The following is a 72,089-nucleotide window of genomic DNA, read 5'->3' as shown; positions in this document are numbered from 1 at the left end:
GAGGCCTATGAAAGGGCAAGCCTCATTAGGCAAGCACTCTTCAAGCCCCTGTTTGCAATACAATGAAAGTCACATGGCCAAGCCCGATTTCAAGGGATGAGCGATAAAGTCCACCTCTTGGTGGGAGGAGCTACAGTCCCATTGCCAAGGCTGGTATGCACAAGGAAGTACTGGAGCTATTTTTGCAGTCAGTCCAGAAGACAACTTGTAAGTCTTTCTTTCTGGTTTCTTTCCAAAACCAAACACTGGGTTCTTCCTCTCGGTCTCGGATCGTGAACATTTCTTTCACCTTACTAGAGCCTCACCCGATCCCCTGGGGGGTGGCTAGACAAACCTGGGATTTTGTTGTTTTTTTTTTTTTAGTTTTTTTTTTTTAATAGAGGTATGCTTTATTTATTTGTTTGCTGGTTTGTTTGTTTTGTTTTTGTTTATACATGCACTGGGTACAGTCAGAAGCGCGGGAGGGTGAGAGAATTCACCAGAGCCAGAGCAGGGAGCAGAGCAGGCAGAAGGACTGAAGTACACTGCTGAGGGGAGCAGCGGGCGGCAGGAGAGGTCTGCGTGCCTTGTGGGACCCTCCTCCGGTGGCCGGGGAGCAGCCGGGGATCGAACCGGCGCCGCAGAGGCCGCGGGCAGCTTCGCAACCCAGAGCTCAACCGCTGCGCCACCAGGGAGGCCCCAAACCTGGGGTTTTGTTTGCTTGGTTTTTTGTTCTTTTACTTTATAAATGCAAAACCTGGGGCTCAGAAAGATAGAGTTCTAGCCCAAGGTCAAAAACTAGTGACAGAAGAAGAACACAGTCATAACCATCATGTGCTGAGTAACCACCTAATGTCAGGCATAAGGTTATGGGCTTTCTTAACCCTCACAACCACCCACTCATGGATCCTCAGGGTGAAGTGAAGCCCAGAGAGGTTAACTAACTCACTCAAATTCACACAGCACATAGGGCTTAGGGTTTGACCTAGATTTAATTCCAATTATTTCTACTGTCAAGACAAGTGATCTGGGTCCTCCCCCGTGGTGCAGCGGTGGAGCGCTGGGTTGCAAAGCTGCCCGCAGCCTCTGCAGTGCCGGTTCAATCCCCGGCCACTGGGCGAGGGTCGCACATGGCGCGCAGACCTCTCCTCTGCCCACTGCTCCCCTCAGCAGTGTACTTCATCAATCTGCCTGTTCTGCTCTCCACTCTAGCTCTGGTGAATTCTCTCACCCTCCCGTGCTTCTGACTGTACCCAGTGCTTGTATAAATAAATAAATAAATCTAAAAAAAAAAAAAAAAAGACAAGTGATCTGTCAATGTACCAGGTTGTTGTAAAAACTTCTGAGCCCTTATTGGGCCATTAGGTGGCCCCATCTCTGTGGCAATGGGGACAATGCTGTAGTTAGCTAGAGCCATCTCTGCCCTGAAAGTCCCCTGAAGGTCATTTACTCCCTAGTACCTAACAAATCTGGTTAATATTGTGGATTTTCTGAAGCCAAAACCCAGCCAGTGTTTCCTTCTGCCCTAATTTGTAGGGGTAAGTGATTATCTGGTACTATTACCATTACTTTGAAATAGATGTTCTTAAAACAACTGATGTGATTTTGCACTTAGTCCTTCTTAGCTTAACAGTTAAATGTCCTCAAAAGGGCCATTTGGATGGTGTGGGAAGAAATATAGCAGTCCCCAGAGCTAATTACAGCTCATCTTCACACACATTGAACGCAAATGCAGTGCTTTTATTTTGCCTATACTTACCTTATGACATACTGCAGATAAAAGGCATTCTTTCCCAAACTCACTTTTCCTATTTAGCACTTAATTCAGATGGCAACTTTGTGCAAATTAGAAAAATCCTTTAGAAGGAACTCTTTTCAGGACACAGGGCTTGGTGAGTGGAGCTGGTCTGCATTTTGGACCCCAACACGCGGCACCCTGAGTAGACAACTATCCAGATACCTTCTGCATGAATTCTTGGAAAATATCTGCCATCCCCAGGCTACACCTTCTGCAGGATTGGGGTGGGCTAGGTACAAGCTATTTTTTTTTATTAAATAATAAATTTTATTTTTATATTCCCCATACAATTGCAACCCCCCCCATTTTGACCCCAATCCCTCCCCTCCCACCCCCCACCCCCCAAAAAGTGTCTCTGGTTCATAGTTTTGTTTTTTTTTTTAATTTCGATTTTCACTTTCTTATAGTTATTCATTTTCCTGGTCCCTTATTTAAGTTTTCTAGATTCCTGCTATGAGTGAGACCATCCAGTATTTTTCTTTTTCTTTCTGGCTTGTTTCGCTGAGCATGATCCCTTCCAGCACCATCCATGTTGCTGCAAACTGCATGTGTTTATCTTTTTTCAATGCTGAGTAATATTCCATGGTGTATATGTTGGATAGAACAATTGAATGGAACATTAGGGATTAGTGGACTATTTTAGAGATAGATCTTTCACAAAAATTCTTTCGCTCTTGTTTATAAGTTGTTGTGAGCATTTCAGACCAGGAAGCTGCCACAGACAACAGTGGCATCTTTACACCATGCTTGGAAAGACCATCTGCAGACCCTACAGTCATTGCCTTGGACCCAGCAGCCCAGAGCTTCCCACAGCTGCTGTAGTCAGTGCCCCACCCATGTTCCCTTGGCTCTCACTATCCCCAAGCACCGACTTCTCATAGCGAGGAAGGACCCATTGCCTGACAGCTGCCTCTGGCTGCAGAAGTGTTTTCAGCCCTCTGGCACAGTGGGCAAGATGTGCTGGGTAATTTGATGCCCCCTGAGGTTCTCCTGAACTAGTGAGAGAAGCAGGCTGGAGGAGTTCCCTCACCCCTATTTGGTGACAGCTCTGAGGGATGTGTTGTCTGTAGTTCCAAGTCCAGCACCCACGTGTTCCATACCACACCCTTCTCTGTCTGCTGCTGCAGGTTCATCCTAAACTCACTTCCAAATAAATAACCTGTCTGGGGTCTGCTTCTGGAGAAGCCCAAATTAAAGCAGCCCCTTAAGGAACTAGTTAAGTTGATTCTTCCTTTAAGTTATCAGGTCTCTTCAGACTCAGGGTAGACAGGAAGTAATTTTCTCAGAATTTAACATATGCAAATGACATTCAAATCAATCCCACTTAGTGGGCAGAGTAAGACTGTTAATTCTGCAAATCCAATTATGCTGACGCCCACCTAATGCTAGGAAAAGAGACACTGTCAAAACAAAGATAACAAACAAAACACACAGCAGCGCAGCAGTCAGCCCTGGCCGGCCTTATCATCTCCCAGATGAACAAGAATTTACTACGGAAGAGTTTTGATTTCCAACGTGGGGTGAGGGGAAGGGAGAGATATTTTGGATATTTCCCTTCAGAAGCATTTTCCACAACCTTCCTCCAGTTATGTTCCACTCCCTCCTGTCCCTCCATAACCACCTTTGGGTTTACTAAGTAGTGAGATTCTCACAAAGAAACAGTGGCACCCCCTTTACCTATGGAGCCCCTTTCACATCTAAGAATCATTCTTGGTTCCTCTTTCACCGCCCTATATCCAAGTCATCAGCAAACTCCACTGGTTCTACCTCTAAAACATATCCCAAGTTGTACACACACACACACACACACACACACACACACACACACACACACACACCCCTCCTCTGCCTCAATTTCCAGTCCAAACACTCTGGTCCAAGCAGCCATCAAAACCCTACCTGGATTACTGTGGTAGCCTCTTACCTGGCCATATCTGCTTCTGGAGTCAGTTTTAGTAGTTTGTATCTTTCTAGAATTTGTCCATTTCACTCATTCATTTTACTAGCATATAGTTTTACTCATATTTTTCTCATATACTCTTTTGTGTTTTTTTTTTTTAATAGAGGCATGTTTTTTATTTATTTACTTGTTTGTTTGTTTATACATGCACTGGGTACAGTCAGAAGCCGGGAGGGTGAGAGAATTCACCAGAGCCAGAGCGGGGAGCAGAGCAGGCAGAAGGACTGAAGTACACTGCTGAGGGGAGCAGCGGGCGGCAGGAGAGGTCTGCGCGCCATGTGGGACCCTCCTCCGGTGGCCGGGGAGCAGCCGGGGATCGAACCGGCGCCGCAGAGGCCGCGGGCAGCTTCGCAACCCAGTGCTCAACTGCTGCGCCACCGGGGAGGCCCTACTCTTTCGTTTTTTAAAGATTTATTTATGCATACAAGAGCTGGGGTACAGGCCAGAGGTGTGGGGTGGGCGAGAGGATTCACCAGAGACAGTGGGGAGCAGAACAGGCAGATTGACTGAAATACACTGCTAAGGGGAGCAGCGGGCGAGACAGGAGAGGTCTGCTGCGCCATGTGTGTATCTCCCTGACAGGATATCTTCCTAGTGCTGAGACTTAACTCCTTACACCACCAGGGAGGGGCCCTCTTACTCTTTTATTTCTGTAAGGTTAGCAGTGATGTCCCCTCGTTCACTCCTGATTTTAGCATTGTGAGCCTTTTCTTTTTCTTGGTCAGTCTTGCTGCCGGTTTTTTCATTTCATAGATGTTTTCAGTGAAAAAAACTTCTGGGCTTGTTAATTTTCTCCTTTGTTTTTCTATTCTCTATTTCATTAATTCCCTTACTAATCTTTATTATTTACTTCCTTCTACTTGTTTTAGTTTTAGTTTGGGCTTCTTTTTCTGGTATCTTAAGATGGATTTTTTTTTTTTGATATATTTACTACCAATGGGAGAGTTTATTCAAAAAAGGCAGGACAAATTGATTTTTTTTTCTTAATTCATATTCACTCTTTATTGGTTTTAGGAGTAGATTTGATTTACTAGCATCCTTCAATGATGATCAATTGAACTTTTTAAATTATCATAAAAAAGTATCATGAATTAATGTATTTAAATATAATTGATTTTTAATCAATTAAAGTTATTATCCTTATTGATGTTTGAAATGTCCCATCTTTGGGAGTCTCTTCTTGTTGGCTCTAAGTCATCTTTATATGACCCTATTATTTTTTATAGCTCCTTTTCTCTCTAGCATGTTTGTAGCAATAAATGACAGAAAGCCCTTTTCAGATGAAAATTGCACAAGGTTGACTTGTGACTCTGGAAAGTTCAGTGCAAATAGCCACTTACGTAAAACAAAGAAGTTCAGGGCAGGGAGGTCCATACCTTAAAGTAATTCCTCCTTCCTTATTGGGGCCATTGCAGGGAGCGATATGAAAAGGCCAGAGACAACGAATATGAATAAGGGGGGGGCAGGCAGGGAGTGGTAGGACACTGAAATAATAATTGCTAATATTTATTAAAATTTAGGGCTTCCCAGTGGCGCAGCGAGTTGAGCGCCACACTGTGAAGCTGTCCACAGCCTCTGCAGTGCCGGTTCAATTCCTGACCAGCCAGGGAGATTCCCACATGGTGTGCCAGGCCTCTCCTGTCATGCCTGCTGCTCTCCTCAGCAGTATATTTCATCAATCAGCCTGTTCTGTTCCCCACTCTGCCTCTGGTGAACCCTCTCACCCTCCCCTGCCTCCAGCTTCTACCCCAGCTCTTGTATAAAAATAAATAAATCTTAAAAAAAAAAATTTAGTGTGTGTCAGAGGCCAATCTAAGCTCTTTCCAAGTACTAACTAACTCATTTGATCCTCCCAGCAAGGCCAGGGGCTAGGTGTTATTATACCCCCTCTTCACAAATGAGGAAACTGAGGCACAGAATAGTAAATAACTTGTCCAAAGCCACAAAGTGACACAGTCAGTAAACAACAGATCAGGAGTCAAGCCTCTATGCTCTCCCATTCAAAATGAGAAAGACGGGCCTCCCTGGTGGCGCAGCGGTTGAGCGCTGGGTTGCGAAGCTGCCCGCGGCCTCTGCGGTGCCGGTTCGATCCCCGGCTACTCCCCGGCCACCGGAGGAGGGTCCTGCATGGTGCGCAGACCTCTCCTGCCGCCCGCTGCTCCCCTCAGCAGTGTACTTCGTCTGTCTGCCTGCTCTGCTCCCCGCTCTGGCTCTGGTGAATTCTCTCACCCTCCCGCGCTTCTGACTGTACCCAGTGCATGTATAAACAAACAAACAAATAAATAAATAAATAAAACATGCCTCTATTAAAAAAAAAAAAAAAAAAACTGAGAAAGACGACCAACCCCAATCCTTGTCCTTTGTGGGTGTGTTAAGGCTAGCCAGGGAGGGGCAGCACCTGGTGGGGATCTAGACAATGCTGTGAAATATTTTCATATGTCAACTTTATTTCCAACTGGCCCTGGGTGCCCAAGGTAAATCTCGCCTGCCTTCAGTCCCCCCCACCCCTGCTTCAATGCCAAGAGCCCTTCCTTCTCTGTGCCCCAGTCTCAATGCCTAGCCCTGCCCCTGCCTCTGCTGTCACTGGAATATTGCTGCTTGTTCCTTCTCATACATTGCCCAGAAATTCACTGCGCACATCAAGGTGACAGCATTACAAATATTAAATCATTTCTGATGGGGATGACTAGGTGCTGGGTAAGCACTTTGCCTATTTTCTCAATTATGTCTACATTTTGTTCAGTCACAAATCTAGCGAGTGCTGCACAGGAATTCCATTGCCTGCGCTTCACTCTTGACACACTGCTGCCCTCTGCTGGGTGTGTGATAGCACTGCCCACTGTGCTGGGCACCAGGTTTTATATGTGGTTCTGCTGCGCTTTCCCTGAATACAGGATGGATGGGGGAGTAGAATGGGGGCAAAGGGATGGAAGCAAGACAACATGAGCACTGGGCAGAGGCGCTGATTGGCACAGGCCGTTCTACTCCACCGCTCCTGGTATGAAAGGTCATTCTGATGAGGGACACCAGTCTCCCCTAAGGACAGGGCACCAACCACTTGCAGGGGGTGTTGAGATGGGATGGACCTGGGGGATCTTTTCAAAACACCAATGACTAAGTCTCTCCCCCAGGGAGCTGGAGGTCTTTGATCTTGGGTGCTGCCTGTGCAGTGTATGGTCTTTTTTGTGTGTGTCAGGTAATTGTAATGGGCAGTCGTTTGAAAATCACTGGCCTGGAATGCGCTACCTTCAAGGTCCTTTGGGTCTTCCCATGCCCATCTTCAGCCCAGAAGAATGGCAGTACCAGTCTTCTAATTGACCAGGCCCCCAATGTAATATCCATGCTGTCCTTTCTTTTCCATGCCATATAGAATCCTTCAGCAAATCTTGATGATCTGCTCATTTCTCACCATACCACCCAAATGGAGCCATCACCCTCTCTTGCCCGGGTGGTTGCTGTTCCCCCCTCTCTGGTCTCCTGGCTTCTGCCTTGCCCCCCTATACCGAGAGTTCCATGCAGAGGAAGTTCATCCCAGCTCCAGTGTAAGGTGTAGACTAACAGAAGTGGCCAAGCCATGGGGCACCTGCCCGGAGGTAGACCAAGCAGGCTCTCATGACCAGCTCATATCACCAAACAGAGGAGTGTTACAGGGGGGTAAAAACACTGGCTGGATTGGGGCAAGTATAGACAAAGGGCCAGGGTTTGACCATGCCAAGTCCACATGAAGAAGCATCACCAGCCCCTGTGAGTTAGGGGCATGGACATGAGAAGGTGGAAGTGGGCAAGGTGAGCAGAGCCCAGAGAGTTGGTAAGAGCATCCTGGAGACTGATCCAGCAGTGGGAGGGACCCTCAGCCAGGCCACCACTCGCTAAGGGGTGGGGGGAAAAGAGACACCCAGAAAAGTGGCTGAGAAGGCACAGTCAAGGAAGCAGGAGGAATGCCAGGGCAGTTTGCCAAGGCCACGGGCAGAAGTATCTTTAGAAGCAGGAGTGGCCAGCAGCATCCTGCAAAGTGTCCCTGGTTCCACACAACCAACACCCCATGTCTCAGGTCAAGTCAGCGTGCCCTCTGCATCCATCAGAAACCACACAGAGGGCCTCCCGGGTGGCACAGGTTTGATTCCCGGCCATCCAGGGAGATACCCACATGGCGTGGCAGCCCTCTCCTGTCTCACCCGCTGCTCCCATCAGCAGTGCTTTCGGTCCGTCTGCTGTTTTTCTCCCCGCTCTGTCTTTGGTGAATCCTCTCACCCTCCCACACCTCTGGCCTGTACCCCAGCTCTTGTATAAATAAAATAAATCTTTAAAAAAAAAAAAAGAAACCGGGCCTCCCCGGTGGCGCAGCGGTTGAGCGCTGGGTTGCGAAGCTGCCCGCAGCCTCTGCAGTGCCGGTTCCATCCCCGGCTGCTCCCCGGCCACGGGAGGAGGGTCCCACATGGGGCGCAGACCTCTCCTGCCGCCCGCTGCTCCCCTCAGCAGTGTACTTCGGTCCTTCTGCCTGCTCTGCTCCCCGCTCTGGCTCTGGTGAATTCTCTCACCCTCCCGCTTCTGACTGTACCCAGTGCTTGTATAAATAAATAAATAAAATTAAAAAAAAAAGAAAGAAACCACACAGTGCCGAGAATTTAATAGATGTTTATTTGTGTAAGAGGAACATTCAGGTATATAAATAAGGTAAATACTTTGCAATGTACAGTAGGTCAAGTTGTGACATTGGGCTGAAAATGAATCTACATGTATTGTCAACACTGATCAGACATGGAAAGGTCGGCTATGGCAAAAGCACGTGGATTTAGTGAAACGCCAAGTCAGCCAGAAGGCAGAGAAGCAGTACACAGGCACACACCTATTGGGGGAGGTTGTAGGGACTGTCACGTGGGCTCCACACACCGAAAAGCTATTCTACGGTGTCTGAGGGCAGGGAACTGAATACACCAGCCTGTCAGGGCCGGGTAGCCAAGTCCCACGGTGTCCGTCCACATACACGGTGGGGCGAGAAACTAACTTGGGTTGGGGGAGCACAGGCCGGGGAAACAGGGCCGATCCCTGCGTGGCACAGATGTTGGCAGTGATGGGCTATGTGACTACCTGACACCCCAAAGTGGGTGGGGAGGCCATTTCTACGTTTGGGAAACTTTCTCATTGAATAGACCCTCCAAATGAACAGACTTGAGGATGCCCACAGCGATGACAACACAGACCACTGGGGTCCCCAACTCTTCAACAGAGGGGCTTCCTGTCTCTGCACTTTAGTCTTCCCCTACTGTTTTGGAAAGTATAATACATTAATAAAAAGTCAAACTTGCTATCAGCATCAGAAGATACTCCACATCCAGGGGCTCTGAATCTCCCTGGAAGATTTCTGGGCCTACTTGCTGGCGCTCAGCCACATGGGACGTGGGGCTGGCCTCCTTAGTATGCCCTCAGCTGCAGGACTTCAGACCCCCAGTCCTCCTGCTGCTGCCCCCAGGCTTCTGGACAATCCTCTAGATGGACAGCCAACTGCTGCATCCTGTCCCTGCCTTGTTCTCTTGGTTCCAAGTCCTTTGGTCTAACAGGCCCTGATGTCTGCTCAGCTCTTTCTTCTGTAACCAGCCCCCACACACGCCAGCCCGTGGGACCCCAGGCAGTCACATGATGCTCTATATGGAGTTAAATGAAACAGTACACAGAGGACACCCTTAAAAAAACACATGCACACACTGTGCCTGCTGGAAGATATTCTTAACTTTCTCTTTATTCTACATGTATTGCACGAAGTCAGCACAAGTAGCGCATGAACCCAATGAGGAACAGAGACAGAGACAATGTGGATGGTATCAACAAACATGATTCACTTCGGCCAGAATCACCAGGCGGCTAAACCCAACTAAGGCCTCTTAGTAGACATAGAGGGAGAACCCTCTGGAGGCTGCGAAATCTAGGCCCCTCTTCCCCCAATGCCTGGGAGACTACTGCAGGGACATTTCAGCATGATGCCCAGAGAGAGCCTGTTCTCTGTACATCAAAAGCAGCCTGGGCCCATCAGATGCAACGAGAAGGGAGAAAATTCCGAGCCTGCCAAACACGAGACCAGAAAGGCAAGAGGACTTTAAGGGACAGCCAGAGTGAGCCCGTCCCAGCTGCTCTTACTGAACCCTCCACAACCATGTTCTCCTGCTTCCTGTCAGCCCTTAGGTCACTTATTAATTGGAGAGATCATTTAAATACTAGCCATAGGTCTTTGCGTCTGGTCTTCATTCCCCACTAAGACCAGGGAAATAACCCCCAGCCCAGCCAGTAGTTCTACATCATTATCCCACTCACAGGTCCTCTGTGTCAACATCACCCCTTCACAGGAAGACCCCTCCACCTCACACGCACCTCCTTCCCTGCCCTGCCGCTTCCATTTGAAAAAACCAAGTTATAGAAATACTTTCCACTGGATCCAGTGCCTGTTCTCCATGAATGGTCCATTTGATCCTTTGCTGACCTAGAACCCAGCAGAACACTCCACAATCAACCCCCAAGTGACCCCTGCTTCTTACCCAATGTACTTCTAGGAACACAAGAAATCCAAGATGCCCGACTTACTGCGCTGTGAGGGTGAGGGCAGAGCCTGTGGGCTTTCCGGGCTGCATTAGAATCTGCTACAGAGCTTCATCCTCCCCACTCCTCCTGGGCCCTGAGATGTCCACCTGTGCAGGGGACTGCTATCCTTGACCAGAGGTGGAAGTGGGGTCCAGGGGGTCATGGACAGACCCTCACTGCCCGGAGTGGAGCACCACCAGGCAAGAGGAAAGGGTGCCTCCACTCGGGCAGTGCAGCCCCGGGGAAGTGGGCCTCGGCAAACCATTCCATTTCCACTGCAAATGGGGAGTTTCTGAACACCCCATGTCCTCTCTCCCTTTGTCAAGCTGTCTTTCCGGTGCGAAGCACTCAGGCGCTGTGGGGGTGTTATGGTTGGATTGCTTCTCCTAGAAGGACGGTGTGCCGCTTTCTGGACTGTAAAGCAGGGCGGGTGGCAGTGTAGTGGCTGAACTGGGCCACCAATATGGGTTCAATGACCAGCTAAGTTCAATAAAAAGTATCATTTATTGAGCGCCTACTATGGGCCAGGCCCTGTGCTAAATGCTGATGTGCATTATTTCATAAAAACCTCCCAACAATCTGCCACGGAGGTGCTAGCATCAGCCCTAACTGGGTAGGAGTTGCACCTAGTGACCTTGACCGATGGCTATTTGAGCCAGAAGTTTCAACCCCGTGCCAGCCTGCTCAATGCCCGTTTCCTCATCTCCATGGAGTATTACCTCATCAAAGGTTGCTTTCTGCATTCAAGAGGATAATGCACGTACACTCAGCACTGTGCCTGGCACATATTAAGCACATTTCTATTACTGCAATTATTGTTAATAAACATTGCTGGTATCTTATTGGCTCGAGAATAAAAAGGAGCCTCAGCAGATAGGCATCTGGTAGAGAAGTAGAAGAGGGGACAGGGTTTTCCAACAGCCAATGGATTCGAAATTCACTGGCCACAAAATCCCAGACATCACATATCTTGCCTCTCTGGATTCATAAATCATCCACATGCTCTAGGAACCCCATTTCGGCATCCAAAGTATACCCCTCAATGGTCCTACAGCTGTTATCTTTGTCCAAGTACAAACAGACAAAAGCCTGCTGCAAGAGGCAGCCACAGGTGAGAACAGCCAGAACCCAGGCCCACCCAAAGCCCAGGTGGATATGGTCCTGCAAGTCAGCCTGGGGAGGGAGCCCAGGGAGCTGGGAGGAAGCTTCACATGGAAGGAAGCAGCAGTCAGCAGCCAGGGCTCTGTTTCTCACTGGAAATGGGTCTATCTATTCTAGGGTGGGGGGAAGGAGCCCTTCATTTAAGCTCCTTCATCACCATTTGGCCCAAACCCGTCATGCCACAAGGCCCCTACTCAACAAGGGAGACCAAGTCAGAAAGCAGGAGCTGTTATCTAAAAATCGGAAGCTGGGCAACTAGGAGGAGACGTGAGGAAAAGGAAGTCTGTTTTGACCAAGACAAGGACAACCTAATAAGCATCTACTCAAGGACGAGACCCTCTTCAGGGAGCTGCTGGTTGGGCCCAGCTGCTCTCCTGGAGCCCGCTGCAGACAAGCACAGAGGCCTGCTCAGCTGAGCCCTGCGGTGTGTGCACGATGGTCACCTGCATACCTTCTCTGTGCCAGTCCCCATCCTGACGCTGGAAGAACCCTGGGCCTAAGGGCAGTGGCACCTTCCACGCCACCCTTTTCTCAGTACATAATCACAACACACGAGAAAGGTGGCCACGGTGGCTGCATGTCATTCCCAAAGACGAAAGGCAAGGATGGTGCCTAAGACAGTAGAACAGGAAGAGACTTCGGCAGTGACATGTGATAGAACAATGAAAATCTACCCCCTTAGGAACGACCTTGGGCTGGCTTCCTAAGGAGCAAGGCCACTGCTGTGGTTTTTCAACAGTGATGCTCTTTGTCCTAAGTCATTCACAGCCCCCCCATTTGCCCCTGGCAACACCTGGGACACTCTTCAACCTGCCGGGTGCCAACAGCTTAAACATCTGAATCCGAGGATCTACTCGAACCAGGCTCTAGCCAACTCAGCAACTAGCTGAGACGCCAATCATTATTTAGTCTCCCTTAAATTACACTTTTGGAATCTTCTTGCATAATATATAAGTTACGGTAGAAAAAGTCCAGTGGGGGAAAAATACCATAAAGATGGTTTCAAAGTCCACCTGTGTAAGGTTAAAAGTTACACTTCACCCCTACAAAGGGACACTAGCTTCAAACACACATTACAGAATTGTACAACACTCAGAGTAAATACATTTTAAATATCATGATAGTATAGCTACAAAAATGCTGAGGATATCAAACAGGCAAAAAATAACAAACATAAGTAAGGTCCAGGCTGCCTTAGAGGGTTTCACTTTCAGGAGTAAACTTCAGTGTGCTGTTCCAGTGCTGAGAGCAGTTGAGGGCCCTATGGCAACTGCGAGGCGGGGGGGGGGGGGGGGGGGGGGGGGGGCGGCGGGGTACTCCCCAGGCAGGGAGGACAGCCAGGTGTGCGTGCTGATGGCCCACCCTCTGCTAATGCTCCCTAGCTTCTGCAACACCTCTGTTCATTAGCTCCTTATGTCACTAGCTCTGAGCTCACAACAATTTAAGCTCCAACCTGGTGCACAGGCCAGGCACCTAAGCTTGAGGGAAATAATGTTGCAAAATTTTCAGGGCCCTATGCCACATTTGCCAAAGAAAGTCAGGCCGGGGACAACCTAATCCTTGTACTGCCAGGCAGAGCACAAGAGAAGTAAATCTCAACTCAACAGGACCCTAGGGAAACTCCACAGTTTCCACTGTTTCCACAGTTCTCCACAGTCCCGGGCTCAGGATCCACAAAACAAATAAAAATCATTAAATCAGGACAGCATAGTATTTACAAATACAAAAACAAATGGGGAACATAAAACCATGCATGGAAATGAGAAAATGAATGGCACACAGTTTCCATCACATTTTATTTCTCACCAAAAAAAAAAAAAAAAAAGGATCCAAAGCAAATTATATCATCCATTAAGATATGCACAAGTGTATGATACTTAATAGTCTCCTGAATCTTGTCTGTATGGCAAAATATTTTCAGCAAATGGGAGAAAGAAAAATGCAAGGTGGTGTTGGTCTCCTAGTTACTTAACTAGAAAATTCCTATTTCACCAGAAAGCTTGTGGGGAAATCCCCAAGACAGCCTCTGGCCTTGCCGGCTGCTCTGAAGAGCATCCATTTTCAGTTTATAGGATCTCAGGCCCCCTTAAAAGAGGAATGTGCCAGGCACCAGATTAAACACTGCCAGATTAAACAGTGGCAGAGCCCTGATCCCCAAGGCAGCACTCTTAGGAGGGCTCTGGACTGCAGGGCCCTCGTTGAGACTCCCAACTCCCAAGGACCCACCACATACCCCCAGTGAGGCCACACGAGACAAATGAGGTGTCCTTCTGTCTCTGGTTTGGGAGCAACTTCCTCCTTCAATAAGGAAACTAAATTCATTACCCATCACCTCCACTGTTTAATCCATTGTTGAGATACTGGGTTATTTCAAGGACGAGCATTTAGAAAAGGCCTAAAAGCCTGTACTTTCTGGGTGCCCAGGTCATGACTTAATGCCCACAGCAACCTCTGGTGACAAGAGCCTGCTCAGCTGGGATCACAAAATACTGGAATTAGACGGCTGCTCTGATATCAGGAGCCCAGAGAGGGATGTCTGCTCAGGGCGGTCACATGACTAGGGCTGAAACCCTGTGCAAAAAAATTTTGCTTTTCAGGGGACCTTGGACTTGAAAGAGAAATGCCATATGCTACAACGGAAGTAAAAGTTCTTAAGAAAGAAGCTGCTTCGATGCTGCCTGTGCGCAGAGGTCGTCACCCAATGACTGAGCTGAAGCATCCAGGGGGTCTGCCCCGTGCTGGACACAGCAGTGATCTGGGCTGGCTGTGAGCCTTCAGGGACGCGGAGGGCTGGCTGAGAACTAAGCAAAACAAAGCAGCACCAGACCGAGGTACTGAAGCAAGCCACGACACCCTCATTTGGCAACAGGAACAACCCTAGCATGGAATAATTTAAAACGTCTGGGCACCAAGTTCTCTCCCGTCCTCCCTGGCTTAAAGTCTGACAAAAAAAACTTGTCTTCCCCAAATCAACATCACTCCTGAAATTAGGAAGGGGGAAAAAAAAAAGAAAAAAAAATCACAGTTTAAAAACAAAGCAAAGGTCCCCCAGTAAAATGCAAACTATATTTAAACTGGTCACATTGTTTAAAAAATGTGCATTTAACTTTCCCAGTCTTCAAACCTCTAACGGGATTAGGGTTTCCAGAGTTTTAGGCGGAACTTCATGGTTTCAGTGAAGAAGTCATGGTACAATGGAAATCACTCTAAGAAGTGATTTTTCACACACACACACACACACACACACACACACACACACACACACTTGCCTTAAGTCAGATATACACAACACAGCAGCTACACGGGTGGTCGGTCAGGCAAAGGGTGCGTGAAGAAGCCCCCAGCTCCCTGCCCAACAGGAAGCTCCGGAGAGGATCAGCAGCAACACGTCTACAATACACACATGAACGGCGTTGTCCCTGAAAAGACAGTTAGCTGGACTGCCCCGCGGGAGCCTACAACCTGCAGGAAAGGGCTCAGTTACAGTACGTTCCGCTGTGCACACTTGAAAAATTGCAGTGCTTCCCCCCACCCACCGACTACTATAATTATTCATGCTTTCTGAAGAAAATGAAAAAGCCTTTCAGTCTGTGATGAAATAAGGTGACCACACATCATAAAGCAGAACTCACACTCCACAGGACTTCATGTAATGAAGAAGCCTCTGTCCCTCTGGCCTACAGAAGGCCTCCCGTAGCCAGGTGCAAGCTCTCCAGAAGCAAAGGCATGGCATCCAAGCCTTGTACTTCTTCCCTGCTGGGGGCAGCTACACTACAAAGACAGGCAGGGGGCCCCTGAACTGGTCAGACACAGAGGAGCACTCTCTGATGGAGCCCAGAAACAGTTCACTCGACCGGAGCCAGAAGCCCCGGGCAGGTGCACCCAAGCTGGGTAACACTGTTCTCCAGGTTGTTAAAACTGGTGTTTCATTTAAAAACCCAAATGGTTTTACCCCGTGACTTCTTTCCAACTCAAAGCTGTAGTTTACTCACAACCCAAATTATAAGCACATAGAGTATATATATACAATTTTTTTAACTCACAAATAAAAATACTCTACCAAAAAAAAAAAAAAAAAAAAAAAGAGTGAGTTGAAAGCCTTGTCATTGTCTAAGTCACACAGCTGGGCTTCTCTTGGAGCCCCGCCCCTTGCTCAGTCCTACTGCTGCTCTCCCGGCCCTGCTGGCCCTACTCATCCTCCGTGACAGCTGTCAGCATCCCCTTGTCGGCCAGGTGAGACTTGAGCGTGTTGAAGATGTGCAGCTGCTGATCTGGCCGCAAGGTCAGAAACTGCTGAATCAGTTTGCTTGGGTTGGGGCCCCTAGAAGAGAAGAAAAAGAAACAGCACTGAGCCAGGGCACAGGCAACTTCTAAGACCTAACTATCTCAATGTCTATAGGATCCCACCTCTGGATTCTCTACTAACAGAAGTAGCAAGGAGGTGGAGGGTGAGGGTTTTCAAGTAATCTAAAAATAGCAACTGGAAACCATGTTCAGATTCTGGATGCTTTTCACTAGAACTGAGATATAGTTAAAATTCTAGAATTTCACTTTAAAAATCCACAATTTGGCTCAGACAGACAGGAACTATACCTGATAAAACTGGCAATGTAGACATTGACAAAGGTGGCCATCAGATATTGGCAGTCAAATCGATCCATGATGCCTCCATGGCCAGGAATGGTATTGGCAAAGTCCTGCGAGGGAAGGTGAAGGCAGGGGAGGGACTGGTGAGCCTGGGCTCGGCGAGTGAGCCAGCCCTACCCAAGGGGCCCCCTCGATGTCCAGCCACTCACGAGTAGCCGAGAGCCAGAGAAAGTGAAAAGTAAGCACTGATTCAAATGCTGGGGTTATTTATAACAGGGTAACTCTTATTAAATTATACATTTCTTTTGAAAACGTAAGATACACTTAAACTCAAAATCCAACTACTGAATTTTCTTGTGGACAATGACTCCTTGCTAAAGCTCCACGCAAGGTGAAGAGTGCACATCAACAGCCGGGTTATTTGTCACCCTGGTGTTTTGAAGGGAGTGGTGGTTAATGGACTGAGCAGGAAGAGGAAGGCAGGAGACGGGTGAAGAGGGGCCTGACAGGGAGACAAGGAGAGGAACAGGGACAAGTGTTTTCCTACTTTGATTTTAAAGGCTCGTTTGAATCCGCTTGCAAAGAACCCGCCAAAGGGGCCGATGAGCGAGGCAAAGGTGGAGAGGGCGATGCTGTGAATCTGGAAGGGGTACATCCGGACAGTGTTCTGAGAAGAATAAACAAAGGAAAAGTCCAGTGAAGATGCCTACAAGTCAAGCATTGTACTTGTTAACAGACCACCCACCATCACCACCACCAAAAAAAAAAAAGAAAAAATTTCAGTACAAGAACTGAATTTGTTTTTTTAATCTCTGAAGTCTGGTTTAAGACAGTCTATAATCAATCTATTGTGATATGTTGTTTTGATTGAAGTATATAAAGAAAATCCAGCCTTACACAGGTATGTCGTTGAAGGAGAATATGTTAGTTCCAGTCCTTTCAGAGAGCTCTGGATTTGTTTTTTTGACACTAGACCAGAACTTTATAAAGAGCAGTTTCTTTATAACTTGGTACAGCAATTTTCACTTGAAAGCTCAAGTTCATCATTGGAAAACAATTATCATCAGCTATTTTCCTTGAAATGACAGGCTTACTTAGTTCATTTTTAAGAAAAATGTCTGCAAAACATCCAAGTCTGAAGAACTATAGTTTGTCAGTCCTTTTTGGGTAAGAATTAAATTCCCATGAACAGGCTTGTTGTCCCCTAAGTGAAGACCTGCACGCACACTGTCTTTCCCCACCAGGCAAGCACTGTGCAACCCTACAAACAGAAGTGCTTCTGCAGACATTCACTTTGGCACAAAGTATGAGAAATAGGCGTTCATAGGTAAGTTTTAATAAAATAACCATGAAAGACACTTGCAGAAGAAACTGGCTCATTTGCGCTGCAAATGCATGGCATGAAGAACCCAGGACTCAGTGCTCTGGGGCCACTGCCTTCGCTCATACTGAGGCACCAGCAGGTCTGCCCACTGCTTGGCACCTTCATGACAAATGTCAACAAAGTAAAAAAGGCAAAGAACGTCACTATATTGTTGTGGAACTAGTTGTGACCTCATAGACCCCCTGCAAGACTCAGGGTTCCCCAGAGATCCACAAGACACACTGTGACTAAAAGTGTGTCAGGAGTGAGGAAAGTTTCCTTCTGCCCTCACCCTGAACTGGCTTGAACAATTCTTCTTCATCCCGGGACTCAGAGCTTTGGGGAGAGAAGAAGCTAGGTTTTTGGTTATTTTGTTTGTTTGTTTGAGGGAAGGCAGAGGCAGAGAGGGGGGTCAGTTCACTCAGTGTCAGGGGCACGTACCCAGCCGATGGCCGACTGGATCACCTCAGGGATGTTGTACTCCTGCAGGCGAAACAGGTCCGAGGGCTCGCAGTCCACAGTGAAGCTGTTGGTGTCGTTGTTGTACTCCACGGGGCAGACAAAGCATCTGTACCCCGACATCACATAGGACAGCTGAGGATGAACGACAGAGACGACAGGCAAAGGAGATGAGCTCCAGTGACCCAGCGCAGGTAACAGAAACCTGGGCTGGTCACATCCTTCACAGTGCTTGGCACCCAGCAAAATTCCAGTACATAAATTTATGCCAGGCGTAAATTCCAGTACAAAAGGGCTATACTGCAAGCTGTGCACTAAGTCAGATTTGTTTCACCAAAAAATTTTGTATTTTACCTGTACTGGGGGGTCAGGGGGAGGGAGGGAGAGGTTTACGGCCCACAGAGCTTCATACATTCTTGCCCAGAAACCCAGATCCTGAATTAATCCAGTAAAGGCCTGATGGAATTTGGGCGAAAAACTACAAGAAATTTCTCTCCATTTAGGGGAGCTCTGATCCATTTTTCTTGGGCTCTCTTAACTTAGTGCTAACTAGAGGCAGGTCATGGGGAAGTGGTACAGTGAGAGGCAGACAGCCAGAAGGAAGAACACTGAAGAGCAATAAAGCAGGGAAGTCCGCATTAGATAGTCAGGCAATACTGAACAGGGGAGAGACTGTCTGGGGTCAGAAGCAGGAAATAATGCTTTAGAAAAAGCTGGAAGATTATCCACTTCCAGGCAGAGCACATGTATCAGAAAACCTGGGTCGGAGCAGCATATCTCACCTGACCCCTTCCTCCCACATAATACCAAATGCTGGACAAGGCCACCTACTGAGTCGCATGCCTTGGCAGGGAAGGAACACACAGTACACGTGGGCCTGCTCCCTGACTGCCAGGACTCTGTCTCACGATAGGCAGATGAAAGACAGCCGGTGCCTGCTTGTGCCCCTCTTCAGGGTAAGGTCATCAGGACAGAGTCCTGGAACTCAGAGAAGTGGTCTCTAGCCCTGGACTTCAAAGGTGGGTATGACGCCTCTGTCCACTCCCCCCTGCCGGGAGCCACCACCTACCAGAAGGCCGAAGACCACAGTAGCAAAGAAGCCCCCGATGAAGCCCTCCCAGGTCTTCTTGGGGGACAGCTGTGGACAGAGAACAAGTTCTTAGTAAAGGGCATCCTGATAACTCTGGCTTTGAGAACAATGGCTACTAGTTAAAAACCTTTCTATTATTAAAAAGAAACTTTATTTTGTTAACTACCTCACCTTCTAAAATTCCCCCATACTTAATTTCCTTCCTTATATCCCTCAAATTCCTTTCTTTTTCTATTACTCAAATAATTTAAATGTATAAAACAATATACAAAATAAATGACAACACTCAAATTGAGATTAAAGTCCCAAAAGGGCTATACAGGCTATGACAAAAGTTTTATTAGCTCCTTTTCTCCTATAAGGAGTTGCCAATATTTCACGTCGGCTTTGCTCTGAAAACTATTACCAGCCTTTCTCCAGGATGACAGATCCACAGATTCACAGATCTCCAGGATGTTAGATCCACACCACCCTCCCCTCAGTGGTATCCCATGTCAGGATCCATTTATCCCATCAATCCATTTACCTTGATGAGCGGAGTCCGACCAAAAAAGAACCCAAACATATAGGCCATGATGTCATTACAGATCACACAAGAAATGGGGACAATGAACCTAGGACATAAACAGAACTAAGCATCAACTCACCACAAGAATACCTCCAAGTTACAAAACAAAGCCAGGCATAAATTCCAGTACCAAAGCACCCATAAAATACTCGCTACCCTTTAAAGGATAAGAAGAAATAAAATACCAGGTAAGTCACATCGAGTAGCTGGCACACAGTAAGCATTCAAATGTTTACTAGACAACTCCTGAATAAACCAAGGTGGCAGTCTATAAAATTCCACTGGTTCTTTTCTCATTATAAAGTAATACATGCACACAATAATATACATATAAACAGTAAAGAAAAAAATTAGTTTTCCTTTTTTCCTCTATATCTTCATTCCTCCAAACAGCCACTTCTAATTTTTCTTCCATTACCTCCACAATTCTAAATAATATATAATATGTCTATTTCATAATTTACCTGCTTGTTTTCTTAACTTCTTATGTCAACTACTAGCTCTAGTGAGCCTACCTTTGGCCAAACCACCACAGAGGACTCCTCGCGTCCCCATGCTGGTCTGTTCATCCCCACCAAGGAAAAGTGGGCACTTCCCATACCTGTACCATCTTCCTCTCACTCCTCCCCCACGCTCCGTTCTCTGACAGTCACTTTTTAAAATGTCCTCTGTTACATTTAACACACTATAAAAAATCTCAATTTTTGGGCCTCCCCGGTGGCGCAGCGGTTGAGCGCTGGGTTGCGAAGCTGCCCGCGGCCTCTGCGGTGCCGGTTCGATCCCCGGCTGCTCCCAGGCCACTGGAGGAGGGTCCCACATGGCGCGCAGACCTCTCCTGCCGCCCGCTGCTCCCCTCAGCAGTGTACTTCGGTCCTTCTGTCTGCTCTGCTCCCCGCTCTGGCTCTGGTGAATTCTCTCACCCTCCCGCGCTTCTGACTGTACCCAGTGCATGTATAAACAAAACAAACAAACAAACCAGCAAACAAATAAAGCATGCCTCTATAAAAAAAAAAAAAAAAAAAAAGAGTGAAAAAAAAAAAAAATCTCAATTTTTCTGGCCCACCAACTCTGGAACTGTTATGGGAAGGACGTACAGCGTCTGTACCTCCCATCCTCACACAACCTCTGCAACCTCTGCAAACCAGCCTCTAGTTAGTTGTAGTTTGAATGTGAGAACCGTAAGCAGAAATGTTACTATGATTTACTATAAAGCCAAGTGGTATGTCTGGCCCTAAAGGTGAGGACTCAGCATGTGCAACTCTTAATACCTAAAAAAATTCCCAGCCCACCTGAACATGAAAAACACCCACAAAAAAGAAAGGGAAAATCCCCCTGACTGACACATCAACTCACCAGATCATTCCTTCAAACAGGTTGTGGATCACAAGATGTGACTGGGTTACAACAATCAGTAATGTCACATGGGTCCAGCCAAACTACAAGAGAAGAAAAAGAACCTTTACTGGCATACCTTAAATGAACCTGAAATAAGAGTCAGTACCAAAGAGAAAATTGCTAGGACTCAGATAGGAAAGTGCAGCAGTCATTAGGATGACCAAAGTGTATTTCTCATCCATTCTGTCTTTATCCACAGCTCCAGACTAACAAGCTCCTAAAATTTCCCGCGTCATTAGAGCAATGGGAGCTGATTTTGTTATAACATTTGGTCTTCTGCTTCAGTTCGTGAGTAAGCTAAAGAGTCATAAAACTAAATGGGTGGGGCCTCCCCGGTGGCACAGCGGCTGAGAGCTGGGTCGTCGCGAAGCTGCCCGCAGCCTCTGCAGTGCCAGTTCGATCCCCAGCTGCTCCCCGGCTCCCGGAGGAGGGTCCCACATGGTGCGCAGACCTCTGCTGCCGCCCGCTGCTCCCCTCAGCAGTGTACTTCGGTCCTTCTGCCTGCTCTGCTCCCAGCTCTGGCTCTGGTGAATTCTTTCACCCTCCCGCGCTTCTGACTGTACCCAGTGCTTGTATAAATAAATAAAAAATAAATCTTTAAAAAAAAAGAAAAAAAACTAAATGGGTGTCTTGCTATTCTTAAAGTCTATGTCAATGCAGGTAACCTGTGGAAAATACCTCAGAAAGAGGGCTGGTTGCCAGGGAAACCAATATGCATAGAGCAGGACTTTTAGTCCTACCCTGATTTCCAGAGAGGAGAGAGGGGCTAGAAGTGAAGTTCAATTGTCAATGGCCAATGAGCTGATCAATGATGCCTGAGTAATGAAGCCCCTAAAAGGCCCAAAAAGGATGTGGGGGGAGTGCTTCAGAGAGCTTCCAGATTGAGGAACCAGTGCCCTTTCAAGTGCTTCCTTGCAGGTCCACAATGTTAGAAGTTCCTTTGTTCAGGAGCTTGTCTGTTTCTGAGACTTGATTTATATCCTTTAATTTCCTTTATAATAAGTAAGTAAGCAGGTTTTCTGAGCTGTGTGCCATTCCAGCAGATTAATAGAATTTGAGGAGGGGCTGTAGGAACCTCTAGTTGCCACTCAGTCAGAAGCACAAATTATCTGGACTTGTAAAGGGCCCCTGAAGTCTGAAGAAGGGGTCATGGGAACCTCCAGTCTGTAATCAGCTGTTCAGAAGCACAGAGGCTTGTGACCAGCACCTGAAGAGGAGGGAGGTCTTGGAGCTGAGCCCTTAACCTGTGGACCTAACACAAACTCCAATAGATCGTGTCAGAATTGAGATCCCAGACACTGCTGGGTGTCCAAGAATGTTGGAGGGAAACCCCCACAAACCCCTGGAATTGGATCCAGGAACCAATCAATGCAGAGAGATGCCAGTTTCTGCACCTGTCTTACCAGAAGTGAAAAGGTGCCAGCCTCTAGGAGTAACTTTATCACTCAGCTTCAATTTCCATCAGAAGCCGGGGCCACACGACCTACTTAGTGTGTAAGTTCTGTGATCCAGAAGCCTATGATCATTTATTACTTATTATTTGAGTGCTTAGGGCACTCACAGAGGGGATGTTTTCAAGCCGAGGGTGATATCTCTGTGGGCAATCCTGAAGCGTCACCTGGAGTTCATTCTTTAGATCCAAGTGGAGAAATTGCCTATTAGGGTGGAAATTAAGTAACAAATTGGATCTAGATGGATGTACAACCACGGAACTTAAATGGGCCCTCCTCTTTCATGTTGTAGATTCCAGATGCATACAGAACAAACTAAATTCCAGAAAGGATAAGAGGCCCGTGAGTTTGGGCAGAACTTCACTGAGGTCAAGAATTCTAACAGGCGTGCATCTCCCTTACCATGTAGAACTGCAGACGGTAATGCTTCTTAACCAGACTCAGGACAAACATGCAGAATCCTAGTTGGAGGAGAGAAGAGGAGAAAGGGCAAACTGAATCACACTCTGCATTTACCCCCATGCTAGTCACTTCCTCAGGCGTGTTACGTGCTCATCTGGCAGATTTCCTGGCAGCAGTTAGCCAGTGTAAGGCTCCAAAGCCCACAGGAGAAAACCCAGTGACTCAGAAAGCAGTCAGAGGGGAAATGACTGTGTCGAGACAATCAGAGGAAGGCAATACTTTAAAATCTTGCAGACAAAAAAAAAATCAATAAAATAAAATCTTGCAGACTACACTCAGTTTAGGACACTGATTATCAAACAGAAATGTTTTGAGGCTAGAGCATGGGGCAACAACCAGATCAGCTGCCTGTTCTTATAAGGAAATGTTACTGGAACAGTCACACCCATTTGTTTACAGATTGCCTATGGCTGGTGACATGCTAGAGTGGCAGAACCGAGGAGACCCCAAGGCAAACTGAATTCGGATCTTTTAGAAGAAGTTTGCCAACCCTGTGCTGGAGAACGGGTCTGGTGGAGGGGGAATCCACCAGGCACGGGGTCAAGGCCACCTTTGCAGCTCTCTCAAATTGAATCACATGGTAACAAGAAAAATCTGCCAGTTCCCCACCTTCTCAAGGAAGGTAAGGGACTTTTACCATATAGATATGGGGTCCCCTCAAAGAGAGCACATCGCTGACCTCCTTCTCCAGGGCTGCTTCAGGGGCACACTCTCGGACGCCCCTCAATGGCAACAGACCCCTTGGCAGTGGAATTTATATTTTAATAGCAGGTGACATTCACAAAGCCAAGTATTGTTATCAAGCTGATCAAATACAGGGCAGACTAGAATTTCGATCAGAACAAATTTCTCATGTGTCTCAAACCATCTTTGACAGCAACTCTGAAAAACACTAGCATTCTTAGGACTAATGCACAATCTTAATGAGTTTAAATAAACATAACTGTACTGTTGGTCAGGTTTTAATGTATCTGATTTAATCCTCAAATCCTCAGTTTCAGCTCTAGATTACAACAGAGCTGAGACTCAGAAAGACTAGGTTCCCAGCCATTCTGAGATCACAGAAACTCCAATCGGTCAGATTTCCAGCACACTGCATCGTCTCTGCAGGCGGTCTCCTAATACAGATGGCCACTTGTATTTACACATAAGTTCCTGGGAGGTTTCTGTGTTGGTCACACAGGAGAACCTCTACCAACAGGACAGTCATGACAAAGCCAGGGGACACTGTCCTCCAACAGAGGCTGGGACAAGAGGACAAGCACACAGACTGCAGGCCCCATGCCAACCAGTCCCTCAGTCTTATCTCTTAGTAAAGCATGGCTATAGCTCTTCATCAGCCTTGCTCCCTGAATGGACAGTTATGTCATCAAAACTTTAACCAAGACATTTCTTAACTCAGCAGAAATGCAAAAACAAGACAAGAACTGGTGAGCCACATACCTGTTAGATAGAGAGTAAAGGAAATGAACCGGTGGTATTTACTGAGAATTCGCAAAGGCTCCTCTCTCTGGACCAGAGTGAAGAAGTAATCCGTCACTGTTTCACCATAGAAGAAATAATTTACACACAGTAGGAAGTACCTGTAAGTGAAGACCAATCACTGCTGCGGGAAGCACACATGGCCTCTCCTTTAAAGTGGGGCTATCGGGCCTCCCTGGTGGTGCAATGGGTTAAGACAAAACCTATGAAGCTCACTGCAGCTACTGTAGCACGAGTTCGATCCCCAGCCACGGAGCACCCACATGGCGCAGCAGACCTCTCCTGACTCGCTCACTGCTCCCCTCGGCAGTGTATTTAAGTCAATTTGTCTGTTCTGTTCCCCACTCTGTCTCTGGTGAATCCTCTCACCCCCTGGCTTGTACCCCAATTCTTGTATGCATAAATAAATAAATCTTTTTTAAAAAAAGTAAAGTAGGGCAATCAGGGTCTCCCTGGTGGCACAGTACCATCAAACCAGCCACTGTAGCACAAGTTCTCCAGGGAGCAATCCACACAGTGCAGCAGACCTCTACTGCATCACCTGCTGCTCCCCTCAGAGGTGTATTTCAGTACATCTGCCTGTTCTCCCCATTCTGTCTCTGGTGAATCCTCTCACCCCCTGCACCTCTGGCCTACAACCCAGTTGTTCCATGCAAAAAAAAAAAAACAACAACAACAACACACAAAACAAAATTTCCTTAGTATAGTGATGACAGACAGGTCAGAGTTCCCGAGTATGTTAACAAAATTCAAAACACTGCTCTCCAGGTATAGAACAAAAGAGACTCCTTTCATCCAGGAAGCAAGCGTAGACTGCAGAGCCCATGAGGAGCCCAGGTCTACACACATCGCCTCCCTCAGCCATGACCAAGTCGCTGGAACCCAAAATACTACCCCCCAGTCTGCTCAGTCAGAAGTCTATTTCTGAGTCTGAGCACAGTGGAGTGAGACGAACCCTCGTCCACCTAGTCTGCTCCACACTGGATAGAGCTCTGCTCGCCCTCACCTGAGGACAGTGTGTTCAATAAAGCAGAATCACAGATCGGGAAGGAATCTCACTCATCACCTACACTACAGGTTTTGATTTTGGTTTTGCTTTAAGATGGCAAAGTCCTTTCCTGGGAGAAGGAGAATGCAGAGTTTCTCCAAGGAGCCCAGATCTCATTCCCGCCCAAACTGGCACCCAAGGCACCTCCAAGGAACTGTGGCTCCAAAACCAGTTTAAAAGCCATTAAATCTAGACCATCTGCTTTAAGGATGAGGAAACCAAGTTTCAGATACAGCAGCACCAGCACTGACAACTCCCAGATGTAGTGGGATGTGGAGTACTAGAGTCTGAAAAATATGCCAGTCTTCAAAAAGGGAGCTGGGAGCCATCAAGCAGAGTCTAAGATATCCAAATACCAAGGTAAATATGGTCACAGAGGCAGCCAAGCTGGTTTCTTCTGAAGAAGATTCTAGTACTTACTGAAGACTCTTCAAAGGCCAGCCATTGTATTTCAAAGGCACTGCACAAGTCTGAGGTCATCACTCCCCTCCCAGCCACCACCAAGATGAACACCTACCACAAAACACTATCCCAACCTGTTAAGGATACCCATGGGGCTAGAGAACTTACCAGCTGAGGGTCCTGAACCAGGGTAGGTCATAGGAGTGGTAGACATTGTAGCCAATAGTGATGATCTCATGGAAACACTTAATCTGAACACACATTACCTGTGGGACACAAAAAAATCAGAACACTTACTAACTCCCCAATTCTTATGATCTTGAGAAACAGAAATCAACAGGTCATGGGCCTTCAGGAAAAAACATTGCATTTAAGAAAAATATCACTCCTGGGCCTGGTGGCACAGGGGTTAAAGTCAGTGCTATCAAGCTATCGCCAGCCACTACAGCACGAGTTCAATCCCCGGCCAGGGAGCTAACCCACATGGTACAGCAGACCTCTCCTATCTCGCCCACTCTCCCCTCAGCAGTGTATTTCAGCAGATCCTCCTGTTCTGCTCCCCACTATCTCTGGGAAATCCTCTAACCCCCTGCAGCTCTGGCCTACACCCCAGTTCTTGTATGCATAAATAAAAATAAATATTTAAAAAAAATATCACTCCCACAGTGGTTCTTCTCTCCTCCTTTCTCACACCATCCTACATGGCCATGTTGCCCTTCTAGTCACAAAGAGCAGATCCAGCTTTCCACAGTACATACATGTTCCTGAAGTTTCAATTAAATTTTTATTCTACAACCTCTCAGTATTCTATCAGTTCCTTCCCCTTTTGACTTTGAATAGAAAAAAATGCTTGTGCTCAGCAATCATATGTTAGTCATTCCCTACTGTATGGACAGGGTGAGGACTGAGAGAAGCACTACAGACCCAGAAAAACAGGCAAAAACAAGACTCATAGTTGGTAGACACTGTATTAATCAAACAGCTGAAGTAATAAAATCAAATTTTAAAGTCTGGAGATATCTTCAACAGCACACAACTGACCTATGCCAACATCCCTCTAGTTGACTGCTGAGAGGTAAGAAGCCACAGACACGCTAAGGCAGAAGTGTTCTCAGGAGCTGAGAACCCAGCCCAACACCTGATACTTTAGATGACCAGTCCTGCAAGGAAAACTGAAGGCAAAATTAAAACAGCATTAAAAACGGTACTTACAATAATCATTAAAACCATTGGTCCCAGGTAAATGATGATGAAGAAAAATGCAATCATGGCTAACGTCAAGATGCCTCTCACCCACCAGTTCTTCCATCTGAGAAGAGGAGGAGACATATCAGGAGCCCAGAAGTAATCAAGGCACGAACCCAATGGGCACTGGCTTCTCTGGGATGAGGAGGCCCTGGGATCACTGCTTTCCACAAGCAGCTCCTTTATCTTGACAGAGGCACTGGCCCTCCCTACAACCAAACTCAGCAAGTGCTCCAAGGCCTATGGACAAATACACCCAGCTTATATCATAATGAAGGAATAAGGCAAAAAAAAAAAGGGGGGGAGAGGGGAAACAGTGCCCCCCTACATTTCTGTATCTACTTGGATGGCTTCTCTGGCTATTTCTGCAGAAAAAATTAGGAATATTTTTCCTCCATCAGAATCCTATGCTGCTCTGCCCCTGAATCATTAGATGATTAAGTATGAAACAGAGATAATGATCACAAATACAGGTACTGTTATAAAGATTTTACATATATTAATTCACTAAATCCTACACACTACTGCTTTTATAGAGGAGGAAGTGGATGTACAGGTCATACTGAGTGGTGGCTAGGACTTGAATCCTGGGAGTCTGCCTCCAGAGCCCATGCCTGTGACTGGCTCACAAAAGGAACACTCGTGGAGGAGGCACAATAGGAATACTTCTACATAATGTTTTGGGGTCGCATAATTTGTGTTTTTAATCTAAACCACATAGTTGATATTGGAAGGGCCAGAGTGTTGAGGCACCAAAATTTTAACCCACGGTGAGATGTTTCTCAATTCTTCAGGAGAATTTAAGGAATGATCACAGTGGATGTGTGTGGGAGAGGGAAAAATGAACTCCAAACTGGAAACATGGGCCCCTCAATGAAAAGCAGCCTGCCCCATGAGTCACAAACCCAAGGACCATGTCTCTTCGCCTGCTGGGTCAGCAGCCTTGCCCACTCCCATGACCCCCTGAACAGGCCTTCCTTCTCCTCCGCCCTCCTCCTCGGGCTGCACCTCCCAGCCCAGCCCAGAGCTCGCTCCAAGGGCTAGAGCCTTCCAGGCCACGCCTGCATTTGCTGCGAAGCACTTGAGACATCAACGGGGCACTGGGCAGAGGTAGGGGAGACTGTGGTTGGTGAAGTGAACCCACCTATCCCACATATTCTTCTTTGCTTGGTTTGGTTTTGGTCTTGGGGGGGCGCAGGAGGTGCCAAATTACTTGAAGAAATTGTACAGAGTATGCAAGTAGACATGTTGGTATATCTGCCCCAGACACTTTACCAGAAGTGGGCCCCACCACAAGACTGGGCTTCCTGGGGGCTCTGGGTCTTCATGGCACTAGGACAGAGAGCAGGGCTCCAACGACCATCCGCACCACTAAGCCGCTTACCTCGAGGACAAGTTGGACAGGGCCCTGTTGAGGACCTCTGGGGTATCGTCTACAGAGGCGGGTAGGGTAGCAGCTTCCCCTCGGCCCTCACTGTCTGACGCAGTCTCTCCATCTAGCTTCACTCCCGACTCCTGTATAGCAGAAAAACAGAAAAGGAAAAGGTCAAAAATGCCAAGTAGGATACTGAGAAACACTTGTCTGTTATAGGAGATACGTGGGAAGAGAACCAAGATGGCCTGAGGACCTGGCACGGTGAGGTGGCACAACAGATGGACTCCGCGATCCCAGCACTGCTCCGATATGCCAGGGTGGCCAGCTTTCTGCTGGAGAGAGGCGTTCACCTGCCCCTGGGGGGATGAGTAATGGCCACAATCTGCTCCACCCCCCTTGCCATGCAGGGACTGAGGGAGAGAACATTCCACAAGACAGAAAAAGAGCTGCTCCATATCCGAGGAACACAACGGGGGATTTCATTAGGACCTGCTTCCGACCCTGCCCTGCTGCAAGTATCCCAGGTTTATTGGGCAGAAGGGTTCAGCTGCAGCCACCCAGGAAGACCCGTCCACCACTGAAAAACCTCTTCACCGACACCTAAGCTGCACAGGAGTAGCCCACAACAGGCTGTGAACTCTTGGAGCCACCACGGCAGTCAGCGGTTCTGGCCAGGCTGGTTAGGGAGCTAAGGGTCAGGCTGTGGCCCCCACGCACTCCCCCCAAAGTCCGCAGTGTTACTTGCAGACTTCACGAAAGCACCCCTGAAGAGGCCAGCTCCAGTTGGTGCAGAAGCCATGCAGTGCCGCACACCACGCCTGTGCTCCTCTGTCCTGTCCCCGCCACCAGCCCGGGGAGCAGCAACGCTGTGCTGTCACTCACAGAGCTGCTGTCCAGGCCCCATAAGGAAATGCCTGCAGGAACTCACCCTGCTTCCAGCCTGCGTTGGCGGGGGACAAGAGCCATGCCAGCAACAGGTTCTCTGCCCAAAGTACCAAGAAGCAGGCAGCTCTGAGCCCTCAGGACCATCCCAGCACTCAGGTCTACGTCTTAGGTCAATTTAGAATAGCTGCTATGAGACGAGGCAGAAGAAAACCTAATCACTTAGAATCAGAGCAACACTACTACTGAGTGTCGGTTCAGCCCTTCGCACAGTTAAGAGCATTCCACATACCCGTGATGCTCACTGTCCTATGAGGCAGGGAAGGAAAACAGGGAGATATTGACAAATGGAGAGGCAGGGGCACTGAGCAGTTCAGTGGCCCTAGATCTCCCAGTGAACCAAGTCTTCTGACCTCAGTGTAGCCGTCCCACTAGGTTTCCTTTTATTCAAGTACCTTGGAATCCAATTTATCCTTCAGTAAGAAATTCAGAACAAGGTAAACAAGAAATGGCAAAAGGATGTTTCACCATATCGTCAAAGATTTCATTCTATATGTGAGCAAACACAGAAAGTTACATATTTTAAATGGAACCATTTGAATTTCCCTGATGACTAAAAAATATATGAAACTAAGCACCATTCATGTTTATTGCCATGCCAATTGGGTATCTTCTTTTGTGAAATGTCTATCAAGTCATTGTACTGTTTTCCACTGAATTTTCTGTCTTTCTTTTTATTGATTTGTAGGAGCTTTTTAAAAAAATTCTAGAATTAAGTTCTTTGCGTGACTAATATGCTCTCCCTGCCTACTCTCACCCCGCCCTACCCTGTTGGCACTGGTCATAATGGGGACTTAGGGAGAGATTTTCATACCTGTTGTCTCTAAAGACCAGACCATGCCACCTTGTTCTCGAGACATCCCCATGTCTGGCACACAGCAGAATACTTGCTAATGAATGGAAGGGTGGAGGGGGAAGTGAGGAATTAATTCCAGATGTGGTAACATACCCAGCCCTTGCCCCAACAGAGACAGCTGTTTCTAAAATTAACTTACAATGGTGATATCACAAAATAGAAAGTCTTAGCAGTTCTGGGCTGTGGAAACAGACAGCTGGCTTTGATAAAGGGTCAGGACGGGGGGGTATCAGTAGGATCTGAGGGAAGTGCCACAGCTTCTGGTGACAGGGCTCACTGCTGAGTCAGGTGGCTCTGTACAAGTCACCCAAAGGCCTCCATACTTGAGCATCCTCACCTGACAGAATGGATCCAGAAAGGGCCTGGCAGGGAGGGGTTCCCAGAAGAGATGTAACCAAACACCTCAGAGAACTGTGTCCTACTCCACCTTCCTGAGTTGTTCTGAAACACGGCAAAGCCTCCTGGCTTACCCTCTTCAGTAAGACTGAAAGAAGACAGAGGCATTCTGAATTGCTTTCCATTTTTACAAAACCCACACCCATTGACAACTGTCAGTAATGGGAGGTAGTGAAGCGGCATGATTATCCAGATCCAACCCCTAAATCAACAGGCTCCAACACTGAGGTCTCTGGTGGCCTCTAGATGCCACAGGGACTGAGCTCGAGCACAGCAGGCACGCACGCACACGTGTGCATGCACGCACACACGCACAGAAGGCCCAGCGCAGGTTATTTTTAACTTATCCATCCTGTCGTCAAGGAGACTCACAAAGGCTGCTGGTTCCCCAGGCAGGAAGGGCAGGAAGAAGCCCAGGCAGAGTCCCTGCAGGGGAGGAGCAGGGAGCCTTCTCTGTACTGAATCTCTCAGGACCTTCCAGGCTCTTCTATGAATGTTAGTCCAGCACTGTGTCCTACTATGTCACATGTGACTCCTCTGCTTCCTTGCTAGGAAGATGTAAACTGAAGAGAGCTATCCTAAGGTAAAATGCAGCAAAAGGAGACAGAGAAAGTTACAAAAACACTGGTACTTATTGCCCAGCTTCGGGGAATTGAGATTGGACAACTAAAAATGAATAAATGCCCTGAAGGAACAAGTCTCAATCTCCCAAAGAGATTAAATTCCTAGGTTTCACCTCTCTCTAAAAGCCACCGACTACCTGAGGCACTGTAAACATCACAGCCACGACCTGGAGGCACCCACTGAGCAGACAGGACACAGAAAATCACCCTCCCACAAGCTGACACAAGGTCAAGTGGAAGAACAGCACCCTGAGCCCCCTGCGCTGGCGAGGGCCCAGTCCAGGAAGACAGTGATGAGAGGGTGCAAGGCAGCCTGCTCTCTGGGCTCCAGCCCTCAGTGTCCCTGGCCCCCCATGGATGTCACAAGACAGCAAGACAAGGAAATAGAAACCAAAGGGAACCTGGAGGCACATGGTGTTCAGGCTCCTCCCCATCCCAAGGGTAAAAGCCTTCCACTTGGGTCTTGCATGCCTGAGGAGGCCACATACTGGGGGAAGAATCTTCCGTTGTGGGCCCAGAAAAAGAGAGGGACCTGGAGCCCAAGTTCTTGCCAGAAGAAAAGTGGCACATGCTGGACCAAGAGTCAGAGATGGGAGCGTGTTCCCTGGCTTGCTCCTCCAGCAGGTAGGGAGACAGGAGATGTCACAGAAGAATTTCTGTAGGAGGCAGCAGCCATCAGGGAAGGCAGGGCTCAGATGCTAGCACTGAGTTTCATTGCTCTTGGTGCAGGACTCCATTCTCTGGCATTCCCAGTAGGGAAAGGGTCCTGTACCTTAATCAGGTGTTGCAATGATCAAATGCAACATCAATGAAAACTATAAAGGGAATAAGAACTTTAAAGGCCTGCCCCAGAGCACCTGGGCAGTCTTTCTGAGGGTGGAATGGGGGAAGAACGGTGGTCATCAGGCCTTGCTGGGGACTATGTGCTACTAGGTGAGCTCAGCATCTGCCTGCTTAGCTTCCTCTTTCACACTACCACTCATCTAGCAGGCAGCCCCAACTCAAAAACAGCCCACTTCCCAAAGCTACTGTGGAAGGTGAAGTCTGAAACATAAGGGCAGGTGTATGAATGCTCTCTGAAGTGGGATGTGTGCCGCGAGATCCACTGAGGTGTGGGAGGAAATGGTAGAATTAATTTCTATTTATCTCATTTATATTTTCATTCCTGCGCATACCTCATAATGGACCTATCAGTAGATACACAAAACCTTAGTAAGTAGCTGCAAGCGGAGGCACACTATGAAACATCATGTACGTGTCGCCCAGGGGATTTGTCAGCAGCTACGGGCTTCTTACTTCCCACTGAGTAAAGCCTGAGCAAAGCCTGTTGGACTAATGAACCAGTGAAGTCTATCTGGTCACCCATGCAGGGACCAAAGTGTCCAGACTTCCAGGCAGACAGAACCCAGTCGTGGCAGAACCCACTCTGATTTTTAGCTCACGTGCTAGGACCCATGCCCCCATGGCCCTCGAAGCAGGAGCATACTAGTCTTATTCCCCCCATTCCTACACCAGGTGGTGAGTCTGAGGACCTAGCTCAGCAGCTCTGGGACCAGCACAGGGCAGCAGGGAGAAACTGTGGGCAGCTTTCACACTGTCTCAGTCCAGTAACAAGGCATCCTCTCCTTCCTTTCCACCTTTTGAACTCAAGGGCCCAGAGCAGAAGTCAAGTAGAGTAGATCTTGCCTCAGATTCTGTTTCAATCGCTGGATATCCTCTCAGCCCCTTAGCCATTTTCCAAGGGGCTTATGGTGCTGTGTAAACAGGAAACAGGAGGTTGCTTTCAAAGGAAAGGGAAAAGGCTCCTTCCAAGGCCTCTTTCCTTCTGGTTCCCTTAGATTTCTACAGAGAAAGGCTGGGTGATGGAAACCTAGAGTATCTTGAGTATCAAAGGTACTCCAAGAGTTTATCAGATAACCCAAGTGGGTTTGAACCTCAGAAGTAGTCTGACAGACTTTACGCTCAAATCTGTTCCAACAAACACGAGTTTCAGTTTAGTTTCTATTAGTCCAATGAGTCACTGACTTTAAGAATTGTGGGGGGTAGGAGGCTTCCAGTTCCAAATGGTTCAGCTTAAAAACATGGCTTATGTTACAGGAAGGCAATACAGGACTTAATCTGAATGCATTACGAAAACATTGCTAAATCTTCTTTATCTGACTCCTTGGTCTTAACAGGTGTGAAAAGACTACCTTTACCTGCAGGCAGCAGACTCCTGAAGAGGCTACAGGGTGGTTCCTCTTCTGACTTCAAGTCTCTGAAGATGGCTCTACTATTTTACCTGGTGGAGACCAAGGCTCGGTGACATTTGAACCCCTAGATTAAACTAGGCCTGACGCTAAAATCTCCCTGGTCTTTAAATTACATGAGCTAATAGATTCATTTTTCCCTTTTAATGTTGCATTTACAATTAAATGAAAACTAAAACAATCTTTGTTTCTTCCTCTGCAATCACATCTTCTCTGTTCTTCATGCCCAAACTTCCTAAATGCAGTGCTTCCCAAGATTGTATTTCTATTCTTTACCCTTAGTGAGTGCTTCATTGCCATCAGCCTCTCTTCTGTGGCCCCATCTTCCATAACACCAGTTGTATCCTGTCTTCCACACCACAGCACTAGTTATCAGCCTCTCAACAAGATACCTTGATGTCCAATCAGCACCTCAAACTCAAAAGGTCCAAAACTAATCACCTCTCTCCCACACACACGAGCTTTTCTTTCATGACCCTAGCCTCCCTGAGATGGGTTCCCTGGGAAAATGACCTCATCACTATCTCCAAATCTCCCACACTACACCTCATCAGTTCTCAAACTATGTGACCCCATCGCTACAGGTCTTTCTTTACACTCTCACTTGCTAGTACCCTCGCTGAAGTCTGCATGGCAACCCTTCTCTACGACACTGATCTCCCAATTGGTTTGTCCACCAATTCTTCCTTATCTAATGTATTCTCCACACACACCAGATTAATCTTCATAGAGCAGAGCTTGGATTCTACCCCTTCTCCACTCATTTTTGCCCAGTGAATTAAAGATAAACTTTCTCCTACTCCAGATCCTCCATAATTCACCCTCCATCCTGTACATGTTAAACGTTTCAGCCCAGCACACTGGCCCTGATGACATCCCATGCTTTCCCGTGCCCAGTCTTTCCTCCCCTCTGCTCTTTCTCCAAACCCCATCCTACAAGGCACTGAGACTTCCCTGATTCCAGTTTATAATAGGATCCCCTCCAAAAAAATGCCTCTTCTGGGCCTCCCCGGTGGCACAGCGGTTGAGCGCTGGGTTGCGAAACTGCCTGCAGCCTCTGCAGTGCCAGTTCGATACCCGGCTGCTCCCCGGCCACTGGAGGAGGGTCCCACATGGCGTGCAGACCTCTCCTGCCCCCACTGCTCCCCTCAGCAGTGTACTTCGGTCCTTCGGCCTGCTCTGCTCCCCACTCTGGCTCTGGTGAATTCTCTCACCCTCCTGCGCTTCTGACTGTAACCAGTGCTTGTATAAATAAATAAATCTTTAATTAAAAAAAAGTAATCTTCATATTTTAAAAAAAAAATGCCTCTTCTCCAAAATAAGTTAACTTTCTATCCATCTACAAATATTGCCATAGCTGGTAAAAGAGTGAATAGTATTTTATATGGCAAAAGACGTCATTAATGGGCCTCCCTGGTGGCGCAGCGGTTGAGCGCTGGGTTGCGAAACTGCCCGCAGTCTCTGCAGTGCCAGTTCGATCCCCGGCTGCTCCCTGGCCACCAGAGGAGGGTCCCACATGGCGCGCAGACCTCTCCTGCCACCCGCTGCTCCCCTCAGCAGTGTATTTCGGACCTTCTGCCTGCTCTGCTCCCCGCTCTGGCTCGGTGAATTCTCTCACCCTCCCGGGTTTCTGACTGTACCCAGTGCTTGTATAAATAAATAAATAAATCTTAAAAAAAAAAAAAAAAAGAGATGTCATTAAGGATCTTGAAAGGGGCCTTTTATCCTGGATTACTCAGTTGGGTCCTAAATGCAAAGGCATGTGTCCTCACAGAGACGCAGGGCATCTAACACAGATACACAGAGGGGAAGGCACCGCTGGTAACAGAGCAGAGACACACCCACGAGTGAAGCAATGCCAACAGTCACCAGAAGCAGAAGGCCTTGAGGCCTGAATTATCCCTTAGAGTCTCAAAGAGTGTGATCCTGCTGACACCTTAATTTCAGCCTTTTGAACCTACTGTAAGAGAATAAATTTCTGATGATTTAAGTCACCGAGTTTGTGGTAATTTGTTAAAACAGCCCCAGGAAACTAATACCCCATTCTCACCAACTTTAGCTCTTCCAATAAAGTCCCCACTGTATGCTACACATCCTACACCTGTATATCAGGCTCAGTTTTTATCTGAAGAGGGTACTTTTCATAATCTAACTTAGATTTCAAGTTCCTCAAAAGGTAAGGGCTACCCTATTCTTTGTTCACCTAGAGAACTCCTTACCATAATTATCAGTGCTTTTTTTAACTCATAGAATTTTTTTAAGTTTTTTAATTTTTAATTTTGTGTATTATCTACAAATTAATTTTCCCCTTAAACACTGAACTACTGTAGACAATGATCAATTCATCAAACTTGACTTAGAAATAATAATCCATTCTTTTTGACAGAATTTTCTGAAACTTTGTCAAGTTTGCTTTCTTTTTATCAGTAATAGTGGCAAGAAACTAAAACCCCTTCTTTCACTGGCTGATATATTCATGAGCCCCATGCTGATTTGCTAAAGATACTAGATCAGGTTCACTGACTATTAATCAAATCCATCAACCTTTATCTACAAGTCCTAAAATAATGTTATCCCAGCATTTGTGTGGGGAAGCATTTGTATAACTCCAGTTACACAAGTACAACTAATGACTAAAAAGGGCTGCATTTTCAGTCCTTCAGGTTAAAATGATTGGGGAGGAGGGGAGCCCTTGGGAACATTCATAAAATCCAGGGTGGTAATGAGCTGTATTTCCAGACAGCAGCTAATAATATTGCCAGGAAAAAAGAATAAGTGGTAAGTGGAAGCTTTTAGAGGCTTAAATCGTTGATTCCTGCCCTACAAAATGCACGGGTCTGCACACATTTCCACTGATTTTCCTTAAATGGGAAATGTTCCAGAGAGAGTTAGAACACATCTCTCCTTTGAGCCAACTACATTCTGGAAGGTTCCCTTCTGATGCCAATACTTCAAAGCACTACACTCATATTAAGACATCCCTGCCTTATTCTTTTTCATGACATCACTCCCACTTGAAATTATTACCCCTTTGTCTGCCTCCCCCACTGGAACATAACTCCATATAGAAGGGTTTTTGTTTATTCACTGTTCTATCCTGATGACCCACAATACTACCTGGCACACAGACCTCCTCAGTTGTTTCTTCAAAGGGAGAAAAGGAAGGAAGACTGATTAAGGAATAACTAAGGAGTTCTCCACTTCTGAGGGTAGACTAAAATGGCAAATATAGATGTCGCACCACAAGAGCCAGCCACTTTGCACAAAATGTTCTTATCTCACCAGATTGACATCGATTTTCAGATTCCATTAAGTAGCAAGAAACGTGAAATTCTTAAGAAGGTCATAAGAATGAGCCATGAAACATCTAGGAGAACAGCGATGAAGAGTAGAATGAGAAGAAATCTCAAGCAGCTGCTGTTGTTTCCCTCCAGATTCTTGCAAAAAAGAAATACAGTACATCCCTTCTGCAGGTTGGGCTTCCAGCTGAGCTCCATGCCATGCTTATTTTTACTCTAAGCAAAGACAGACAGATGTATCAATCAAAAAAGAAATTACTCACCATCTTAATAACATATGCCACAGTAATGGCCCCTCAGTCTTCACATTGTGAACATGCTGGCCGTTGCTCTACCCAGCTCTGCTGAATGTTCAAGTTTGATGAATAAACTCTTAACACCTCCATTCTCCAGGAAACCCTGCTAATCCATGGTGAAATTTCTAGATAACCAAAACTGACTTGCTTTAAAAACTATTTTAATGTTAAGAAATGGCTACGAAATACTTGGGGTAGCAAATCTATTTAAAGATTATGCACTTCAGTGACAAAGACACCTTATTAGGACATTATCCTACATGTCTTTTGTTAAAAAAAATTTCAACTGGGTACATTTTAAAGATCTTACTGGCTTAATGCAATGATTGATGAATTGGTCAGCATTCAAATTAGTAGATAGAAAGGAGCTCTGAGGGACTGTACGAAATGAAAGACTTTTATATGCACAGGGAGTGGCAACCAGGAAATCATATGAGGCAAAAAGGCAAATCAGTTATTGTGGGACTGCTTTCCTTTAGGCAAAAACAAGGGTCTTTGGCAGATACTCTAACAAGTTCTGATCAGGAGATTCTTGAGCAACTGGTTTGAGATTCCACTTCTGGGAGAGCAGAAACTGAAATCTTGGCTTTGTGGTTTGGGGCTTAGCATAAATGACTCCATTTGGGGCCAGTTTTCTTTTCTTTTCTTTTCTTTTCTTTTCTTTTCTTTTCTTTTCTTTTCTTTTTTAAAGATTTATTTATTTATGCATACAAGAGCTGGGGTACAGGCCAGAGATGTGGGGGGTGAGCAGATTCACCAGAGACAGAGTGGGGAACAGAACAGGCAGACTGACTGAAACACACTGCTGAGGGGAGCAGCAGGTGAGACAGGAGAGGACTGTCTCGCCATGTGGGCTTCTCTGTGGTCGGCAGGGGATCGAACTCATGCTGCAGAGACTGCGAATTGCTTCATAGTGCAGTGCTTAACCCCTTGCGCCACCTTGATTCTCCACTGTTCTTCCACCGAGGCATGCTTTAAGAACTAATGAGCAAAGTGGCTATCTGCCCCAATCATATCTCCCTTGCCCTTGAGTCCTCAGGTGTGAGAGTCCTGGATTTTCTCATCCTTCATGATTAGACCACTGGTTATCAGCTTACCTGCCTTAGGAGTATTTCCAAGCTGCCTCTCTCCTACAGAACTTTATGAAAGGTAAAGAACAAAGAAGAGCATGTTCTCAGAATGAGGCCTGAGCCAAGAATGGACAGAGCCAGTGAGAGTCCTCAGGCTCAATGCCCATGGAAGGGCTTCCAGGCATGGACTGTGTGGAACAACAGCCTACAGAGAAACAAAAATTTGCCACCTCAAACAAAACATGTGCTTGGCAAGAGGTTTATTTCATGGGAGGAGTTTGTTGCCTTTGTGCAGCAGACAGCTGGCCGGCCTTTTAGAATGTGACCCCTTAACGGTTTGGGGTTCCTGGGTGCCCCTTGGTCACGTGCTAATACCCCAACAAACCTCAGCTGTTCTAACAACATTTACTTCCAGAGGTTCTAGTTGTGAGCAATGATCTTTCAAACAGTAAGGCCTGGGCATGACAGCTTGGCAGGCAGGCATTCTGGAGCTGGAGAGAAACATGCAAGCAAAGAAATGCAAGTCACACAGGGCTTTGCTGCATAGCGAGGATGGGCGTTTGTACAAACCCAGTCCAAGTCCTCTGTGACAACTCCATACCTCCTGTGTCCCTGCAGAGTTCATTCGAATAGGGTAATGCAGAGGACGAATGCCATGAAAGCCTCCAAACCACACAACCTTGAAAGCAATGAGCAAGCATGTAACTAATACTCATAAAAAACATCCCCAGTATTAAAGGAGTATTAGAATTCACTAAAGCCACATTAATAATGAATATCAATCCTGTAAACACAAGTAAAAGGAAGTGATAAACTAGACATAAAACAAAAAAGACTGTACCTAACTTTCCAAAGAAGCAAATCCTTCCTTGTCTTAGGGAGAAGAGTACCTCAAAGGCATGGGGGCAGGGAGGGGAAGCCATTACTAGCTGTAGTAATCTTGGGAGAAATCATGTTACCTTCTGGGTCTCAGCTTTTTCATCTATAGAAACAGAAATTCCTATCTCATGGGTACTGGGAAGATAAAGTAAGGCTGGGACCTACTGGGGGCTGGCTGCAGAAATATGCTTACTTTATGAAAATTCATTCCACTGTGTAATTATAATATGGATACATTTCTGTATATACGTTATTCTTTAATAAGAAGTTTACATAAGGGCCTCCCTGGTGGCACAGCAGGTTGAGCACATCGCTGTGAAGCTGTCCACAGCCTCTGCAGCATGGGTTCAATTCCCGGCTGGCCAGGGTGATACCCACATGGCGCAGCAGCCCTCTCCTGTTGCGCCCGCTGCTCCCCTCAGCAGTATCTTCAGTCTGTCTGCCTGTTCCACTCCCCGTTCTGTCTCTGGTGAGTCCTCTCACCCTCCTGCGCCTCTGGCCTGTACCCCAACTCTTGTCTAAATAAAAATAAATCTAAAAAAAAAAGTTTACATAAAAAGTAGGATAAAAATCAAACAGGGAAAAAATAGGGATGTATCCTATTTAGTTTCATGAAAATTGTGTTTTAGCACATCAAAGCAACATATATGTGCAAACTTGTAATGAAACAAAATGTGAGAGTATTTAATTTCTGTGAATCAAGGTCCACAAAAGCCTGAATGGTCCCAAGGCAAAGCAGAGAAATAATGTTGTAAACTAAATCACCACACAAATGCTGGTTGTTATTGGGGAGCAAGAATAAGGGAGAGACATTACATCGTTGACTTTTTACAGGTGGAAAACTAAAACATACAAGAAACAAGTGTTGGAAAGGATGCAGAGAGAAGGGAACCCTTATATATTGTTGGGGCAACTGTAATTTGGTATAGTCATTATGGAAAGCAATGTGGAGATTCCCCCAAAAATTAAAAATAGAAATTCCATACAATCCATTTAGCCTTCTGAGTATTTACCTAAAAAACACAAAAACTAATGTGAAGGAGATATACACACCCCCATGTTCACAGCAGCCTTATTAACAATAGCCAGGAACAGGAAACAATCTAAGTTCCCTTCAATTAACAAATGGATATTAAAAAAAAAAAACATATATATATACACTATGGAATACTATTCATATATATGAAATTAAAAAATGAAATTTGTAACAACATGGGTGGATACAGAATGAATTATGCTTAGTGAAATAAGCCAGACAGAGAAAACAATCTCACTCATATGTGGGATATAGAGAAAATAATATATGAATGAATATATGGATGAACTAAATAAAACAAAAATAAACTTTGAAACTATTAAAGATATATGTACCACCTTTGTGGTACAAGCACATTGTAAATGACATGCTTCTCCCATTCATTTACATTTGAGACTTATATACACCTGGATAGCCTCACTTAAGGAGCTTTCTTACTTGTCTTCATAATCAGGAGGAAGAAAGTCAACCAATAAAAGAAAGTTTCTTCGTGAAGGCTAGTTCTTACTCCAGTTGAAAGAATTTCCAAACAATAATAACACTGAAGATCACCAAAACAAACAGGAAATGCTGCTATTTCCTAGTTTAAACCAGAAACCACAGCACATAAGCAATCAAAAGGCTGCAGTCTGTGCCCAAAAAAAAAATTATTTTCCCCCATTATCAAGCAACAGGTGGAATTATTTGGAGACAAAAGATTAAAAGGGAAAGAATTTCAATTCAGTGGTTCATCATTCCCCTATGCCCAGAGCTTTCGACACATGGGAAAAAGTTAAAATATGCTTGCCTCAGAATCCTCATCACTGATATATTTTTTAAACATTGCATTATTTTAAATGTTAATAAGTTTTAATATTGATTTTTAGTATATTAGCTATTTTTAGTAAATTTTAATCTAAATAAAACTTAAATTTCACTTATTTTATTTATGAACCTAAATAGGAATTGTAATTTGTTTAGCACCTAAATGTTTAAGAGTTGAAGGGAGGTTTTTTTGGACAACAAGAAAGGCCTATTTATTGACTATTCTGCTGGCGAGTAGGGATTGAGATGGGAGAGGCCTCAATTGAAGTTCTCACTTGATATTCTGTAGTACATATCTGTGTATCTGTATTTCTGTGCATATTTGTGTATCTGAACCACTTAGTTTTACAATCCTTTAAATTTCATAAATTCCAAACAGTTTTTAACAAAAGATCAGGATTGACAATAAGCACATCATATGGTAACACAGCATGGGACTTCAGTACTAAAAATAAATACTGGCATGGGTATATTTTCTTCTTGCTCCACAAGTCTACCCGCTAAGCTCAACCAGAGGCCTGATTCTCACTGCCCAACCCATTGGTAATTTTCACAACTGACTTCGCAGTACTCAACCTTATGTGCTAGAATAGCCAAGTCGACGGCCAAGTCAGCAAGAGACCGTGCCTTGCAGCGTTGCCTACTTATTCCCCGGACAGTCAGTTTTGCCACCCTGCCAGAAGGTCCCATGACGGATCAACACGTCTTTACTGACTCATGTGAGAAATAATAGAAATCTAAGACAAGAAGCCCAACTACAGAGAGGAGTGGCTGCTGAGGACATAGCACCTGACCAGGATGTGGACAATTTCCACAGAAGCCTGGAGAAGGGAAGGAGATGAAGACACGGGATGCAGGAGTCACGAGGCGTTCCACCGAGGAGGATGGGCCTCAGTGGGGCTCTGTGCCCTGAAGGCCTCACACTCATGTCGCCCCTATGCACCTGCTTGCAGCCTGCAGACCACAAGGAAACACACAGCCACTATAACCACCTCCTCTCTCCAAGACTGACGCAGAGCAAGGTGAGGGCCCCTGAACCCCTCTCCCCACCCCACATTGTTAGCTAACCCTAAAATGCTCACAGGTCGTCCTCTGGTGTCAGGGGCTCTTTGGTCAAATCATGGAAGAAAAGTGAATGGGGAGAACAGAAGGCCAAGAAGTCAGAGTGACTAAGGCAAAATGCACGAAACTCAGATTCAGCCCACTATGGGGATCAAAGTCTAACTTGAATTTTAGGCATTCTGGCTCATCCCTGTGAAACCAGAGCCCATATTTCTAGATACATAACACAGGTGGCAAGCCGGTCACTGCACAGTCAGGCCTGGTAATACCATCACAGTCTGCTGAGCAACACCCCCAGACCCAACCCCCTCTCGGCTGTCACAGCAGCATCTCTGTAAAAAATGGATGATCACTTCAAAAAAATCCTTTAGGAATAATACCACAGTTTAGCTCCTTCAAATTCTTTACAGATACTTTTTTAAACGAGAAGCTATAAATCAGTAAGAAAAATATGAACATGCCAAGAGAAAAATCAGCAGAAAAAGAAATTTGCCAGATACAAAACAAATATAACTTGTATACTCAAGCTCACTAACAACCAATAAAGTAAGAAAATGGCCATGAGAGATTCATTTTCTCACTTCAGATTGAATGAATAGATGAAAAAAATATTCACTGTGGGGCCTCCCCTGGTGGCGCGGCAGTTGAGCACTGGGCTGCGAATCTGCCCGCAGCCTCTGTAACACCGGTTCACCGGTTCGATCCCCGGCCGCAGGAGAGGGTCCCACATGGTGCGCAGACCTCTCCTGCCACACCTGCTGCTCCCCTCAGCAGTGTATTTTGTCAGTCTGCCTGTTCTGCTCCCCGCTCTGGTGAATTCTCTCACCTCTCATGCCCCCCCACCCCCGCACTTCTGACTGTACCCAGTGCTTGTGTAAATAAATAAATCTTAAAAAAAAAAAAAATTCACTGTGGACCAGGGTCGGAGAAAACCAGTACACTCATAGTGCTCATGGAAATGTAAATTAGTACCACCTTTCTGAAAGGCCAGGTAGAGATATGTATTGAGCCTTCAAATGGTTTACATCTCTTCTGACCTAGTCATACTATGTTGAGAAAAATCCCCTCAATGAAATCCACAGAAACACATAACTTATATAAGGATGTCATCACGGTATTATTTACAAGAAGAAACAATCTTGGGCCTCCCCGGTGGCACAGCGGGTTGAGCGCAGCGCTGTGAAGCTGTCCGCAGCCTCAGTAGCACAGGTTTGATTCCCAGCCAGCCAGAGGATACCGACATGGCGCAGCAGACCTCTCCTGTCTTGCCCACTGCTCCCCTCAGCAGTGTATTTTGGTCTGTCTGCCTGTTCTGCTCCCCACTCTGTCTCTGGTAAGTCTTCTCACCCTCCCGTGCCTCTAGCCTGTACCCTAGTTCTTGTATAAAAATAAATAAATCTTTAAAAAAAGAGAGAAACAATCTTTATGTTCAACCATAGAAGATTGTGCCATTCTGTGTTTAACAAAGATGGGGGGAAATATCAAGTTGTCTTTTTAAAACCATAGGAAAGAGATTAGCAGGATGTGATGAAAATGTTAATAGCAGTTACATTCTGATAATGAAATGAAAGGTATTGGAATTGTTCATGTGCTCCTATCACCGCCACATAGTCCACAAATCAAGTATTGATTCCATATTGCTTAGGTGTACCTAAGCTCACTCTGAGGTGACATGTTTTTGGGCTTTCCCCTAAACTCATTGGCATGGCCTTCAGGCCTTCCTTCCCATTGCACATTCAGACACCTGGACCATTCTCAATTCTCAGTCCATCTTTGCAGAAACATTCCTCTTCATCCAGCTCAAAGGGCATCACCCCCAAGCCCTTTCCTCCATCTCTGCTCAGGCACAGCTAAATACCTCAGTATAAGCGAGCACTCAAGTCACATAGAGATGAATATACAAGGCACGATGTGTTGTGAAGGCTACAAATCCTGGGCCAGATTCCCCTGAATGGGAAGGGTGCTCAAGAATTACAAAATGTCCTGGTTTTCTGCTCTCCTTTTGATCCCCTGGACACCAAATGTCTTCAACTTCCAATGGTGGCACACTCTAGCATTTTGGATATTTTTAAGACATAAGAAATATAATATCTTGCGTTAGAACACCAAATCCAACAATCAAGATACTTCTTTCCTGAGTTAGAAGAAACAAGATGGCTAACCACTGCTCCAAGGGCTTAAGCAGGACCCTCCAAAACAAAGAGATGTCACTTGTCTGATGAAAAGAACTTAGGAAAGGCTGACAGCTTTGGGGGGAAAATGGCTCTTCTGTCAAGTTTTCAAAATAGCTACTCCCCAGTGGCACACTTTCAAGAGACCACTATGTGCAAATTGGAAATTCTCTGTACAGAGAATTCTGTGAAACAGATAAGAGACAGAAATGGCAACTGTTCAAGAGAAAACTGGGTGTTTGGATGACATTCCTCTGAGAATATAAAGTTCCCAGGCCCTCGCTTTCCCAAGAGCTGACATCAGCCCAAACACAGTGAGAACCAAATTGTAGTGGGCGATTCTATTCACAGTAGACAAAATCAGCAATGAAAGGGGTCTCCGGGCTTCTACAAGCTACCTTCACACTCAAAACACAATGGATAACTAAAAACCTACAGTTTAAGGCAGAGAACGTTTATGATTTATGCCTTCAGTTAAGCCCAAGGGAAAAAATGGCTAGAGGCGATCAGAACACTGCCTACTAGCCAGTCACCCTGAACCTGTTGACAACTGCAACCTAATGAGGCTATTTCTCAACTTCATCCTTTCATTATTTTTCCACCAAGAGCCTATTGTTTAAAAGGATGACTATTACTGTTCTGAAGACTGTATTCATTCATTAATAACTAATTCATTTCTCCAAAGAGAAGTGCCCAATGGTGCTAAGAGCCTAACCATGTATCCTTGTTAGGCCCTTCATGCAGTAGGACAGCTGGGTTTCAATGCCAGCCTTGCCAGTAGCTGTACCACACCCAGCAAGATAAGATGCTGCTCCAACAGGGAGGGAACACACATTTCTGTTGCAGTGACAGGAATAGGGTACATAAACAGTGACAACTTTTATCCAAAATCCTCTTGCAGCACCATTTCTGACTATGTTCAACAGTTCATTTATATACAATTTCATAAGAATTCAAGATCATCACTTTAGTAATTCTTGATTATTTTCCTACATCTTTGTTAATATTCGGATAGTACTTGTCTTCTCCCCTCAGGTGTGATCCCTATAGTTCTCCCACCACCACAGCCCTCATGATCCATTACCATTGCCCCTTGTGCTCTTCCCTCCCTTGTTTTGTTGAGTTTTTTTTAAAGATTTATTTATTTATGCATACAAGAGCTGGGGCGCAGGCCAGAGATGTGGAAGGGTGAGAGGACTCACCAGAGACAGAGTGGGGAACAGGACAGGTGGATCTACTGAAATACACTGCTGAGGGGAGCAGCAGGAGAGACAGAAGAGGTCTGCTGCGCCATGTGGGTCACCTACCTAGCCAGGGATGGACCTTGTGCTGCAGTGACTGTGGATAGCTTCATAGTGCTGTGACTTAATCTCTTGCGCCACCAGGGAGGCCCCCCTCCCCTGTTTTGACCCCTCTTCCTTCCCCTCCCCTGCTGGATGCCTCAGATCTATGCTAAGCTGGCAAGTTTGTCTTTTTCCTGACCCTTTGTTTGGTCTCCCTACATCCCAGTGAAACCATCTGATATTTATCTTTTTCCTTCTGACTTATTTCACTTAGCATAATCCCTTTCCAGTTCCATCTGTGTTGCTGCAAATAGCATGAGTTTAGCTTTTTTGATCAAGATCAGAATTTTAGATAACAATTACTTCTTTGTCCTATAGAGAAATCAAAAGATATACTGATAAATTAGATGATAGGGGACATGGACCTCTACTTTTTAAAATGTGGTGCTAGACATACTTGGGAACAAGGAATTTTCTATTTATTGCAGTTTTGCACCAGACACCAAAAGATCCTTAAGGCCTGTGCCTTGAGGGTTCTTCCAAGGAAGAACAGGCAACCTGCAGTGCTCAGCATTGTAACCGCTTCCTTCCCATTCCCAAACCTGCAAAACAGTGCTTTTTCTTTTGGCCTCACTGTCAGTGAATCAGTGGCCTGGCCACCATTAGAGGAGACCCTCAGGAACCACAACCAGGTTCATCTACTCTGTTCCCCCAGCTTTTCCTCTTCATTGCTATCCAGACCCGCCGACTTTTAATAGGCACTTAAGGCCTTTGGAAATGCTCAGAAATTTGTTGTCCCCAACATCTAGTCTCCATTTTTTCCACTTTAACAGAAACCCCAAAGCTTAGCCAAATCATGGTCACCTAGAAGAGACATTTCCCAGCTTCCCTTGTAGCATGGGAAGGACATATGATATATTCTGGCCAATGGTAGATATAAGCAGAAATAGCGAGCACATTTTCTAGGAAGGGTTCTTGTGGGAACTGAGCAGGCCTCTTCTTTCTCCTTCTCTTCCTCCTGCTTTCTGGAATATAGATGTGATGGCTGGAATTCCACCAGTCATCCCATATTAGAGATGGAAGTCACACATCCAGAATGGTGGAATAGCAAGATAGAAGGGACCTTAATCCCTTGACTGGCTGCCCTTCAGACTTCTTTTATGTGAGGGAAATACACATATAGCTTGTTTAAATCACTATCATTTTTGGTTTTCAGTGACTTTAACTTCAGTTAAATAGGGAAGGGATTACTTTTTGGTATAGAAGCCTGAAATTTTTCTGGCATCTATGAAAAAGGTTATAAACACACAGTGCCAGTTATTTTGTAAGATAATTGAGGCTTAAAAATATCAGAAGAGGGCCTCCCTGGTGGTGCAGGCAGTTGAGCACAACACTGTGAAGCTGTCTGCAGCCTCTGTAGTGCCGGTTAGATCCCTGCTGGCCTCGGAGCAACCCACGTGGTGAGCAGACCTCTCCTGTCTGACCCGCTGCTCCCCTCAACAGTGTGTTTCGTCAGTCTGCCTGTTCTGTCCCCCACTCTGTCTCTGGTGAATCCTCTCACCCTCCCGCACATCTGGCCTGTGCCCCAGTTCTTGTATAAATAACATAAATCTTTAAAAAAAAAAATCAGAAGAGCTTAGCTTAACCATAAAATGTAACAGTAAGCCATAAAGGTTTATGTTCAAAAAAACTTGGTAGTCTTCTTCAGAGATATCAACTTCTATATAATGCTTTTTGGATTGTGGGAAATAATGTGAGCAGGATAAAATCATGTCTACTCCTTAATGTACTTGACATCACCATAGTACAAGACATTGACTTTTTCTGTTTTCTTAAAAACTTGTTCTTTCAGGGTTCAGTAGCACCCCACTCCAATGTTTTCATTGGTCTCCTACCCTATCTCCTCCATCATTCAACTCCAACCAAATGCAGGCATTTCCCAGGGACAGTAATCAGCTCTTGCCCTTCTTGAAGTCAAGAGCAGAAGCCCAGAACACACAGGTATCAGCAAGTAAGAGGAACCATTTCCTTCAACAACAGAAGTGTTGTAACTACCTACTTGTAATGTTGTAAGATCAGCTCGATCTTGAAATGAAAAACTTCCTGTTGAAGGGAGCATATGGACCATTCTTTTCTATCTCAATACCCCCACTGAACTGAGTATCAATTACTACAGAAAAGAGTAAAATCATGGCCTCAGACTGAAACAAGAAGACAGGATATGAGAGCTCAACAAATTTCTGGATGACAAAATAGACTAAAGAGTTAAGATGGATGAGAGAAAACAGAAAAAAAAATGCAATCAAGGAAGGTTCCAGAGGGCCTCCCTGGCGGCACAAGGGGTTAAGTCTCAGCACTATCAAGCTAATCGCAGCCACTGCAGCACAAGTTCAATCCCCCGCCAGGAAGCCAGCCCACATGGTGCCACAGACCTCTGCTGTCTCACCGCTGCTCCCTTCAGCAGTGTATTTCAGCAGATCTGCCTGTTCTGCTCCCCACTCTATCTCTGGTGAATCCTCTTACACCCCCCTCGCCCCCACACCTCTGGCCTACACCCCAGTTCTTGTATGCATAAATAAATCTTTAAAAAAAAAAAAAAAGGAAAGGATCCAGAGAAAGTAGAAAACTCTGGAGGAGCTCTGAACCAAGGCTGACATGTGGGATGCTGGACAGGATTTAGGGGCCTCCATTCCCCACCCACTCAGCCTGAAATGAAGTTTATCAGGCAACAGGCCCCATCAAAGCACACAGATGTCAGATAAATCCGCCCCTGGAAAAGATAAGCCAAGACACTGCTGTGTGTCTCCTCTATTCTTTCCTTGGCTGAATGGGAAAGATTAGTTGATATGTCCTGTCTCCCTTCATCCTATCCCTCCTCCACAATTGTAGTTAGAGGGGAGTGGAATGACAGATAACCCTTCAGCTCAGTCACCAAAACCAATGAGAATAACTGCTGGACATCAAACTGTGTTGCGGAACTGAGTCATATGCAATGACTAGTGACTAGTGACTAGATGGGGCTCTGGGCTGCCTGTCTTGGGAGGAAGTGATATGCCCCAGCAGAAAAGACTGAGTCATGAAGTGCATCCTCACCAGCTAACATACAGGGGGGGTCTATACGTGGAGTGTGAGCACACATACTTCACAGAAAGCACATGATCCTCAATATATTTTCAGTCAACCTTTATATAGGAAAAAAAAAGTCTCAACATTTTTAACAAAACAATGCATGTACATTTTTGTAGTCTTGATTTGCATTTCCCTGATTACAAGTGATGTTGAACATTTTTTCATATGCCTGTTGGCCATTTGCATTTCCTTCTTGGAGAAGTTTCTTTTTAGCTCTTCTGTCCATTTTTTGACTGGATTATTTTCTTTGTTTTTGTTGAGTCTCATCAGCTCTTTGCAGATTTTTGTGATCAGTCCTTTATCATTAGTGTTGAGTGCAAAAATGTTCTCCCAGTCAGTGGGGTTTCCCTTTGTTTTAGTTATTGTCTCTTTTGCTGTGCAGAAGCTCTTTAATTTGATGTAGTCCCAGCTGTTTATCTTTGCCTTCACTATCACTGCTTTGGGATGTGTCTGTAAAGATGTCTTTGAGGTGCATGTCATGTAGTGTTTCGCCTATATTTCCTTCTATGTATTTTATGGTTTCAGGTCTTATGTCTAGTTCTTTAATCCATTTTGAGTTGGTTTTTGTGCATGGTGTGAGGTAGTAGTCAAGCTTCATTCTTTTGCATATAGTGATCCAGTTTTCCCAGCACCATTTATTGAACAAACTTTCTTTGCTCCAGTGCATATTCTTTGCTCCTTTGTCAAAGATTAGTTGACCATAAATCTGTGGGTTTATTTCTGGATTTTCTATTTGGTTCCATTGGTCGTGTGTCTGTTCTTGTTCCAATACCATGCAGTTCTGATGATTATGGCTTTGTAGTATAGTTTGAAGTCTGGGAATGTGATGCCTCCATTCCCTTCTTTTTTTTTTTTTCAGGAGAGCTTTGGCTATTCGGGGTTTTTGGTGATTCCATATGAATTTCAGCAATAATTGTTCTATTTCTTTGAAGAATGCCATTGAAATTTTTATTGGAATAGCACTGAATCTGTAAATTGCTTTTGGTAGGATGGCCATTTTGATAATGTTAATTCTTCCAATCCATGAGCAGGGGATGTCTTTCCATTTCTTTGTGTCACTCCCCTTCTATCCCTCCTTCATTTTTTTTTTTAATAGAGGAGGAGTGTCTCCTTGCTATTTATTTTCTAAAGCAAACAGGTCATTTGTCCAGTAGTGTTTTTCAAAGTTCTCTGCTCCCTGAATTTCCTGTAAACTAGTACTTAAAACTAGTCTTTATCAGAGTCAGGTATGTTTTTGACAGAATTCCTTCACTGGTAGTGCCGTAAACAGCCATCAGGAGCTACATAACAGCTGGCCATCTCTGTGATAGCAGCAACATTGATGGTTACCACCCCATTCTATTAATTCAGTGGGGATTGAAAGTGGTAATATTTGGGGCCTCCCTGGTGGCACAGGGGTTAAAGTCTCTGTGTTCTCAAGTTATCACCAGCCAGCCACTGCAGCATGAGTTCAATCCCTGGCCAGGGAGCTAACCCACATGGCACAGCAGACCTCTCCTGTCTCACCTGCTGCTCCCCTCAGCCTGTTGCTCCCCTCAGCACTGTAATTCAGTAGATCTGCCTGTTCTGCTCCCCAATCTGTCTCTGGCTAATGCTCTCTCTCTTTCTCTCCTTCTCCCTCACTCTCTCTCTCTCTCTCACACACACACACACACACACCCCTCTGGCCTACACCCCAGTTCTTGCATGCATGCATAAATAAAAAGAAATCTTTAAAAAATAAATAATCCTGTCATTCCTTTTACATTTACTCTATAAAGAGAAACTTCTGATCAACTATGGTTCCTCTAAGATAGTTAATACAGGAAATGCATGATAATACCTAAGAACAACCCTATTCTAAGCCCCATTGTTTAGATGAGGCAAGCAGTGGTAGAGTCAGGTTACAAAACCAAACAGTCTAACTCCAGAGTCTGTCCTTGTAACCCCTAGGCTACAAGGACACACTCATGCAGCTATAATGGATACAAATTTATTGGCTACAAATTTACTGGGAAGGAAATATCTTATTTGTTATCAAATATTTAAACAATGTGCAATCCTTTTTGAGTCAGTAGTTCTAAACATAGACCTTATCTAAAGATATCATGCATTTTGCAAAAAAGGTTATTTCCTACAGCTTGCTAATAATAGCCCAAAAAAATCTTCAATCTGATTGATTCAGTAAGTTAAGGTACAGTCACACAAAGAAATGACACCAATCATTAAAAATATGCTGGGTTAGAGTGTTTAAACACCTGGACAATATTTAGAGCACATTCTTAAGTGAAAAAGTAATGAGTGGGACTCCCTGGTGGCTCAAGGAGTTAAGCACAGGACTGTGAAGCTATCCGCAGCCTCTGCAGCACTAGTTCCATCCTCGGCCAGCCAGGGAGCAACCCATATGGTGCAGCAGACCTCTCCTGACTCGCCCGCTGCTCCCTTCAGCAGTGTATTTCAGTGGATCCGCCCGTTCTGTTCCTCACTCTGTCTCTGGTGAATACTCTCACCTCCCACACCTCTGGCTTGTACCTGAGTTCATGTATGCATAAATAATAAATCTTAAAAAAAAAAGTGAGTTATAAAACAAAGTACATATAGGACAAGGATGCGCAGTGTATACAAAAAAAAGCATATATACCAAAACATTAACAGAGGTTATCTGAGTACCAGAATTAAGGCGATTTCCTTCTAGAATGAATAATTCTCATTTTCATGTTTCTTTTTTAGTAAGTTTAAAATATTGTTTACAAAGAACCCTAACAAACCTTAGTGATGTAGGGAAATGATTCTGACAGCATAAAAAAAGCAAGCTATCAGATCATGCAGAGTATCAATACACTTGGTATGACATGCATGGGAAAGAGATGCACTTGAACAATGGGTGTTTCTCTGAATGACGAGATTGCAGGTGGATTTCAATCTCTTTATGTACACATTACCGTGATCGCTACAATAATGTACACCATGAAGTACTGAGAAAGGGAAAATCTAAAATTAACTTTGAAAAAATATGATTTAAATAGATAGCAATAGGAAGAAGGATGATAGGAAGAAAACACATTTCAGGGACTGGGAATAGTAAGAGCCAAGATTCACAATACAGAGGCACAAGCAGAAGGAAAAACAGTTTCAGAGATACAACATAGGGGTCAGATTTTTTTTTTTTTTAATTCATGGGGTGGTTTCAGTGCTGCCAGAAAATCCAAAGGATGGTTGGACTAAAGGGAGCTGAGAGGAGATCCTAAAGCAAGGGTGCTCAATTAGAAGGGTTTACAAGAATGCAGGGATGAAGTGAACTATGTGAAATAAGCAAGAGCCACACATAAGAAATCCATGCAGCATCTGCCACTTGGAATAGGCCAGTGTCCAGAGACACAGCAATTAACAGATTGCAAGTCCAGTAACTGAGAGATCTGACTCCACCTGCAGAGCAGACAGGACGAGGTAGGCAACGTCTATACTGAGAGAAGTTAGATTTGAGACAAAGTAAGTTTGTGCTGACCGAGAAACATGCACCTAAGAATGACCCACCAACCACTGAAACCACAGAACTCATCAGGACACAGACTGTGGAGACAAGGCTGAGCCTCCCGAGAGGTATGGTGCTAATGACTGACCCAGAGCAGAAATGTTCCCAGGAAACCCCAGGTCTCAAAGTCTCTTTCAAAACTTGGAGCAAAGTTTTTGAAAGAAACAGAGAAGCCCCATGCAAGCCCTGAGTTGACCCTATTGCCAAAGACCTTCTGTTGAAGGGGAAAACATCAAAATGACATGTGATTTTGAAAATACAGGTTAGGGCCTTCGGCACCAATAGGAGGAGCTCATGAGCACCACAACCTGACAGGAGGGCCTGCCTGGGCAAGAGAACCAGGTCAGGGGAAAGGAGACTCAGTGTATATACCCTTTGCACCTTTCAAATTCTGGACAGCACATTGCCTGGTCAAAATAACACAATGAAGTTTAACTTTACTTAAAAGGTCATTCAACTTAGTGGGCCCTATGCCATCCCCACTGTTGGGGCAAACAGCATGGTAACAAAGATCAAGGACTGGCAGAGCAAGCTACCTAATGGAAAGCAATCTGCCCTTGATGGCATCATAGCATCATCCCAACCAGGCAATCACCTTGAAACAAGGTTTGAAAGGCAAGAACTCTGCCCAGGGGCCTCCCTAGTGGCCTATGGGTTAAGTCTCCATGCTATCATGCTATTGCTGCTGTGGACTAGGTTCGATCCTTGGCCAGGGAGCTACCCCACATGGCACAGCAGACCTCTACTGTCTCACCAGGTGCTACCCTTAGCAATGTATTTCAGTAGATCTGCCTGTTCTGCTCCCCACTCTGTCTCTGGTGAATCCTCTCCCCCCCCCCCACAACACTGACCTATACCCCAGTTCTTGTATGCATAAATAAATACAAATAAATCTTTAAAAACAAAAACAAAAAACTCTGCCCAACACCAGGACTTAGCAAAATTAATAATCAAGAGTCAAGGTCCCTCTGTCTCTTTTCCAAACCAGAGCCAGTATGATCTGTGAAAAGGCTGGGGTTTTTCACCCCTAGCAGTCTCCAGCACCCATCAGGAAGGTCTGAGAGACTGTCATAGCAGAGTAAGAGCTCTGAAGTTCTGTGCAGACAGTTACTCTGTAAGCCTGCCTGAAGGCTAACAAAGTAAATTTACTCCACCTACATGCATCCTAGAAAAGGTGTTTTTTGAAAGTGTGCAAATCACACATTTTTTCAAACAGTTTAAAGGGTGATTACATGCCCTGTGAAATTAGAGACAGGAGTCATTTCAAAACTTTCCCAGATACAGTCAAAATAATGCGATTTCTTCAACTCAATGGAGGACAATAGATGTGGGATGGTATAAAATCCTGAACATTTTCCTCATGCTCTTTCTCAGAGCTATGGACACCACAGACAGCTAACAGTGAATTCAGTAATGTTCTAAGGAGGTGTGTTGAATACTGAAGGACTGACACTAGAACAAACAGTTCTCATACTGAGAGTCATCAATCAGAAAGCATTTATTCTGAGCAGCCTGCTGAGAGTGAGGAGCCTGCTGGGCGCTCCATTCAAGGATTCCCTAGTGGCTGCATCCAGGAATGGACTTCCAAATTCATAAATCACCATGTCATCCAATAACTGGGAAAACTGGACCTGTTAAATTTTCTCTACCAAAAATCATCTTTCTAAATATCTCCACATTTATTCCTGAGAATTTGCCTTTTTTTGTGTATTTGACAGTTCTAGATTCATTTTGCTATATTTCTGATTTTATATCCATATAAGAAAAACAGCAGACAGCTTGGACATTTTTTCTATCAAAGCCAATCAATGCAGAAAATTTTAAATTGTGCAAATCAACTTATACCCTTCCAGTCAATCTGATGCATCTTGAGAAAAAAAAGGGGCTAGAAAATCTCCATACAATCCTGCATCTAACTAGTTGTATGACCTTGAGCAAGGTCAGGGATCTGATATCCATGTCTCTAAAACAATGATCTTGAAGATCCCTTTTTGATCTACTGTCCAATTTAACATTTTTGAAACATAATAAATTCTTCAAATAAAACATCACACATTGGTGCAAACACAGAACATTTTGAACAAAATTAGCTTTTTGAATAAACAATTTAAAGTAGTCATAAAATTTAAGATGAAATTATACCATCTGATCAACATAAACCACTTAAATTGTTGGGTTATATGACAAGTCAATTTTATCTTCTCTCTCTGTTTAAGTCTGAAAACCACAATTAAAGTTTACTAGTTTTTCTTTGTTTTTTCCTGGTTTCCCAAGGAGTTTATCTGGGCAGACCCAGTCCCGGGAGGGCTCTGCATTTAAAAGGTGTTGGGCATGCAAGTAGATGGTGAAGTGTGGCTTGTACTGGTGACACAGAACTGGACCAGGTGGGGCAGGGCAGCAGGTACTTAAGATTTTAGAGTCATGGAATAACTGCTTGACCACCAGCGATCTCCACCTTCAAGATCTGATGGAAGTGAAGCTGGCACAGGAGGCAGCACTGGGCACCTTGCATTGGTCTGGTTCCAGAACTCCCAGTCCAACTTATGGCTGCCTCCATGGGACCCCTAATGCAGCCAGATGCCACTACAGGGGTTCCTTCTCAAACAGTTGCTCACAGCAGACAATATCCCTTTTAGTCTTCTCCATCTTCTTCAGCTGAGACACAAAGTACCAGAAGCAGCATTTGCTGATGTGTGTGTTTTTGGTGGGGAGTGGGAGATTCATATTCAGTAAAGGGGCTGCGGGCAGAGTCTGAGATGGGCAGGCAACACCCACCACCTTGTACTCTGCCACTGTACCCAACTCATTCATGGTGCGCTCTCTAAACTGGCCACCACCCACAAAGGAAGTCCTGGTTTTTTTCAATAGCCATATTATTTCTCAGTGAAAAAAAATTTTTTTGCAAGTTAACATTTCCCCCATATCTACAGCAGTTACAGCTCCTAAAATAAGATTTTATTCAGTTGTTCACTCAAAGACTACCAGAAAACCATTTATAATTATGTACCATTTTCCTAAGATATATTACAACTAGTATAAAAAGGAAGGCAACTGTATATAATGATGCTCCTAATATGGTTAAAGCTTGATTATGATCCTGAGCACTGAAAATTTCAGCAAGAAAATGAACTAAAAAGATAGGGTTTGGTCACCTGTCAAGTGTCTAAAACTTTTTTTAAAAGGTGCTGAATAGGAAAGACTACCCCAAACACTTACAACTTCAAGATTTAATCACCTTCCAAAAGTAAAAGGTAAACATTAGGATTTGGTTCTATAAAACTATATATTTCAGCTAGTAACAATAAATTAACACTTTATTACAATGTGACAATTCCTGCCCACTATACATAAGATACTGCTCACCTAATCCATATAACTATCATCTGAAGCACATGCTATCTTATTACCCCCATTTTAGAGATGGAAAAACTGAGGCTTTATATAAGTTACATGATTTGCTCAGTTACACAGCTGATACGTGGCAGAGTCAAGTCTCAAGATGGATGGAGGTGACTCTTAAGCCCCTGTGCTTAACCACTGTCTTCAATTAAAATGTAAACTCCCCTTTCTAAATGATGTCACTATTTCCTCTCCATTCTGGTTTCATGAGCTAGAAAGGAAGACTCAGAACAAGTAAACAAGTCTAATTAGCACTCCAGCATCTAAGTACAGCAGAAAACCCCAGAACCTCCATAATAACCTCCAAAACAAAGCCTCCTGAAACGCCAACCTAATCATATATTTTTTTCTTCTAATCATAAATTTTAGGATGCCAATCTTTCGGCCCACATTTTATCCTTTTCATTCCTAAACTCCACGGGAAAAACATGGTTGGGCAGGAAAAGGGTGATTTCCAAAACTTAAATTCCAAGTTCCTTAGTTTGGCAACAATACTGTGCTTTAGACTTAAAAATTATAAGCATGGTCCCAGAGGAAAACATTCCCTTTATTGGTAATTGGCTCTGAACCCATTCTAGGATACTAAAAATAACACAATACCTTCTGACTTTTATAATAAACAAATTCTGCAGATTATTTTGAAACTAATGATTACTTAATTTTGCCACAGCACTTAAGCAACTATATTTTAAAGAATCACTGAAATTTGTCAAGTTCTCTTAATAAATTGACCTTATAGTTTTCTGATGTCTATTATGAACTAAGAAATTTCCCCCAATACACAATTCATTTCCCTAAATGATTTTCCTGATTTATTATTTCTGATTTTTTAAAGATCTAATATAAGAGTATCAGCAAAGCCAGAATCATACAGATTCTGGCTTTTTCAAACTATGAAATCAGTATTCTCAAAACTCTACTAGATACATTCATCGAAAGCAAATAAGACATTTCACACTTTTAAAATGTATCTTTACTGTTAAAAATCCTATACATGATAATTTGGAAATGTTAAGTGATGGGATGAAGATCTGATTGCCTTGTTCTGGGTTAATGGACTACATAAGACTCTTAACAGCATGCAGTAGTTGCTGTGTTTTAGGGAGAAACATGCACTTAGCAAACCTCAAAATCCCAAGTACCCTATCATCATATAAGTAGTTTAAAGTGAATTGTACAAAATCAAGGCACCTTTAGCTGGACAGCTCCTTATGTCCTTGGATGAGAAAATATTTAAGAAGCAATAGGCATTTTTTTTTCCTGGAGGGTGGATCCAAGGAGTTGGGTGGGGAGGGTAGAAACTTTGTTTCACCTCATAACCCCACAGTTGGGGAAAAGGGTATTTATTTATTTTTAACAGTAAATGTGTAATCATTAAAAACAGTATTTCAAAAATATAGACCAGTACCTAGCCTATCTTTTTTGCCTTCTCCTTCTCACACCTGCTAAGTCCATAAACTCCCATTAACATCAAGTCTGCTCTCTTACTCTTAAAAAGGGCCCCACAGCCTCCTAACATCTGTATACTCACCAGCTAATATAGGAAGGGTAGGCAGAGTTCTTTTAGGTAGAATCAGAATATTAATGGGAAGATCCCATTAAACCTTCAATTAAAGACTTCACAGTAACTTATCTCTGTAAGCAACTCCCAAACATGCACCAAAATACTAAATTTTCCACAAAATTTACATGAAGTGTTGTACCTGGATGAGCCACTCTGCAAAAAAAGCTTTGCAAAACCTCACTTTCACCCAAAACATCCTCCTACTTTAACTGTTCTGTTGACACCGTCACCAAATCTTGTGCTTTCTTCCTTCCTAATGTCTCCTAATGCCCCTTTCCTCCAGTTATCAAAAAATTCAAGCTACATAAAGGGGTGTTGGGGACCTAATGTAAGGCAACAGGGATTGGTGGGAACAGATGTTTATCAGTTTCAGCCAAATGTTTATCTGGTGGGAATGTGATGGCAGATCTTTCAATTACCCAAGATGGGCAGGATATTCTGATCAAGAGAATCTCCCGATTTTTAAAATAACATGTGGACCAAAGCAACAGGCAGGTCGCCAGTTGGCAAGCCCCAAGACAACCAGTTTCTCGGTCTGATCCAGGCTCCCTCAGTTCATCATACATCACTGCCAGATCAATTTACCAAATACACAGCTCTTGATCACTAATAACGCAACTACAACCCAAACCTTATGCTGTCACTCAACGTCTAGGTAATACGACCACTCACCCCTTCTCCACTCCCCTACACAAACCTTTCACTTCAACAAAAGGTGTCCTCTCCCTGCCCCTCAAGCCTCACCCCCCAAGCAGCAATATCCCCACCAAGATGGCCTCTATTTTAACCCTCCACTTCTACCCCACCAATGCCCACACTTGAAGCAGGAAACAAGACCATCTACTGGGAATATACTTTCCAGCACCTGCAGACTGCGTGAGTCAAGGGACCGCTCTGCTTAAAGCTAACGGGTTTAACTTTCAAAAAGGGCTTTAAATCTCCTAAGAGGCTCGTCTTAGTAATACCCGCCGCCCCCACCCCATCCCCTCGGGCCAAAATGTTAAAAGAAGAGCGGAAATCCGAAATCGGACTCAGAGTGGTCGCCGACCAGAAAAGCCTTTACTCGCTCTTGACGTTATCACACCCAGAAAGGCCTCGGGCAGGTGGGGGGCTGGAGGTGGACCCCCCCAACCAGCCCGGCGAGGCAGGCGGAGGTGCGCCACCACCCGCGCGCTCCACCCTGCGCTCTGGGCACAGCACCCCCCTTCCGCCCCCGGAGCTGTGTCCCGGGGAACCCCAACCTGCCGACCCCTGACGCACGCTGCGCTGGGGCCCTGCACCCGAGAATCCAGCGGGGTGCCCCGGCCGGGTGTCGCCATCGGCCGCGACAAAGGGTCAGAGGGTCAGAAGACCCCCGCTGCGCGCGCGCCCCCGGCACCCCTCCGGGGAGGGGGGGCCGCTATTCCGGGCGCGCCCACCCCGGCGATGCTGCGCTACCTTGTCCTCGGGCAGCGCGTCCGGCTCGCGGGCCCCTCTCTGCCTCAGCTCCGACATGCTGGAGCCCCCGACGCGGCGTCGCGGCGGGCGGGCAGCGCAGCCGCCAGAGCCGGCAGCTCAACGCGGTGGCGCGCGGACTCCGCTCGGCCAGCCCCGCCCCGCCTGAGCGGCTCTCGGCTCCCGGCGGCTCGCAGGCCCCACCGCAGCCAGGCCTCCAGCCCAGGAACTCGGCCCCGCCCAGCGCGCCGCCGCCCTTTCACCCGGGCGGAAGGCGGTCGGCCTCCCAGCGCCCGCCGGCTCGCTCCTCCTTTCGGAAGGAGGGTCCCGGGGCGAGCGCGCACGCGCGCCGCCGCCATCGCCACCCGGAGCTCCAGCAACGGCGCCAATCTACAGGGGGCGGGGCGGCGGGAGGGGCGGGGCCTGGTGGAGAGAAGCCCATTGGCTGCTGGGTGAGGGGGCGGGGAAAGGCGGGGCGTCTAGGGAGATGAGCCAATAGGAGGTTTCGTTCTGACCCTAGCCCGCAGGCGCTGCCGCGTTGCTTGCAAGAGGGAGTTGCTGGGAGGCGGATGCTGTGGCCGACGCTCTGTTAGGGTCGGGCTGACTGCCCTTGCTTTGGTGTCTACCGCTTCCAGAGTTCTTCCCTCACTCATTTAAGTGGACGCTTGTTTGGCCCTAAATGGAAAGGCCCGAGGAACCCACCTGTGTGAAAGGAAAGCATCAGTGTGAAGTGAGACCCAAACTTCAGCCTGTGTTCCTTTGCCGAGCTTGTTTTTATTACTTATTGAGCGTTAATTATACCCTAGGAATTGAACTAAATAATCGCTTTTATGTAGCACATCTACTCCGCTTGGAAGGGGATGTGATTTTTATTTTACAGATGAGATATTCTGCTGTTTTTCACATTTCTGCCTTCTGCACTGTTGAAACCTTTTGTAGGACAGAAAAGCTGTTCCTTTTGTTCATTGCCAGGTTCCTTGTGTACCTGGCATATCCTAAATATTTGTTGAATAGATTTTAAATTTCTCCCGAAGGAAAATAATTTAGACAAGCTCGTGCGGCCAGAAAGTGTCCAGTAAGAATCAGAGCGCAGATCTGTTACCAAAACACACACTAACCATTGTATTTACTGTCTGCTTCCCTAAACTAAACTCGTTGCTAATCCCAGTGTTGTGCAAATACTGCCCTCAGTGGTTCCTATTTGCTGCCTTTTAAGTGATGTAAAGCAAGTATAAAATAAGGTCCCTTCCCTTAAGCATATTGTAATTTTTTTAAAGATTTTTAAAAATGTATTTATGCATACAAGAACTGGGGTACAGGCCAGAGGTGCAGGGAGTGAGACATTCACCAGAGACAAATTGAGAAGCAGAACAGGCAGATCTACTGAAATACACTGCAAAGGGGAGCAGCAGTGGAGACAGGATAGGTCTGCTGTGCCAAGTGCGAATTAACTCCCTGGCCTGGGATCTAACTCAGGCTGCAGTGGTGATACCGTGGAGACTTATACCCTAGGCCACCTGGAAGCCGGCAGTTTATATTTTTAGGAGAAGCTTGCACACACAGGAATAGTACTTTCATATTGGCAATTTTAACCTGAGCTGTGGGTTTTTAGGAAGGTATGAGAATCCTGAGAAGTGCCTTAAATCTTCCTGATTTCTATGAGCATATATTCCCAAATTCCTGTAACAGTGCTTTAAAGTGACATTAAAATAGGTGAGGAGGAACAATGGCTACAGGGAATATGCTTTGCTTCCTATTAACTACATTACACAAAGACTTGAGGGTTTTGTTGTTGGTTTGTTTTTTTTGTTTTGTTTTTTTGGACACCAGTTTTCCTTCAGCTCATAGTTTAGTCAGCTTGCTTTTGTGTTCTATTGGGTCTTTTGTTTATTTATAAAAGTAAATAACATTCATAATTTTAAAACAGTCTGTTGAGGGCTGTGTGTTCATTTTGACCATTATTACAAAATTTGCAAAATGTAAATTTTGATGCTGGCATTTTCTTGCATTATGTGGGATCATCTATCCTTTTGCATGTATCTCAATATCAAAACCTAAAATAGTTTCATCTATTTGTGGGCATTTTCCTTTCAAAGTCCCCTTAGTATCTCTCAGTTCCTTTGCAAAATGTGGATTGTGATCCTTCTTCCAGTGAGGAACGTTTGCATCACCAACAACAAATGTATGCTGTGCTATTGTTTCTGTGCTTTCTGCTTATAACATAATGTTTTGGTTTAATGCCAAGTCAAAGTGTAATCCATTTAAAGACATTTTAAATATAGCAATTATTATGAAATAATATTAAATTATCATTACCCATAATGCACATGAATCAAAGGAAATGAGGACAGAAATGGCTAGGACCTATATTCAGAGAAGTCTTCTCCAATGAGTTAGCATTTTACTGGTAAAGCTAGCTGCAGAGTCAAGAGTATTCTAGGTTGAAAAAAATAGCATGTTTAAAAAGATCATGCTGGCCTCCAGGCTTGTTAGCATGGCTTCTAGAAGTCGAGTACCTCATTTCTGTTTTTCACAGTACTAACTTCACAACTTACTCTGAGATCTTATTCTGAGATCTGTTATCCTGGGATGGTTGAGTGTGATGAGAAGTTTATTCAGGCCAAAGTGTAGCGAGTTATCTACTCAAGTAATTCATACTTTGTATTCTGTAACTCTGATCTATGTGCCCCTGTTCTCCATCTTCTTTTATATTAGTCGGTTTGAAAGGGAACAGGTGAGCTTCCATTAAGACTAACGTTATGCTCACCCATGCAGATGTGACATTCCTCAATTATGTGCTCCTAAAAGTGAGGATCTGCATAGGGACACCTCCACCTGTCTCAGAGGATGACCCTGAAGCTCTTTCTGTGTTGATGTCCCTCCAGGTCCTTTATATAATAAACCTTAATTTCCCCAAGAGGTGTCTGATCTTTCAGGTCCAGAAATGACCAGAAATTTGCAAATGGATACAAGAGACTTGTAGGAAATTCCAATGACAATATCCTTGACAATGGGGTATAATCTTATACAGAAACAGCAGTATCAGCAACTGAACGGGGAAACTTAGTCTGGAAAAATATTAGGAAAGCCTAAACCAATTAATTTTGTGTAATGTATGCACAAGTGTGATACATGATAAAATATTTTTAAAAGCCTAAACTTCTTTCAATTACAAAATAAATCCTAAATGGTAATTTGAGATTTTATTTTCTTTCTTGTACTATATAAAATAATGGTGTCCCTTACAACAGAAGGTATCTTAAATTTAACAAAATATAAATATCTAATAGAAATGCCAGAAGGAGAATAGAGTAGAAGGCAATACTTGAAGTCACAATGGTTGAGAATATTGTAGATTTGATGAAATACAGGAATCTTCTGATTCAGGAACACAAAATGCACAAGTGATAAATGAAACTAAATCCACACCTAGGTACATGGTAGAAGAACTGAAAAATTCTACAGATCATAAGATATTAAACACAACTAAAGAGTGATGGATGCTGTAACCAAAACAAGAGAAATACTAAAGGGGGTATATATAATATGGAAATGATCAACAAATATATGAAGGTCCATTTAACAAGTAGGAAAAAGTTTAATAAAAAATATAAACAGGGCCTCCCTGGTGGCGCAAGGGGTTAAGCACAGCACTGTGAAGCTATCCACAGCCTCTGCAGCAAGCTTTTTTTTTTTTAATAGAGGCATGTTTTATTTATTTGTTTGTTTGTTTTGCTTATACATGCACTGGGTACAGTCAGAAGCGCGGGAGGGTGAGAGAATTCACCAGAGCCAGAGCGGGGAGCAGAGCAGGCAGAAGGACCGAAGTACACTGCTGAGGGGAGCAGCGGGCGACAGGAGAGGTCTGTCCTCGGGTGGCCAGGGAGGCTCTCTGCAGCAAGCTTTTATCCCTTGTTGGCCAGGGAGATTCCCACATGGCACAGCAGACCTCTCCTATCCCGCCCCCTGCTCCCCTCAGCAGTGTATTTCAGTCGGTCTGCCTGTTCTGTTCCCTACTCTGTCTCTGGTGAATCCTCTCACACCCTCCCCCCCCCCATATCTCTGGCCTGTACCCTAGTTCTTGTATGAGTAAATAAATAAATCTTTAAAAAAATACAAACATGCAATGGTCAAGAAATATATGAAAGATGTCTAACCTGTAACAATTTGTAATATTCAATGTAAATTACCGTCTTTCAGAGGTCAGTTTTGTAACCGCAAAAATTTCATACGCAGGCTCTTCAACTCAGCGGTTCTACCACAAGGAGTTGTTTGCCCACAAATCACCTAAGTGCCCAATGGTGTTTCTAATTACAAGAAATTGGCCATTCAGATTACAAACATAAGATGTCAGTCTATGATTTTAATAGGTAGGTGTAGTGCACCGCGTTGGTGCCTCCGGTATGAATCCACCGTTTTTTAAAACGTGTGCATAAAACAAAGCTTAGGAAGCTGCATCAATCAATCAACGACTGATTATACGAGTTTGATTGGCGGGCGGCGAGTTAAGCGATGGTAGTGGGGAACCGAGACACCTTCTCTTTAAACCAAAACTATAAACCTTTTTATCTGACGATTTTTAGGGGTGCCCCCTCTACAAAAGCACAAATCGGTGCACTTTTAGAGCATCTCTATTCTGCGGGCTACAAGACGGCTTTTCCTCGCGGTAGGCTGGATTTGCATTTCCCTTCCACTCTTGCGGTAAAAAACTTTCTGTTCCCGAAGCGGGAGGCCAGAGGAGGTGCCACAAAGCTGGAAGCCGACGACCCCCGGCCGGGCCCCAGCTCGCGCGGTCGCCGGGACACGTCCTGCGCCCGGGTTCCAGAACCAGACGAAGAGGGCGGGGCATCCTGCCAGACACCGCTCCGCCCCGCCCGGCCTCCATCACCCCCTCCTCCAATCGGAGTTCCGGGAATGTAGCCGCCGCTCGAGGTCCAGGCGCGTGATTGGTCCTCAAGTGTCCCCGCCCAGGCTGTGGGCGGGGCTGCGTGGTGACGTGTCGCCCCGGGCGCGTAGGCGGAGAGCGCGCGTTCGCGGCCGCGGGGGTATTAAACGGTCGCCGGCGCGGCGGGCTAGTTGTGCGCTTCCCGCGTCTCGGGCTCTCGCCGCTCCTGCTGTCACTCGGCGTTGGCGCTCTTCCTGCGAGGCCCGAGTCGGCTGCCCCGATCACCTCTTCGCCGCCCGTAGCTGCGTCGTTGTGACTCCGCCACCATGTTCGAGGCGCGCCTGGTCCAGGGCTCCATCCTGAAGAAGGTGCTGGAGGCGCTGAAGGATCTCATCAATGAGGCCTGCTGGGACATCAGCTCGAGCGGCGTGAACTTGCAGAGCATGGACTCGTCCCATGTCTCCTTGGTGCAGCTCACCCTGCGCTCCGAGGGCTTCGACACGTACCGCTGCGACCGCAATCTGGCCATGGGCGTGAACCTCACCAGGTGAGTCCCGGGGCGGCGGGGAGCCGGGCCCCCCAGCCATCCCCTCCCTAGGCTCTTGGCGGGAGAGCCGCCAAGACGGCCGCTCATTGGCTGGCGTGGGCCGTCCGCGCCCTCTCATTGGCCCGCGACGCCGGGGGGCGGGCCCAGCGGAGCGCGCCGTCCCGAAAGCCCGCGCTGGAGGCCGCGCCACCCGGCCCTTTCCGCGCCAAAGTCACAAAGCGGGAGGTGGCGGGAAAATGATGGCCTCTCCGCGGACCCTGGGAAAGTGTCTCCCAGGGCGCTTGGGTCACTGGGAACCGGCGACTTTGAATGTGAAACCTTGGTCCTGGCTGACTTAGGCTGTTTTATAAAGTGCCCTAGTCCTGTTACCCTGCTCAGGGGTATTGTTGTTTCTGGGCTTTAAAAATTGTCACCAAGGGCCTCCCCGGTGGCGCAGCGGTTGAGCGCTGGGTTGCGAAGCTGCCCGCAGCCTCTGCAGCGCCGGTTCGATCCCCGGCTGCTCCCCGGCCACCAGGGGAGGGTCCCACATGGCGCGCAGACCTCTTCTGCCGCCCGCTGCTCCCCTCAGCAGTGTACTTCGGTCCTTCTGCCTGCTCTGCTCCCTGCTCTGGCTCTGGTGAATTCTCTCACCCTCCCGCGCTTCTGACTGTACCCAGTGCTTGTATAAATAAATAAATAAATCTTTAAAAAAAAAATTGTCACCAAGCTCCCATGAGCACCCTAAAATCCTGAACTTGAGGCAGTTTTCTCCATATATGTATTTAAAGTTTTAAAAGCTTATGAGAACTCCCCACCCCACGGGCCATGTGTCTTGATGGACTTGTTAGGTCGTTGTTGGTTTTTTATTTTTTTTTAAGATTAATTAATTTATTTGTTTATTTATTTATACAAGCACTGGGTACAGTCACAAGTGCGGGAGGGTGAGAGAATTCACCAGAGCCAGAGTGGGGAACAGAACAGGCAGACTGATGAAATACACTGCTGAGGGGAGCAGCGGGCGTCAGGAGAGGTCTGCGCGCCATGTGGGACCCTCGCTGGCGGCCGGGCATCGAACTGGCGGTGCAGAGGCTGCGGGCAGCTTCGCAGCCCAGTGCTCAACCGCTGCGCCACCAGGGGAGGCCCCGTTGTTGGTTTTTTAAAAAGATTTATTTATACAGGAGCCCGGTACAGGCCAGAGGCGTGGGAGGGTGAGAGGGTTCACCAGAGACAGCAGGGAGCAGAACAGGTCTATCTACTGAAATACACTGCTGAGGGGAGCAGCGGGTGAGACAGGAGAGGTCCGCTGCACCATGTGGGTATCTTCCTGGCTGGCCGGGAATCGAACCGGTGCTGTGCTCAACCCGCTGCGCCACCAGGGAGGCCCTTGTTAGATCGTTATTAATGATCGCAGGTCAGCAACTTATTTCACCCGCTAAAGGGATTTGCAACTCAGAGACTACTCCCCTATCATTTACATCCAAAAGTGATATTGTTGATGTAAGGATGTGGGTTTTTTAATTTAATAGAAGTCCTACCTGATTGTACTCCAGAACGAATGGACACCGGTTTATGCATTGTCCTTTACTACTTTCTCCTCACTTGCTCCAATTCACCCGACAGCCTAATTAGTTAAAACGGGAACTCCTTGTTTTAATTGCGATAGACATCAAACCATCTTAAGATAGTGCTAATTTTAACCCCTGTGTCTTCTGTGTTCTAGTATGTCCAAAATACTAAAATGTGCTGGCAATGAAGACATCATTACACTAAGGGCTGAAGATAATGCAGACACCTTGGCACTAGTATTTGAAGCTCCAAGTAAGTCAGATTCTTCTAATGAGCTAAAGAAAATGAAAATGCAGTGTCAGCACTGCTCAAAATTGTGAGAAATTTAACATGTTTGTGATTTTTTTAAAAAAAGAGATTTTTATTTATGCATAGAACTGGGGTGTAGGCCAGAGGTGTGGGGGTGAGAAGATTCACCAGAGACACAGTGGGGTGCAGAACAGGCAGACCTACTGAAATCCACTGCTGAGGGGAGCAATGGGTGAAATAGGAAAGGTCTGCTGTGCCATGTGGGTCAGCTCCCTGGATCGAACTCTTGCCACAGTGGATGGTGGTGATAGTTTAATTGCACTGATAGTTTAACAACCCTGCACCACCAGGGAGGCCCATGTTTGTGATTCTTACAAAATTCATCTTTTTGTTATTTTAAACTTACACACTTCATCGTATGCTTTCTCTTGGTAGATCAAGAAAAAGTTTCAGACTATGAAATGAAATTAATGGATTTAGATGTTGAACAACTTGGAATTCCAGTAAGTATCAAAATTTTTCTGATTGAATATACTGTGTATAGTTGAGATACGTAAGATACCGATTTAAAGGCAACTTCTTTAGACAGTGACCTGTTGTCTACCTCGGCACTGTCCTTTGTCATGCTATAGCCCCTCCGATAGCACTTTTCACCCCCCCACACACACAACCCCCACACCCCTGACCTCCTGACTGATCCTATTAGAATTTGAGAGTTTTTTCCCTCCACGTTTAATTATATAACTTAGGCATGCAATAAATGCTTGTTTAGCAGTTAAATGAACAAGAGAAATATTGCTGTTTATCAACGCAAAGAGTATGTCTGCAGCTTAAAAGATTTAAATGAGTTGTAGCCCGGCTATTAAACTTTGGAATAAACCAAAAAATAAGTATAAAATACAAAGGCAGGTTCCTAACAGAAATTTTTCTGTATATCTACTGGTGTGTGTTCCACAATGGAGTTTTAGTATTTAATTCAGATGGACATATTTGTCATTTTATTAAATTACAGCTCTTTGGCTGAATTCATTGCTGCCAGTGCATATTTGCATTCACTTCCATTAGCTTCTTTATTCCTGGAATGCTTGGTTTACAGTGAGTAGATTTTGAAGCTAAGTTGGCAGAACTTTGTTAAGGTTAGTCAGTATTAGATAAGATGAAAAAAGTTAGGCTGTTTAAAATGCTTATTATCACATTTCATTGTGGAAAGCAGGTTGGCCTGCTTGCACACTGTCTTTGTATGACACACCCTGATGTCCTCTTGCGTTAGGGGGAGGCTCTTGATCTCTGAATAATGAATGCATTGTTGGTAAAGGTTTAAGCTCTTGAATTTTTGGTGTGATTATTTTTAAAATATACTTGTAAGTGATTGGGATGTGTTAAGAAATCACACGAAGTGATACTTTAAAACAATCAGCATATTTTTGAATTCTGTGTTAGTTTTTAGATGCTGATTCTTCAAAAAGTAAAGGTGCCAACTCTTTAATTTCCAGCATTTTGTCCTTAAATATTTTTTGTTTGTTTTATAGGAACAAGAGTATAGCTGTGTAGTAAAGATGCCCTCAGGTGAATTTGCACGTATATGCAGAGATCTGAGTCATATTGGAGATGCTGTTGTGATTTCCTGTGCAAAAGATGGAGTGAAATTTTCTGCAAGTGGAGAACTTGGAAATGGAAATATTAAGTTGTCACAGACAAGTAATGTTGATAAAGAGGAGGAAGCTGTAAGTCTGTTTTTTAAGTAAATAGAAAATACTTTGAAAAGAATTGTACTTTGAAAAGAATTGTAACACAATTTTACCTTATCTGGGTTTGTTTGAGCTGCTATAATAAAGTAAAGGCCCTTATTGCACAGCATATTCAGATGAAGTAGAGTAACATTTGAAGTGTTTAAAACACAGTGTTTGGCCTATTCTAAGTTTATAGTAAATATTAGATATTCTTGTCCCTTGTATAAGTAATCAACCCTCAGTTAATTTTTTTTTTTTTTTAAAGAAAAAACCCAAGGGATAATTCTGACTTTCATCTGTCTCCTAAATTACGTTTTGCTCCCCTGCCAACCTTGATTTTTTTTTTAATCTCAAAACATTAGATCAGACATATTTTAATAATCTGAAATAGAGATATTAAACTTTATAACATCTAAGAATTGCTCAAGGTTGAGAATGTTTTCAGTGTTCCTATTTCTTTGGTTACCTCAAAACCATTTGAGTCAAGATTTTTAAAAGGTTTGTACATTGCAGTTGGTTGATAAGCCCCTAAAATTTACTTCAGTCCTTTGGTTCTGCCATTTGTTTATTTTCCTCCCTGTCCACTACATCTTATTTATTGAAGAAACTGGATCATTTGTTACTGAGTTTCTTGGAACCTAGACTTGTCAGTTGTATCCCTTATGTCAGTATGTTCCCCTACCTCCTATTTCTTACAAACTCGTAGCTATGGCTCTAGCGGCTAGCTGACAGGGTGTTTTTGTTTTTGGAGTGGAAGAGCAAGAATGATTTATGGTCTGGATATCTTGTGATATTAGCAACCATAGTCATTGTCTAGGTTAGTTAAGTAATTAGGGTTTGCAGTTATAATACATTAATATATTTAACATTCCTTTTTTTTTTTTTTTTTTTTTTTTTTTTTTTTTTTTTTTTTGCTAATGGGTCTATTAGAAATATTTCCATAAGGAAGCTTTTATCACATTTGGTTACCTGAGATACAGTACATATAGGAAAGGCAGACTAATATTGCCTTTATGTACACTTCTTCAAAATTGTTTACAGAACACCTTCCAGAGGAACAATTAAAGGTGTTTTTTTTTTTAAGTGTTATAAACAAATGGGTGCAACTTTCTTGATGTTTTTCAATACGATGTATCTTTTCTCCCTTAGGTTGCCATAGAGATGAACGAGCCAGTTCAGCTAACTTTTGCACTGAGGTACCTGAACTTCTTTACAAAAGCCACTCCACTATCTCCTACAGTAACACTCAGTATGTCTGCAGACGTACCCCTTGGTAAGATTATAAATTTGTTGGATCTTATTTTGTAAGTAGTATATGTGGCACTTCTCAGTAATTAATTGTGTTCTTCTTCCAGTTGTGGAATATAAAATTGCTGATATGGGACACTTAAAGTACTATTTGGCCCCCAAGATTGAAGATGAAGAAGGTTCTTAGGCATTCTTAAAATCTAAGAAGATAAAATTTTGAGAACTGCTTCTGAAATGCCAGCATTTACTAAAGTTTCATCTGTCACCAAATTTGTACCTCTTAAGTACATATGTAGATAATGTTTTCTGTAAATATCTGTTTTTTTCCTTTGTTCTCTACAATTTAAAGGGTAAAGTTTAAAGTCATCTTTGTGTTAACCTAGAAATACTTCTACCTTACTGAAAAATATACCATGAGTTTTTTTTTTTTTTCCTTAACAAAGGTTTTGACTCAATAGTTTTAAGAATTATGCTTTCAATTTTAATAAAAGTTGTTTGGAATTCAAGTATCACAGGACCGTGCCTTCATTTGGACCCTTACTGTTACGGATATTATAGGGCATTTACCCTTTCCTGTAAATGTGTTGTTTTTTGTTTTTGTTTTTGTTTTCCGTCTAGAGCAACTTGATATAAATACATTAGTTATAACAATTTTAAAAGTATTTCAAATACTACAGTGGATGAGATTTTAAGGGATTCATTTGCCAGTTTGATATCTAATGAGCTCAAGAAATGAGCAGGAGAAAGAGCAAATCCTATATATTGCATTACTTTGTCATTATTAGCAAAAACTAACTTTCCTCAGATGTTTATTGTACTGAAAGGTGGGTTTTTTGTTTTGTTTTTTATTAGCCTAGGGAGCCATTTGCAAGAAGCATAGAAGTTTTAGTACGTCTGGATAAGGTCCAAAGAATGTGTAAAAATAATATTTTCAGTATAAATAGCCTTGTTTGGGATTTATCCTCCTAAGGGCTGAAGACGGCTTACATTCCATGTATGTTGCGTTCAACCGGGAAAGTGAGAAGCCCCCAGCAGTTGTGAAACAAAGACTATTTAATTGTTCCCAGGTAAAAGGCACAAACTGGTCTGCTACATACTGAGAATTGCTTTACCTGTGTCGTTTACCTCCATGTCAGAGGTGTTCACTGCCCTGTGTCTGGGGGTGAGGAAGGGCATTGGCTGCAAAAGGGCCTGATGGAACTTTTCTTAGATGATGAGTATTTTACACAGACTGTGCGGATCGAGTCTAAATTTGTCAAAACTCATTCAATTGTACTTTATGTAAATTGTACCTTAATAAATCTTTAAAATTTAAAGAATGTCACTTGTGGAAAATGTACCTTGTGGGCGGGTCTCTTGTCTGGGCAAGCTTCTAATCACGAGGAGAGTGGAACTAGCACAGGAATGGGGCTGCTCCAGAGGGCACGTCGGGGTATTAAACCACCGAGATCGCGGCACCCTGGCCCCGCTCCCCACCCCGGGGAAAACGTGCAGCCATGGCCGCGGGAATGTGCCCCGGGAGCGCCGACTGGCTCGGCCCCTGCCTTCGGGGGCGCCCCTGCGCTCGCTCTGCCGCCTGGGGGTCCGGGCAAGAACCACGTAGGCGCTCGTCGGGGCCCAGATTGTGACCCAGGCACCCCGGCAAAAAAGGCCAGCAGCCCGCCCAGCCGCCGCGCGCCCCGAGCCCCGCGCGAGCGTGGCGGAAGCGGGATGTTCCGGGGCGGCGGGACGAGCCGGCCGCGCCCCCGATGACGCCACTTCTGGCGCGCCGCCTTCCGGGACGCCAATTCCGGCGCCGAGGGGGCCGCGCCGGGCGGCGGTTGGGCAAGCCGCGCTATGAGGCCTCGGGCGCCGCTGCTGCCAACCGTGAGCGAGCTGTGGGCGCGCGGGCGGCCTGGCGCTGCGCTCGGGTAAGGCGCGCGTGCGGCGGGGCGGCGGCAGACGCGCCCTCCTCGGCCCTCGGCGCGCCGGGACCGCCGCCCCGCGGAAATCAAGCCCCGAGTCCCCGGGACCCCGCGGCGGGGACTGGGCCCCTTGCCAGAAGCCGGTTTTAGTTTTCGGTCTGAATTCGGCTCGTTTATTTCTCTCCCTGGCGAGGTCCGGGGACGGGCGGGAAAATAGGGTGTGCGGAGGCGGGGAGTGCCCGGCGCGGTGCGAAGTGCTTGGCTGATGCTTTTAAACTTGCAACGTTCCGGTGCTGTGGGAATTTGGAGGGTGCGGGCAAAACAAACAAGCAAATAACAAAAAAAGAAGAAAAGGAAAAAAAGAAAAGAAAAAAGATTATTGGGAACTTAGGGATGGTACTTTGAAAATACACATTTACATTTTCTTTTCCCCTTTTTTACAGTTCTTACTCTTTGCTGAGAGTAAGCATCGGTCTCCCCTGCCCCTCGCCTTGCGCTTTTTCATTTTGGTGCGGGTGTGTGAATCTTTAGAATACGTAAACTTTTTTAAAGAAGAACTAATAAGTATCAAAGGATATTAAATACCTGCAACACTCCCACATATTAGCATTTCGAGCTTTCTATTTAAAGAATTTAGATCGTATAATCGGGATCGCAGTATTTAAAAACCTAGTGTTTGACGCAGTTTGACATAACTCCTTTAGAAAAGCATATGTTGGCCCACTCTTATTTTTTCAATATTTGATTTCTGACTAGACAAGAGCATTTAGCATATTGTAGTTGTTTTGGTAGTTATTTTAGAGTGACTGCACGCCACTTAAAACAGCTCCTTAATATTGGGGATTAAGTATGTTTAAAGCGCTTACAGCATTACCTGGCACCTAACCATTGTTAGATAACTGCTAGCTATTGTTATGATGCTGATTATTTGCAGACTGTTATGCCAGAAGAAGCCTTTTTTATACTTTTTTTAATGTTATCCTTACTAGTATTCTTAATTTTCTTTTTTGAAAACTGTTTCACTTTTAGACGTCAACTGGCTTCATGAACAAAATAGATTTACTCTTTATTCATTTAAATTTGGGATTTTATGGAGGATAAGTATACAGATTACATTCTTTGCTTTACATGTCTTTTTTTTTTTTTAAGATTTATTGATTTATTTATACAAGCACTGGATACGGTCAGAAGCGCGGGAGGGTGAGAGAATTCACCAGAGCCAGAGCCGGGAGCAGAGCAGGCAGAAGGACCAAAGTACACTGCTGAGGGGAGCAGCGGGCGGCTGGAGAGGTCTGCGCGCCATGTGGGACCTTCGCCAGGTGGCCGGGGAGTAGCTGGGGATCTAACTGGCGCTGCAGAGGCTGCGGGCAGCTTTGCAGCCCAGCGCTCAACCGCTGCGCCACCGGGGAGGCCCTAAATGTCATTGTTTTTTAATCGGATCTATAATCTCTTAAACTCATGACTAAGTAGTGATTTAATTACTGAAGTCAGTAATGAATATTTTGAACAAAAACCAGATTTCAGTTGAAAAAATTTTTTAAATAGTTGGAGAAGTAGTGCCTCCTCTGGAGGCGTAGTGGTTG

General features: G+C 45.2%; 2 protein-coding genes across 2 annotated transcripts; one reads left to right on the top strand and one right to left on the bottom strand.

The window, feature by feature from the left end:
* Positions 1-15,247: 15,247 nt before the first annotated feature.
* Positions 15,248-58,458, bottom strand: CDS2 (CDP-diacylglycerol synthase 2; the record flags this gene model as incomplete). The annotated part of the gene is made up of 13 exons (XM_084247332.1): positions 15,248-15,789; positions 16,062-16,165; positions 16,603-16,722; positions 17,860-18,012; positions 18,947-19,015; positions 19,494-19,581; positions 20,889-20,971; positions 22,784-22,842; positions 24,287-24,426; positions 25,944-26,041; positions 26,988-27,084; positions 28,405-28,535; positions 58,402-58,458. 13 exons carry the CDS (start codon positions 58,456-58,458, stop codon positions 15,657-15,659), a joined length of 1,332 nt encoding a protein of 443 aa, XP_084103458.1. The 3' UTR covers positions 15,248-15,656.
* A 4,947-nt stretch (positions 58,459-63,405) lies between these two features.
* On the top strand, positions 63,406-68,911 carry PCNA (proliferating cell nuclear antigen). Its single transcript, XM_084246483.1, has 6 exons — positions 63,406-63,830; positions 65,530-65,627; positions 66,060-66,127; positions 67,154-67,348; positions 68,504-68,627; positions 68,710-68,911. The coding sequence occupies exons 1-6, from the start codon at positions 63,610-63,612 to the stop codon at positions 68,787-68,789; spliced, it is 786 nt and encodes a 261-aa protein (XP_084102609.1). The 5' UTR covers positions 63,406-63,609; the 3' UTR covers positions 68,790-68,911.
* Positions 68,912-72,089: the final 3,178 nt, after the last annotated feature.

Source organism: Talpa europaea, assembly GCF_964194135.1.
Source record: "Talpa europaea genome assembly, chromosome: 11".
Lineage (NCBI taxonomy): Eukaryota > Metazoa > Chordata > Mammalia > Eulipotyphla > Talpidae > Talpa > Talpa europaea.
This window is presented reverse-complemented; position numbering and strand designations above follow the sequence as displayed.

Coding starts and splice junctions, on each gene's coding strand:
- PCNA (XM_084246483.1), top strand. CDS start 63,610: ATGTTCGAGGCGCGCCTGGTCCAGGGCTCCATCCTGAAGAAGGTGCTG. Junction 65,628..66,059: donor ACTAGTATTTGAAGCTCCAA/GTAAGTCAGATT, acceptor TTCTCTTGGTAG/ATCAAGAAAAAGTTTCAGAC. Junction 68,628..68,709: donor GTCTGCAGACGTACCCCTTG/GTAAGATTATAA, acceptor TTCTTCTTCCAG/TTGTGGAATATAAAATTGCT.